The sequence below is a fragment of the Bos grunniens genome, chromosome 24 (genome assembly GCF_055505025.1).
Source record: "Bos grunniens cultivar Pamir isolate PY7600 chromosome 24, Bosgru_T2T1.0, whole genome shotgun sequence".
Lineage (NCBI taxonomy): Eukaryota > Metazoa > Chordata > Mammalia > Artiodactyla > Bovidae > Bos > Bos grunniens.
The window spans coordinates 56,708,510-56,780,598 of NC_141188.1; the positions used below are offsets into that span (position 1 = coordinate 56,708,510).

Here is a 72,089-nt window from a genome sequence, read left to right on the forward strand (position 1 = left end):
TTTTATCGTCTCCATAGTTTTGCCTTTTCCAGAATGCCGTGGAGTTAGAAGCAAACTGTGTGTGGCGTTTTCAGATAGGCTTCTTTCACACTTCAAGTTCCTCTGTGGCTTTTCATGGCTTGTTAGCTTGTTTCTTTTTAGTGCTGGATAATGTTCCCCTGTCTGGATGTTCCAGAGATTATTTACCCATACACCTACTCTGGGAGATCTTGGTGGCTTCCTAGTTTTGGCAATGATGACTAAAGCTGCTGTCAACATCCATGGGCAGGTTTTTATGTGGACAGAAGTTGTCAGCTTCTGTGGATCAATACCAAGGAGCACAATTACTAGATCATAAAGGAAGAGTATGTGGAGTTTTGTGAGAAACTGCCAGACTGTCTTCCAGGTTGGCTGTGCCATTTTGCACTCCCACTCAACTGAGTGAGAGTTCCCATCAGTCTGTACCTTTGCCAGGATTTGCTATTTTTAGTGTTCCATATTTTGGCCATTCTAACAGGTGTGAAGTTAGTATCTCATCCTTGGATTTACATGTTCTTAGTGAACCCAGCTTGCTGCTGCTGCATCGCTTCAGTCGTGTCCGACTCTGTGCGACCCCATAGACGGCAGCCCACCAGGCTCCCCGGTCCCTGGGATTCTCCAGGCAAGAACACTGGAGTGGGTTGCCGTTTCCTTCTCCAGTGCCTGAAAGTGAAAAGTGAAAGCGAAGTCGCTCAGTCGTGTCTGACTCTTGGCGACCCCATGGACTGCAGCCTACCAGGCTCCTCCGCCCATGGGATTTTCCAGGCAAGAGTACTGGAGTGGGGTGCCATTGCCTTCAAGTGAAACCAGCCTAGCCGCAAGTAATTACTGCCCTTTAAAATTATTCTCTTCAAATAAATTTTTAATAAATTTATGGTTGTTGTTTAGTTGCTAAGTGCTGTCTGACTCTTTTTCGGCCCCATGGTCTGTAGCCTTCCAGCCTCCTCTGTCCATGGGATTTCGCAGGCAAGAATACTGGAGTGTTGGGTTGCCATTTCCTTCTCCAGCGGATCTTCCCAACCCAGGGATTGAACACACATCCCTTGCGTTGCCAGGCGGATTCTTTACCCCTGAGCCACCAGGCAAGCCCATTAGAAAGTATTAATGACCGTAAACATTAAACTCAGCAGTCTAACAGTTCCTGAAATTTGCCTTTTTCTTCTCCCTCTCCTGTGCCCCCTTTTTTATTCTTGAAAGACAGGACCATATTTTCTTGTATTGATTTGGTATCTGTCCTCCTCCTCTTGGCTATTTTTCAAAGCCTTTTGACATTGGCTTTGCAATAACACTTGCAAGTACTGTGGGCATCTGGGAGAGAGTTCACCTGGGCCTGGAGATCTGAGTACAGTCAGCATGGCTGCTTGCAATCATTGCTCCAAGCTTGGGTGCTCTTCTCTCTTAATGAGATCAATTCTGTCTTTTTAATGATGATCGTGGTCCTGTAACGAGCACAGAAGTAAAGCAGGAGTTAAATAGTGTTGCTTTTATTAAACTCTTTACCCAGGAGTATTAGTTAATCTATTTGCAAGCATGTGGCAGGAAAATGAACAATAATTAGAATGGATGCTGGTGATGGGAACTTCCCAGGTGGCGCTGGTGGTAAAGAACCCACCTGCCAAGGCAGGAGACGTAAGAGACTCGGAGTCCAACCCCTGGTCGGGAAGACCCCCTGGAGGAGGGCATGGCAACCCGCTCCAGTGTTCTTGCCTGGGAACTCCCATGGACAGAGGAGCCTGGTGGGCTACAGGCTATGGCGTTGCAGAGACATGGACACAACTGAAGCAGCTGAGCACACAGGCGTGCACACTGGTGATACAAGCTCAGGAGACCTATTTAGGTGTGCCCGGTTGGACAGCACGTTACTTTTATCTCAAAGCAGATCTCAGTGGCCACAGCCCTCTCTGGCTCTCATACAGCTGTGGACCTAAGCCTTATGAGTGTTGCCCTGCAGTTAGTTCCATGAACAACACTGATAGGAACCTGTTGGAGCTCTGGCTTATCTTTTTCTGTATTTGTTTTTAATTCTACAGTCACATTGTTAGCTCATTGAAAACAGATTCTTTCTTGTATCACTTTGTGTCACGGGTCATCTTAGTTCACAGCAGCCTGTTTGTTATTGAGAATGGACATGCCTATAACATTTCCATTAGATTATTCTTTATGGCTCACATGGTAAAGAATCTGCCTGCAATGAGAGATACCTGGGTTCGACACCTGGGTTGGGAAGATTCCCTAGAAAAGGGAATGCCAACCCACTCCAGTGTTCTTATCTGGAGAATTCCACAGACAAGAGGAGCCTGGCCGGCTATAGTCCACTGGGTCGCAAAGAGCTGGACACCTCTGAACGACTAACACTTTCAGTTTCTTTCATTCTTTAAAGAAAAAAGAACTAAGGAAAAAAAAAGGCACTAGAGGTTTGGGCTAAACTTCTGTTTATATAACAGAACATACACGAACGGACACGACTGAGAGACTGATCTGATCTGATCTGTTTATATAGAAGCATATCATTAACTGTTGCCATTTTTCTCCATTTCCCCAACAACCTCCACCCTCAAACATCTGTAATTTCTTCCTGGTCAAATAATATTTTAAGAGCTTAAGTGAAAGTCCAATATCCTGTCTCTGTTACTTCTCTGGAAACTTGTGCAAGGGAAAAGTCTGCATTAGATCATATCAGATCAGTCGTGTCCGACTCTTTGCGACCCCATGAATCGCAGCATGCCAGGCCTCCATTAGGAGGTCACAATTAGTCTCTGATGGACACTTAATTCTCAGGAAGATTTACTAAACATTCAATACTTCAGATGCAGTTATAAAATTGGAGCTGAAAGAATCAAAGAATCAAAGTGGAAAGGAAAAAACAACAACCTTTGAGATAAGAAGCTCAGCCTGTTATGTTATCACATTTGTCTTGCAGAAATGAATGGTTTAATGGGTCCTACATCTCAGGTCAGCAAGCTTGGCCGGTTGATGGGGCTCTGGCTGTTTTTAGAGTGGGCCAGCTAGTGAGCAACCTGCTAGTTTAAGTTCTAAAGGTCTCGTGAGTCATAGTCCAAATACATTCCTGGGGAATTTCATTGCGCTGCTTTAAAAGCAGTTTATGTGCGCCGCAGTAATGGGTAAACTAGCTATTTTGACACATTGTGAAAGAATGTTTTTGAAAAGAGAAACACTCAGTAGTAAAAACAGACAAATGATTGAGGGACATTTCATTGTAGCTCAACTCCGTGTTGATGTAGGTGTTTAAACAGCCAGTTCCCAGCTCGCTATTTAAATACCTATATCCTGAATTAGTTATTCACCAGGGGGAGATGCTGAAGAGAAGCAAAAATGATACAATTAACTTACAAATATAGGAGATCCAGGCCCAAATATCCCAACCGTCCTCTTTTTCTTCTTTAACGAGTGTCATTATATTTTGATGTGTTTAATAATACAGCAGAGGTTAAATGAAACATGAAAAAGGGATGTACATTAAAATTGAGATAACTCTTCCTTCAGTGAAGTGGAACCCAGCAGATGTAGCCGCACACTGTAATTGCTGCCTGTTTCCTGTCAGTCTGATTAAGTTGCATTGTCCCAGCTCCAAGTGTAGGAATCAGTGGCTTCCCATAGGGCACAGCATGGGATGACGGGCTGCAGCAGTGGTATAACTACACGCACCTCCTGCTTCTCCCGGTAATGGTGTAGACATACAATATACATTGATGACATATAAAATCAATAGGCTGTGGAGTGTATTAAAGGCACACTGTCATCCATCTTCCCAGTTACATCCCAGGAAAGCCAAAAAAACACTCACATCCTGAATTCTGAGGCTCAGCAGAACCATCTCCTAGCTCCAGGGCCAGACACTGGGGTGCTCATTTGAAAAAAGAAAAAATGTATTTGGCTGTGTTGGGTCTTATCTTCACTGCGGCTCGTGGACTGCCTAGTCATGGCGCACAGGCTCAGTCGCGGTACGCAGGCTTAGTTGCTCCATGGCATGTGGGATCTTTCGTTTCCCAATCAGGGATTGAACTGGAGTCCCTCTCTTAACCACTGGACCACCAAGGAAGAGCCCCTGGGGTGCTCAGTTTTAGAGAAACATAAAGGTTTAGATTGGATTTGCATTTGACTGTCTCTGAGGTCTGCCTGCTGCTTTTGGGGCTTCTCCTGTGTACTGGTGGCTTGTGAACTAACCAGTCAATGGACAGTTATTTGGGGGTCACTAAAGGAAGTCTGGCAACCCACTCCAGTATTCTTGCCTGGAAAATCCCACGGACAGAGAAGCCCGTCTGGCTACAAGTCCATGGGGTCGCAAGAGGGACACGGCTTAGCAACTAAACCACCACCACCACCAAAGGACATCCGGTGTTTTGCTGGGATGTGTAGCAGATCGGTACCAGAACGTTTTATGATCCATCTGGGGAGACAGCATCAGCCATGCTCGTGCTCAATTGCTCAGTTGTGTCCGACTCTCGGCAACGTTATGGACTGTGGCCCATCAGACTGCTCTGTCCGTGGGATTTTCCAGGCAAGAATACTGGAGTGGGTTGCCATTTCCTACTCCAGCATCAGCCATAGCATGGAACAATTAGAGAACTGATCAAGAATTCAGGGAAGGGACAACTTAGCGTAGCCTGGAGTAGAGGAGACGGGTTTCAGGCAGGTTGAACTTGAAATAGGTCTTGGAGGGTGGGAAGACACACCAAGCTGTGAAATCCCGGTGACCACAATGCCCAGGTCAAAAAGAGCTTGGCAGGGACTTCCCTGGCGGTCCAGTGGTGAAGACTTTGCCTTCCAGTGCAGGGGGTGTAGGTTTGATCCCTGGTTGGGGAATTAAGATCCCACATGGCTTGTGGTCCCCCAAAAAACAAAACACAAAACAGAACCAATATAGTAACAAATTCAGTAAAGACTTTAAAAATGGTCCACGTTAAAAAAATATCTTATAAAACAAACAAACAAAAAACAAAAGTAGCTTGGGAGACCTTGAATGGCTAAGTCTAACTGGATGGATGATATAGAAATAAAGTTAAAGTTATTTTGTGAATAGCCCAATAGAGCCACTGTTCTGCAGTGATCTTTCCCCTTCTATGAAAATAGAGTAATGACCACTATCAATAAAAGCATAGAATAGTGATTGCTATCAATGAAAGCTCTCCAACTGATTTACTATCACTGAAAAAGTCTGATGTGCATTTTTTTAAATCCAATTTAATAAAAGCCTAGTCACAATAGAAATAGTGGATAAGTGAAAGAAAGGACATCATTTGAGTTGGATATGTGGCCCATATAAAATGATTTGACTAATTTTTTTGCTGTGTTGAGAGATGTGTTGATCTCATATAAACATAGCCAACACTGATATATGGCCAGTAAACCAAAATATGCTATATTCTGTTGGTTGTAAACAATTTGGACTCCTCACCTGAAAAGGGGTACAAGGACATTCAGTTTAAGAATCTGCCCTTAATGTGCTCCCTTAATAAGGCATGAGTGAGGAGATGAGAAATAGATGGGGAAACAGTGGAAACAGTGTCAGACTTTATTTTTTGGGCTCCAAAATCACTGCGGATGGTGATTGCACCCATGAAATTAAAAGACATTTACTCCTTGGAAGAAAAATTATGACCAACCTAGATAGCATATTGAAAAGCAGAGACATTACTTTGCCAAAAAAGGTCCGTCTAGTCAAGGCTATGGTTTCTCCCGTGGTCATGTATGGATGTGAGAATTGGACTGTGAAGAAAGCTGAGCACGGAAGAATTGATGCTTTTGAACTGTGGTGTTGGAGAAGACTCTTGAGAGTCCCTTGGACTGCAAGGAGATCCAACCAGTCCATTCTGAAGGAGATCGGCCCTGGGATTTCTTTGGAGGGAATGATGCTGAAGGTGAAACTCCAGTACTTTGGCCACCTCATGCGAAGAGTTGACTCACTGCGGGCAGGAGGAGAAGGGGACGACAGAGGATGAGATGGCTGGATGGCATCACTGACTTGATGGACGTGAGTCTTGGTGAACTCTGGGAGTTGGTGATGGACAGGGACGCCTGGTGTGCTGCAATTCATGGGGTCGCAAAGAGTCGGACATGACTGAGCGACTGAACTGAACTGAACTGAACTGAGGAGATGAGAACAAGGGGTGGGATTGAGTTGGAGGTGGGAGAGAGGTTCTAAAGGGAGGAGACACATGTATATCTGTGGCTGATTCGTGTTGATGTAATGCCAGAGACCCGGGTTTGATCCCTGGGTTGGGAAGATTCCCTGGAGAAGGGAACGGCTACCCACTCCACTATTCTGGCCTGGAGAATTCCATGGACTTTATAGTCTATGGGGTCGAAAGAGTCGGACTTGACTGAGCGAGTTTCATTTTCATAGCAGAAACCAACACAATATTGTAAAGCAATTATCCTCTAATTTACAAAAAATGAATTATAATTCTAATACCATCTAGACAGGGCTAGAAGGATATAGTCTAAGGAAATTCTCAGGAGAGAGAGATGACTTAATAACTGCCAGCAATCAATGCTTTGATTTGTAACCATTTCCTGTCTGTAGGTTAAACTGCAGCTTGACTTCAAGTTCACATCGTTAGGTAGTATGTTTCACTTGGGGGCCCTACAATTAATTCCTGGATGTCAACAGAGGTTTGACTTAGTAACTTACAATCTTGTGTGAAAATTTCAGACCTTGCAAAGGAAAAAAAAAGGGGGGGGGGAAATTCATCTAGTTAATCAGTTATTTGGTATGTATATGAATCCTTGAATTAACTTTGGAATAATTGTGATCCTTTATATGTTCAAAAAAAGAGTATTTCCTTTGAGCTACGGTAGGCGCCATTGACTGATTGACATGGAATTGACTGGAATCTTTTGTACAGTAGCTCAGACGGAGAGAAGCCCAGCTGTTTTAGATACTCTTAACAACTGCAGCCTGTTTCTCTGGGTCTCACTGTTTCCCTAGCTCATCGTCCTGTGTGACTGGAGGAATTCCGGAGATCCTTCAAAAATGCCAAACTCCCCGCTCTTAGGAGAGTTCACTGTGCTAACAAATACAGCCCTGAAAGCACAAGTGTGAGTCACTCAGTGGTGTCTGACTCTCTGCAACCCGACGGACTGTAGCCTCCCAGGCTCCTCTGTCTGGGATTCTCCAGGCAAGAAGACTGGAGTGGGCTGCCACGCCCTTCTCCAGGGGATCCTCCTGACCCAGGGATCAAATCCAGGCTTCCTGCATTGCAGGCTTCCTTGGTGGCTCAGAGGTTAAAGTGTCTGCCTGCAGTGTGGGAGACCTGGGTTCAATCCCTGGGTGGGGAAGATCCCCTGGAGAAGGAAATGGCAACCCACTCCAGTATTCTTGCCTGGAGAATCCATCTGGTGGGCTACAGTCCATGGGGTCTCAGAGAGTGATCGACTTCACTCACTCGCTCTTGACCATTTGAGCCACACTGGCTTCCATGTGGACTTGCTTTTTCCTTTTTCGTGACCCCGGGGACTGGCCTGGTGGTTCTCTGTCTTCAGCAGACTGCTCAGCAGTGGACGGGTCTGGTGGCTGTGGTCAGGGGACGTGAGTCAGCTACAAGGTCTTAACCTCTGGGATGCTCTCTGCTCTTCCCATGTCAGTCTCAGTGCTTCCACTGAGAACTAACGGTTACCTCCTCCGCCAACACCAGCTTTCTAGAAAGCTCATTTAGATTTGTGGTTACTGTCTTTCTTCCTTGGCAGTCTGACAGAAGTCCTTGGTGGGACTGGGGGAACAAAAGGACAAGACCATCAGCGAGTTCTGAAATAGCTCTTCCCCTCGCACAGCGGCCAGGAACCCTTGGGCGAAGGTGGGGTGCTCCACCCTTTCCTCCGCAGGCTGTACTTTAAGTGGTATCTTGGTCCTTCCTAAAAATATACGTGTATGACCTAACAACATACTCTGCTGCCCATAAAATCACCCCTATTCTTTTAAACATAATGCTATCTTCTTAAATTAAGTGAGGATAACATGTGTTAGAAGAGTCTCCCTCTTAAACCTGAAAGCACGAAAAAGGCCAGTCGTGTGGTCAGTCTTTCTGGTGACCCGCCCTCATCCTGAAGCTATCTGGAGGTCTGCTGAGTTCACCTCATTAGCATAACAAGGACACTCCTGTTGCTCAGGAAATTCCAAGGGCTTTAGAAGCTCTCTGCCAGGCACCAAGGACAATGACCAAATTCCTTATATACTGTGGGTAGACAGGGAGAATTTAACTAATGGGCTTCCCAGGAGATTCAAGGGTAAAAAAATCCACCTGCCAAGCGGGGAGACTCAGGTTCACTCCCTGAGTCTGGAAGGTCCCCTGGAGAAGGAAATGGCAACCCACTCCAGTATTCTTGCCTGGGGAATCCCATGGAGAGAGGAGACTGGTGGCCTACAGTCCATGGGGTTGTCAAGAGTCGGATTTGACATAGTGACTAAACAACAAGAAGCTACCTTTACTTTTTTAGCAAGACAGTTGGCAGACTATCTCTCCATCTTGGTGGAAACTATATAGAAATGTTGGATGGGTAATGATATTATCAGTGGAATTAATAAATAATTATATCCAAAGGATATTATATAATGGATTAACCTGGAGAAATAAAAACTAAATTGGGCCACAGAAGATATGCCTATCAAATTTCCAGACGACATAAAACTGTGAGAGAGAGTTAACGTTATAGAAAGCCAAGCAAAAGTGCAGAAGCGTTGCACCCGTGAAAGAAGTACTAAGACATATGTCTCCACAGTCATCGAGGACTCGGGCTCCCTGCTATTTCTCTGTGTCCATAGGGTCGGTCACACAGAGTTGGACACGACTGAAGTGACTTTGCACGCACGCACGGACCATTTTGCTTTCCATGCTCCAGTTTTGCTTCATGGTCCAAGATGACAGCTGGAGCGTCAACCGCAACATCCATGTTTTAGGCAAGAGGAAGAAATACGAATAAAGGGAAAACGAGTATACCTCCCAGCTGCTTTAGTTTCCTTGAAAAAGTCATTCTAGAAGCTTCTGCACACTTTGACTTTTAACTCATGGGCTTGAACTTAGTCACTTAGCTGAAAGAGAAGCCGGCTAAGCTCAGTGGTGTCTTACCTCCAAAACCAACCAAGCAACCACCCACCCACCCACTGAACCAATAAACTTTGCCGTCTTAACAGCCAGAAATAGGACAAAAACTAGCAAAGTGAAATCACCAAAATGAAAGTCATCTTGATTTTTTATTAAAATGAGTCTAAAAATGATAACCAATCTCAGTTTTAAGTACAGGTAAGAAAGTTTACTAAATAAAATACCAACACATTTAACCCAGTAGTTTAGTAAAGGAATATTTACCAGAATAGGAATTATTAAAAATGCAAAGATGATTTAATATTGTAGTCCAGTTTGTCTTCTCTCTTGACTCAGGCTTTTTTTTTTCTTGGTTTTCATTCTTCAAAATGAAAAGCGGTGTTGCGGTAAATTTACAGAGAGTAGTGCAGTAGATATCTTTGTATATCTCTGAGAACAATTCCTACTTATAATTCTTGAAAATGGGATTGGTAGATCCACATGCAGTCACACACTGTATTCCATTTGGTTAAATCTGACCATTTGTCCAACCGGAAGGCAGTGTCAATTCACAACTCCTGGCAGTGTGTGGAAATGCCCGTTTTTTCATAAGTTTGCCCGATCCTGGTGATTATGATTTAAAAAACAAAGCCTTTAATAATGAGATGATAGAAGAAAAGTAGTTTTTAATTGTAGTTTTAACAGTATTTCTTTATAAGTAAAATTATCTTTCAAATGCCTTTTGGCTATTTTTTTCCCTTGTTGCATTTTCTTGTCCTGTTTTGTCCTATCTTGCTGATTTGGAGAAATACTTTACACATTAAAGATAATTTTCTGTTTGCTATTTACCTGTTACTATTGTTTTTAGTGTATTTTCTCTTAGTTTAAAAACTTTGTAGGTTTAAAATTTATTCCAGTTTTTCTACTCTGTGATTTGTAATCTCTGTGTCATGTTATAAAAAGTCTTCCCTACAATCAGATTAAAATACCTCTTCAGATATTTTCTTGTAATACCCTTTCCTTCTTCCTTTATTTTTTTTTTTTTCATTTATTGCTAAATCCATCTGAGTTTTGCATTCATGAGTAGTATGAGATGAATGCATGTTTTTCCCTACCTCAGTGTTTAGGCATTTTTCTGATATTTATAAAAATGAGAGTTTTATAATACGTTAAAGTTTCATATATCTAGAAGTAAATTTTATTATAAACTTATAGGACATATATGAAGAAAATTATAAAACACCTGAAAAGCAATTCATGAGCCTGGAGTAAATGGAGAGTTATATTTCTAAACTGGAAGGGTAAATATTATATAGATTCCCCTGATTTCCAAGTTCATACATAGAGTTGCATGCCAGTGTGCTCCGTGTGCTTAGCCCGCCAGGCTCCTCTGTCCACGCAATTTCCCAGGCAAGAATATGGGAGTGGGTTGCTATTTTCCTCTCTAAGGGATCTTCTAAGCCCAAGGATTGAACCTGCATCTCTGTGTCTCCTGCATTTACCACTGCTCGACCTGGGAAGCCCATATATATATAATTAATGCACTTCAAACAAAAGTCAATAGACTCTTTTGGAAATTTACAAAATGATTTGAAATTTCATGTGAAAGATTTGAAATCTGAAATTTAACCAAGGAAAATTGGAGAAAGGAGGACTACGAAGACTTGGATTATAGAGGATTATAGACTTGGCCTATAAGATGTCAAAATACATTATAAATGTAGAATAAATAAAGTAGCAGGGTGAGGTCTTCAAAGAGAGACAGAGAAGCGTATGGAACAAAAAGCCAAGAAATAGTCTCTAGTGGTTCAGATCAGATCAGATCAGATCAGATCAGTTGCTCAGTTGTGTGCAACTCTTTGCGACCCCATGAACTGCAGCACGCCAGGCCTCCCTGTCCATCACCAACTCCCGGAGTTCACCCAGACTCATGTCCATCAAGTCAGTGATGCCATCCAGCCATCTCATCCTCTGTCGTCCCCTTCTCCTCCTGCCCCCAATCCCTCCCAGCATCAGAGTCTTTTCCAATGAGTCAGCTCTTTGCATGAGGTGGCCAAAGTACTGGAGTTTCAGCTTTAGCATCATTCCTTCCAAAGAAATCCCAGGGCTGATCTCCTTCAGAATGGACTGGTTGGATCTCCTTGCAGTCCAAGGGACTCTCAAGAGTCTTCTCCAACACCACAGTTCAAAAGCATCAATTTTTCGGCACTCAGCCTTCTTCACAGTCCAACTCTCACATCCATACATGACCACAGGAAAAACCATAGCCTTGACTAGACGAACCTTTGTTGGGAAAGTAATGTCTCTGCTTTTGAATATGCTATCTAGGTTGGTCATAACTTTCCTTCCAAGGAGTAAGGGTCTTTTAATTTCATGGCTGCAGTCACCAGCTGCAGTGATTTTGGAGCCCAGAAAAATAAAGTCTGACACTGTTTCCCCTGTTTCCCCATCTATTTCCCATGAAGTGATGGGACCGGATGCCATGATCTTCGTTTTCTGAATGTTGAGCTTTAAGCCAACTTTTTCACTCTCCTCTTTCACTTTCATCAAGAGGCTTTTGAGTTCCTCTTCACTTTCTGCCATAAGGGTGGTGTCATCTGCATATCTGAGGTGATTGATATTTCTCCCGGCAATCTTGATTCCAGTTTGTGTTTCTTCCAGTCCAGTGTTTCTCATGATGTACTCTGCATATAAGTTAAATAAACAGGGTGACAATATACAGCCTTGATGAACTCCTTTTCCTATTTGGAACCAGTCTGTTGTTCCATGTCCAGTTCTAACTGTGGTTAGTAACTGATAAAAGGGCATTTCACACCAATGAGGAAAATATACATTATTTTAAAAATGGGATGAGAGATTGGAATATTTTGATCCAGTTATTTTGGTAAAAATTTAGTTAGAGCTTTGCATCACACTCATGGATAGCACAGAGAGTTAAATAAGAATAAAACATAAGAAAACAATAAACTAGAAAAAATTGTAGATAAGTGTATTTGACTTCATAGAAGATAGAGCCAGTCTAAATATTTAGATAAAGGAAAAAAAATCATAAAAGAAAATTTTATATAATTTATATTTTATAAAAAGTAAAAATTCCAAACATCAACATACCATAAGCACAAATAAAAAGCAGATTACCAGCTCAGAAAAATATTCTTACTATATTAAGGTTAATAATCAGGTGCCTAGCCAAAATTAAAATGGGCAAGACAATATAGTAAAAAGAAAGACAAATGACCAGTTAAGGTGAAAATGCTTTTCTCTCTGCCATTCAAAAGAATTCAAGCTAATACAATAGGGAGATATAACCTGTTTTTACCTAATTTTGCAAAGATTTTAAAAATGCTGATGGCATTGTTGGCAAGGGCAAGGTGAAACAATTACTTGTATGCTTCTAGTGGGAAAATCAATTGTTTCAGACTTCCTGGAGGACAGTAAAGCAGTATATATCAAAAAACTTAAATATGTTTTCTCATTTATACCTAGGAGTTCTATTTTTAGCAAATCATTGCAAAGAAAGAATCAAATATATATGAATGTATGAATTGCTTACTGTAGTATTATTTTTTTAATTTATTACGAAGCATTTAAAAGAGATAGAAAGCATAAAGATTAATGCAGTAGACACCCATGTACCCAACATCACTTCTTTATCTGCTGATGAAGAAATAAATCACTATCAGTAGGGTTCTATGGCTGAGTCCCTTTGCTGTTCATCTGAAACTATCATAACATTGTTAACTGGCTATTGTTGTTGTTCAGTGGCCAAGTTGTGTCCGACTCTTTGCAACCCCATGGACTGCAGCACCCCAGGCTTCACTGTCTCCCAGAGTTTGCTCAAAGTCATGTCCACTGAATCGGTGATGCCATCCAGTCATCTCATCCTTTATTGTCCCCTTCTCCTCCTGCCCTCAGTCTTTCCCAGCATCAGGGTCTTTTCCAGTGAGTCGACTCTTTGCATCAGGTGGTCAAAGTATTTCAGCTTTAGCATCAGTCCTTCCTGTGACTATTCAGCGTTGATTTCATTTAGAATTGACAATACTCCAATGCAAAATAAATAGTTAAAAAAAAAAAAAGTGGTGACACTCTCTCTGCATCCTTCTCTTCATGCCTTTGCCCTCCTTCATCTCCAGAGGTGAAGGTGGTATTTGCAATTCAATATGGCATTATGCAATTATAAACTTCCTATGTGAACAAGCTTGAGGGGATTAAATAAATTAAGATAGCTTACTGGTGAAATATTATGTTAAATTTATCTTTAATATTATATGTATGATACATACACATCATTTGTCATTTGAAAAATAGCCTCAAAATTAAACAAAACTAAAATCACCCATAATTTCATCAGCCAGACACAACCATTGTAACTTCTGTTGTAGTATCTGCTGTGTCATCTAATCTTTTTAAATAGAATTTCATATTGTTTAAAAATTAAATCATGCTATACATACAGCCATAGAGTTTGCTTTTCCTCTTAGAAATCCTTAAGAAAACTCTTCTATTTTATAGAATTTTATAGCTGTTTTATACCAACAGCTCTGTGGTATAGATGAATATTTACTCACTATTTTTTAATATTTTTGTGTTATTCCAATTTTTCCTTATTATAAATGACACTGCGGTAAATTTCTTTGTTGCTAAATCTTTGCTATACAATAGTTATTTATTAGGTAATTTCCTAGAAAGGGAATTTTTGGCCTAAAATTCTAAACAAATACAGTAATTCTTTAGGAGAATATGTACTAATGTGATATATTGTTAAGTAAAGAAGTAGACTACTCCGTAGTATATGCAGTATGTTTGCAAATGTTAAAAAGATTTATGCAAGTGAAGATGCTGAAAGGAAATACAGTATATCAAAATGTGAACAAGGTATCTCTGGGCAGATGGATAATGACTTATTTTTATTTGTCTCTTTATGTTTTTCTGTTGCTAGTTTTCCTATAGTAAGCATATATTGCCTTATGATCAGAAACAAAATAATAGTTTTTTAAATAATTGAGTAAATATTGAAAAGTTTACTGAAGTACAGGGTCCAGGAAATAAAACTTTACAATTATCCTTGTGAGAAAGACCTGGGGTTCATAGTGAGCCACAAGCTCAAACTCAACAAGATGCTAAAGCTGCTTAAGGATAAAATGCAATGTTACATCGTGTGGAACAGAGCAAAATAGCAGTCCTCCCCCAGTCTACATCTGTGGGGCTACAGGTGTCACACGGTATTCTGTAGAGATGATGCGGTATGTTTGCACAAGAGGCATGAGGTGGTTAAAAGGGGTCGGAAGCTGGTACAAATTACTGGGCCCAGTCATCCAGAAAGGCACCAGGGGCTGATTATATTGTATATCAACACAAATCCACCGTTGCTGGGGATGCCTGAAAACAATTTTTAACATTAGGGTTCTAACCCCATTCTTGGCAGCTTTCTCTCTTGAGAGTGAAAGTAGCTAGAAGCCTGAACCACGGTGTTGAAGGAAGAATGGTACACTCGAGTTGAATCAAGGCCAGCGTTTAACTCCAAAGGAATCCGGTCTGGGGAAGGGGGCATTCAGATTTTCAAGGGGATGATTAGAGAGAGGCAAGTGACTGCTCCGTGACTGTAGTTGACATGCTATTTTTGGAATAAGCATTGGGAAAGGGCTCAGTCTCTGGCAAGAGCAGGTTCCCTGCTCAGGGCATGGCAGGAGTCCAGTCCTAGAGACACGCTATGGAACGCAGGAAGGTTTACACTCCACAAAAATGCCCATGCCCAGGGCCTGTCCTAGCTTCTCTGTCACAGCCGGGATGGTAAGAAGGGTCAATGTCTATTTCTCTGGTGGTGGTGCTTTAGTCGCCAAGTCGTGTCCGACTCTAGTGACCCCGAGGACAGAGGAGCCTTGCAGGCTACAGTCCATGGGATTCTCCAGACATAAATGCTGGAGTGGGTTACCATCTATTTCTCTACTAAACTAAAATTTTTACCTTGAATCATCATTTTATCTCATGGCAGAAGATGTAGTCTGGTTAATCTTTGTTTACTGGATCACTTTTTTTTTTTAACTCATTTTTGGTTTATTTTCAGACACTCTGGGGACTCTGTTTCTCTCCCGTGCCCCATGGTGAGGATTACTTGATTCTAGTCCTGTCCTTCTTTCTGGGAGAGTCTTGCCCTGTAGGCACTGTGATGCTCCGGATGCCTCTCCTAAGTCAGACCTTTGGTCCTCCCCCAGGGAGCACCTTATCCCAGATGTCAGATCCTAGCTGGATCATGATTCCCTCACCTCCTTGTCTCGAGTAAATCAACAAGTCTTCCTTTGTAACAGCAATTGTCCAATTGCTGTCTCATTCTTACACAGTAATGGAGTTTAATAGACAGTGGTTCAGACGGTAAAGAATCTGCCTGCAATGCAGAAGACCTGGTTTCAGTCCCCGGTTGGGAAGATCCCCTGGAGGAGGGCATGGCAACCCACTCTGGTTTTCTTGCCTGGAGAATCCCCACGGACGGAGGAGCCTGGTGAGCTACAGTCCATGTGGATGCAAAGAGTCAGACACGACTGAGTGACTGAGCACATGGTATGCTGGGGGAAATCACAAAATCTGGTTTCCTTCCTTAATTTCAGAAAGTTCAATAACCCTAACTGCACAGAAAGTTTGATAAAAATCAAATTTCTGCATCAGTTTCTCTGGAAGCTATTTAAATTACTTTAAAGCAAAAGGCAAGGTAGAATGTAAAATTGGGACAGTCTTCCGTTAGAGTTATCATGAAAAAGAAAATCCAGACAAGAAATGTGAATCCACTTCAAAAAGTGGCAAATATCAAATTCTTTAAGGAGTGAACTGTGGGAACAGATGGGCAAAGGAACCACCCAGGTTTGTCAACCTTCTAAATAAGCTAACTGAATGACTGGCCAATGTGATTTGTGTCATATTAGAAGAGGGTGAGCTGACCAAGACCATATCTCAAAAAACAGTGACAATTATTTTGATGGAGGGAGAAAGATCTGTTGTTAAAAAAAAAAAAAACACACAGGAAATTGATACTACTACTGATGAATTTCACTGAGTTCAGGGCATTTTTTGACAATAATAGATGGTAGAGAGAGATATTCTAAAATAGTATCTGCCATAGTAGAGGCTGTGTTGAATGAACGCAGTGGGGTTAGGTTAGTTTAAACTACAAGCATTCCAAATGAAAGTCACACAACAGTCTTAAATCTGTTAAACAAAGAGGGGAGGGATATTTCGGGAGCCTGGGATGGACATGTACATATCGCTTTATTTACAATAAATTACCAACAAGGAATTCCTGTATTAAAAAAAAATGGACAGGGTGTAAGAGAATGATAATACAGGAGACCAGATTGGCCATGTGTTGATAATTCTTGAAACTAACAGATGGATTCATGGGGATTTTATTACACTACTCCTTTTACTTTTGTATGTGTTTGAAATTTTCCATAATAAAAAAGTTAAAAAGAGAAACATTAAAGAAGATCAATTCAACAAGACCTTTCTTTGAAAGGAAACTTTTTGCTGCTGTTGTTCATGTAGGAGTTTCGAAGGTCTTATTTGTAGGGCTAGTCCTCCGCTGGGATACACTCACTGGCCAAACCTGATGCTCACGATAATTGGTGTCTGTTCCCATTGGTTGGTGTCCCTGGAGTCCTGGCAGTTTACTTCTCTATTGTGACTAGCATCTCTGTATCTGTATTAATCAAAAGAGGTCTTTGACGCAGACTCACAGTGAATCAAAGGGAAAGGGATGGATGTTGAACTGATGGTACTGGAAAAGCTGCCTAATATTAGGGGGAAAACATCGTATATTCATCTCCCAGCATAATAAATTACAGAAGCAGTAAAGTACTAAATATTTTAAAATATATATATAAAAATAGAAGTAGAAAGAAAATAGGTGATGACCTGATTTTCTGTACAGCAACAGAAAACAAAGGAAATAATCATCAAGAAATGCACGATACATTTATCTAAATAAAAATTTAAATTTTTATGTCTCAAAAATCATAAAATTAAAAGGCAAAGAGTAAAACGGGGAAGAAACTGTTCCCTACAATTACAATAAAGGACTGATATAAAGGGTTTATATAAATAGGTTATAAAAGCATTAAGGTCTCAATAGAAAAATGGGCAAAGGACATTAATAGGCAATTCACAGAAGAGGAAATGGCTGGGGAAATCTGAAAAAGCTCTTTAATGACAGTAGTCCCAAATGAATGAAAAGAGAAAAACAAAACTTTTTTTTTTTAACTTATCACATTATAAAAGATTTTTGGGGCAATGATACTAGTCATTACTAGGGACATTTGCAGGAAGCAGCATTCCTCAGGTGTTGCTGCTGAGACTGAAAATTTCTGTAACTGCTCCTAAAAATCAATTTGATCATGTATTTTAAGAGCCTTAAAAAAGATTTATATATATGGATCTAGTAGTTCTAAATATAGAAGTCTACCCTACAAAATAGTCTTCAACTCAAAGATTTATGCACACAGATTTTCATTTTAGCATAATTTACAATAGCAGAAACCAGAATCTACAAACATTCAGCAAGAGAGGTAGGTTACACTGGTAGGGTGCAAAATTAACAGTCATTAAAAATGAAGTAAATTAGGAGCTTGGGATGAACATATACACACTATTCTGGATAAAAGAGATAACCAACAAGAACCTACTGTATAACACAGGGAACTATACTTAATATTTTGTGATACCCTAGTAAAGGAAACAATCTGAAAAAGAAATATATATATATATAATATCATGTGTATATGATCCCTTTGCTGTACACCTGAAACTAATACAACATTGTAAATCTATTGCAATAAATAGTAATTAAAAGAAAACTAAAAAATCAAAAAACAAATGCTTTTTAGTGACATAGGGGAAATAAGTAGAAAAAGCAGAATGTAAAATTTTATACACAATAGTTCAAGCTATAATAGTTCAAGATTATAAAAAAAAGGTAACAAGACTGGCGGGAAAACACCCAAGTATCAACAGTGGTTAACTCTTGTTGGTGTGAATAAATACTTATTTTCTTCTTTATAGTGTATTCTCTCATTTTATACTGTCTACAATGAGCATGTGTTACATTCATAATCAGAAAAGAAATCATTATTTTAAAAGAAAAATCTCTAGAATTGTAGATTTTACCTGGCAGAAAATATCAGAGGAAACCATACTGATGAATTGTTTTGTAACATTTTTTAAAGAAGAATTTCACAGTTCTATTCAAACCAAAGTAATAACCTCCCCCCCCCCTTTTTTTTGGCAGAGCAGTAGCAAATAATAACTAGGCAAAAACTGTGTATAATTAGTTTTTACAAAAATGGTTAAAATATCTCTGTTAAAAAATTGAAGAATAAAAAGTCCTTAGCCGCTCAGGGTTTAAGTAAGAACACAGACATTTTTGTCTTATGCCATCATTACTAACTAGTGTAAAAATTTCACAGTGGCATTTTGTTTCAGTCTTCATTTCTTGCAGTTTCCGAAAGTATTGTTTGATCTCAAGATCAAGACGATTTACGATGTGGAGAAAACTTGCTCCAAGTTTTCCATAATCAGTCTCCACCTTCTCAGACCTCCCTGGCTTGCTTTTATAGTTATCCGTCCCCTTCCCAGAGTCTCAGTAGATTCACACAGGAGTGACAACCCAAGTCTTTCCCCCAGAGCCAGCCCCAGGCAAATTTGTCAAGGAACTGAAGTTGGTGGCACTTCCTTTCTCCAGCCCCACGTCTGGTGTGTTCCCACCCTCTCAAAATCTGCTCTCACACGCTTTAATCACACTAAGCTACGCTAACGCTTCTGAGCATCTACTCTACACCAGGCATCCTGTTAAAGGTTTTCACCCATAATATTTTATTTTAGCCTCACGATAACCTTGAAAAGGTTTGTTTGCCTTATTTTACCGAGGAGGAAGCTGAAGCCCAGAGAGGTGAAGAAAACTGCTTGTGGTCACACAGCTAGCCAGAGCTCATATCCACACTCAGCTCAGGTTGATTCAAGAGCCGTGTTTGTTCGCAGTTGGTGGGGCCAGGACTCTGGACTCTCAGGACCCTTTTCCAAGCTTTTTAAATTCAATTTTATAGATAGTTTATCTGTTTCCAACTAAATCCCAATTGTTCTTAAATTGGAGAGTCTAACGCTTTACAGTTTGCTCCTCAAATAGTAGGAATTTCCTAAAGAATAAGGACATGTGCTTAATTATAGCTAATAGATCCATCAGTTGAAAAGAACTTTACAATGGATTTGGGCAGCACTGAGTTGTCTCTAATTGTCACACCTTCCCTGAAGCCACATAAGGGGGAAACAAGAAAATTCATGGGCTTGTCTTGCTTAATTAACATTGTTTCCCCCTGGAATCTAAAGGTCATCCCATAAGGTTATTAATACCCCATTTCTCTCTGTAACTAATAAAGATTTGAAAACACTAATTCTCAAGAAATTCTTCCTTACCCCTTAATCAATTGCAATTCTGCTCCTCACTAGCTATAGGCACTCAGGCAATTTACCTTGGGTCTCTGCTACAGATTTCTCCTCTGGAAAAGGAGGATTGGATTAAAACTTATAGCCTTCTCCTCAAGTTGTGGAAAGAATTAAATGAGATAATGCGAGTGAAGTTTTGGATAGATGGGTGGCTCAGGAAGGTTCACTTCCTCATTCCACTTCCCCCTCTCCTTTGTATCTTGATATTTTCTCTGTGTAACAGTCACTGTGTCCTCCTGAAGGTTTTCTTAACTGTTTTTTTCCCCTCCAGGATACTAAATTCCTATCCCTTAATTCTTTTCCAAGAGACCTTCTTTTCCAATTGTGTACCTTTTGCAACCTCTCCATTCCACATCACGTTAAATACAAGACCTAACAGGGTTTGGATAAAGCCAGACACAAATCTCCTTTCCAGCTCCCTTTCACTTTAGCCCCTCTTTCTCTCCCCCCAAAACCCTCCTCACCAAGCAACAACAATCAAAAAACCCAGAGTGGCAGAGAAAGGAGGCCCTCAAAGTTATCAATTAAATGATCTTCCTTTGGTGGCTAAAGAAATAATGTTTGGCAAGAGGGTAGCTTTAAAGGAAGGAAAAAGAAAAAGATGCTTTTCCTAACCAACTTCCTAGTCATCCTCCGTCAGCAGCAGCTGTAGGAATCCCTTCTCTGGACAAGGGCAAGGTGCCGAGGGGCCGTTTAACACCTGGCCCCAGCTCCGCTGAAAGCCTGGCCAGTATCAAACACCGTGGATCACAGAAATGTTTATGGTGGTTATGATACAGTGAGCCGGGGGAACGAAATATTTCCCACCCAGTAATATTTAATGGAAATGCTTTTGCTGAGTTGATGATAAGGAATCTCTTCCTGGTGGTCAAAACCAAGGAATTAGGAACCTAAGATTTGACAGCTGGAAGAGAGGTAGAACTCCCACTTCCCGAGGTTAAGGAATATGAATTGTGTTCAGAAATCTTCCCACACTCCCTGGTTAGTACATCCACTGATTTAGAAAGTCCCAGGGGCTCTGGAAGTTTCTGATGATGGATCATCTTTTTTTTTTTTTCCTCCTTTCTCCCTTTCCTTCAGGGCTCCAGACAGTTGGTGCTTAAGTGTCTACGATTTAACGTTTTCCTTGGGCTATCGTATGTCTACCTATCCCGCCCAGGACATCTCCCTAAATAATCTCTGAGTAGAGAGGAACGATCCTCTCCTAGGAGATTTATCTGAGAAGGGAGGTGCGCGGGGCCGTTCGAATTCCGAGGCTCGGATTTCGTTCCGGGCAGGTCAGATGGTGCGGTCGGCGGGCCCGAGGGATGCGCGCAGCTGTCCCCGCAAGAGGCGCGGCGCACAGGTGCTCGGCCTCCCGCCCCCGAAGTCGCAGGGAAGCTGCCGCACAGACACGTGAGTCGCAGGCAGTTAAACCTCGGGTGTTTCGACCCTGGTGGACAGAAAACAAACAAAAAGTCAACGACACCCGGGGCGACTGTCGCGATTAAAGCCCCGGCCCCTCTGTCGCCAGCCCTCCGTCCAAACCGACGGAGAGCCTCGGATTGGCACCTCGCGGCCCGAGCCTCCCTTCGCGGGCTGCGTCTGCGCCATCTCCCCGCGCGGTCTGCACCGGCTCGGCTGCGGGGGCCGGGCGGGTTCCGCCGGCCGTGGGGGTCGGGGTGGGCGCGAGGGCGGGGGCCCCTGACACCGCCCGGCCGACGGTGCCCGCAGGCCCGCGGGCCGCGGCGGGTGCGTCCCTCCCGTGCGCCTCGCGCGCTCCCGGGGCGCCGGCCGAGCGCCACGCGGTCTTAGCGCAAGTCGGGCTCGGAGCGCGTTCCTCGCGGCCGCGGGCCTCGCCCCGCGGTGCCTCCGCCCGGGCGCTCCGTGCGGCTGTCTGGCCCGGCCTGGTCTGCCGATCACGCTGCGGCGCAACTCGGGGGGCACCCAGCAGGCGCCGGCTCCTCCGCTGGTCCCGCGCTTTCCGCGCGGTTCCGCCGCCTCCCACCCGCGAGACATCTCCAATTTGATAGGATCTTTGATCAACCGCAGCGTTTCCCCCAGGTGTTAGCTGCCTCGGTTTGTAACTTTTCTGCATTCCCTATGATTGCTTCTTTTCTTTCCTCTTTAAGGTTGTGGATGGTTCAAAGTTTGGACCTGGCATGTTAAAAAAAACAAAAACAAAAACATGTTACAGTTTTACAGGACGATGCTGAGTGGGTTTTTAATTTACCGACAAAAATGATTCCACCGCATGACCCCAGGCTCTTCATTTTCCTCTCTGAATCTCAACTTTACTTCATCTATAAAGTAAAATTTAAATTATTTTTATCTCACCTGCCTTCGTAGAGGGTTGGTGAGATGACCTTGTGAAAGGTCTTGCAGGGATCGCTAATGATTTTGTGATCTGTAGATTTGAAACGTAGGATTAGAAATATATGATTTTCTTTTAAGCGATGAGTAAAGAGCATTTTCTGTGCAGTTAAGTGTCAGAAGCAGGGCGTCTTTCTCTCTCTCTCTCTCTCTCTCTCGCCAGCTGGGGCAACTAGGGCTCTCCACACTCAGTGTCAGTGTCATGAACACAGAATCAGGGAGTCAGACCTGAGGATGACAGGTCTGTCCTGCAAGGACTGCAGGTTAGTCCTGTAAGATCCTTTGTGCCATTGATTTTCTCTGCTCATACTGATAATAGGATAGTAAATTGTGTATTTTGTGTATTTTGAGTTTCCCCTCCTTTCATGTTTTCAGTCCTGGAGGGAGAGAGACGGAGAAAGAGAGAGAAGGGGAGAGAAAGGCAACTAGTTCTCATCTTTAAAATACCAAAAAGAAAAAAAAAAAAAACAATCTCATTGATCAGTGTGGAAAACCAAAGGCCCAAATCCCTTCCATTACCCTCCACTGTGATTAAAATTGAAGTGTTCTTTTTTTTAAAAAAAAAAAAAGTCATTTCAGATTGCAAGGAAGAGAATCTCTCTCTCTCTCTCTCTCTCTCTCTCTCTTTCTCGGCCTCCCCCACCTTCTTTGCCTCTTTCCCTCTCTTTTAAGGGAGACATAGGAGCAGCTTAGGAATGTTTTTCTGATTGGAGAGTTTTTAAGAGGCTACCTCTCAAAGGCAGCTGAGACGATTGAAGGCTGACTTTAGGTGAGCCAATATGAGGAATGTACTGCAAAGCCCTCCGAAAGAATCTAGACTATTTTTTACAGGATAAATCACCTGTGTGTTTGCGTGACTGGATTATTTCGTGTATGTTGTTCTGACCCACCCTTTCCCTAGGACGCCAGGGCGACCTTCTGTGAGAGGGGGAGGAAAAGAAGGAAGATGTGTGAGCTCCCCCTGGTGCTCGTCTGTATTCAGGCGGATTGAAAAGAATTGTCAGGAGCACCCGTCTACACAAAGGGAAGGAAAAGTCAATGATCTGCGTTATTTCAAGTGGCCCGCTTCCGCACTCACCGGCAGAACATTTCAGATCAACGTCTCCAGGCTTGGATTCTCTTGGACCCTTTATGTCACCCTGTCCGTGTAGACCTGCCTTTGTTAGATAATGTCATTTCTGTCAAGAGCTGGAAGAGGAGTCCATGCCTTGTCAGAGAACAGGTTGACAAAGCACAACTTGAAGTGGGAATTTGGCAGCTGCCCTGTGGATGGGATTGCTCTTGGAATCAAACTGGATTACTTTTTTGTCCAGGCTTGTTCTCCTTTTGGATGAATAATTTTCACACACTAATTTTTGTGTGTGTATGTGGAAGTAGATATCACAAAGATATCATGGAGCTCTGGTGCAAACCATCTTGATCAGTAAGTCCTTTAATTCTAGACCATGTCTCCGATCCCAGTAAATTCCTGTACTTTTAAGAACTTTTTAGGCACCTGCAGTCAAGAGACCTCTGAGGGCTCTGGTTGCCAGTAAAGGCGGTGGAGGCAATCTCATGCAGTCTACTGGATAAATTCATCACAGTGGCCTTCAACAATTTGTCAATGTGTATTTAGTTAGTCCTGCATTTGGTCCACACTATGGGGAGTTTAGGGCTTCCCTGGTGGCTCAGATGGTAAAAAATCCTCCTGCAATGCGGGAGACCTGGGTTCGATCCCTGGGTTGGGAAGATCCCCTGGAGAAGGGAATGGCTGCCTACTTTGGTATTCTTGCCTGGAGAATTCCATGGACGGAGGAGCCTGGCGGGCTATGTAGTCCATGGGGTCGCAAAGAATCAAACACGACTGAGCGACTAACACTTCTACTTATGGGGAGTATAAAAGATGTAGGAATATAATCCCTACTGAGAACTGTTAGATTAGCTAAGGGACAAACTTCAGTGTTCATGAAAATAGATTATTAAGATTCATTGACCTCATAAGTCAAGGCCGAGCTTTGGGTGCATTTAGCTTTCTGTGTGTGATTCTAGCTGCGTGAGGGTCTTGTCAAGCCAAAAATGGACCCAAAGACCCCAGCTCTCCTGACGGCTCCTGGGCTTCTCCTTTACTCCGAGCTTAATCACGGAGCCTTGAAGCCCACCCAGAAGACTGTGGCAAGCTTTCACTGATCTATCAATTCTCTATAATCTTAAATGCATTCTCCTCTCTGGCTTTTATTTCTCCTGGCACACCAGGCTCACTCCCCTTTACTTCTTTGCTGGGCTCTTCCTCTGGTCTGGCTGCTTTCCGCCTCCCCGCCTCCAAGCCATCCAGTGCCTACATTTTTAAAAAGTATTTATTTGTTTGGCTGTGCTGGTTTCAGTTGCAGGACGCAGTATCTTTAAATGCTGTATGCGAACACCTAGTTTCGGCTTGTGGGATCTAGTTCCCCAGCCAGGGATTGAACTGGGGCCCCCTGAGTTGGGAGCATGGAGTCTTAGCCACTGGACCTCCAGAGAAATTCCCACTGTCTACTTCAGAGTGAGGTGCACCTCTTTCCTGACAATTCTCACCTATACAAATTGCTCTCCTAACTCTTCCTGCACTTTTTGTTTGTACCCCGAAACGAGCTCTTCTTACGGATAACCCCTTCCCTGATCTCCAAGACCTCCGTGTGTGTTACCCCTGGCCCTGAACCGGAAGCTTCCTGGAGGAGTAATGGCTTTTGTTTCTTCTGTATCATCACACTATCCAAGTGCTCCGATTTGTTTAAGGAGTGCTCTGTTCAATGAGTAAATTGAAATAATAATCCCGAGGGATTTTTTTTATCTCAAAAAATTTTTAAATCCCATGTCTCTTACATGAAAAATTGTCAAATTAAGGAGCCATTTCCAGGATTTTAATTTATGTATTAGTTATGCTTTGCCTCCACCCCAAAAGGATTTAAGGTGGGCTTAAAATATTAGGAAAACTAGACAAGATTATTAATTCTGTCCTTGCAGGCTCTAAAATCACATAGTTCGGGGTCCCAATTTAAACAATGGAGAAATTTTTTTTTAAGGTAAAAGGTGCACTTTCTAATATCTCTCATTTTCATGTTAAGGGAAAAAAAATCACAGATACAACATTTCAGAAATATTTTTGCGTCTTCTTTGCATAGCACACACACACACACACTCACACGAGAACTGTACTGGCAGTGAACATGGGTTGTTTAAAGTATAGCTATTCAACTGTCATATAAAGTGAAATCTATATTTTCTCTCCCTATATGACTATATATTTAACATCTCTATGCATATGTGTGTGCATACATATGTATATGTTATATACACACACTCCACATTATTATTTCAAGGGGGATTTTGCTCCTTCTGGCTACCAGCAATAACTAGTCAATATTTACACTCTTGAATATCGATGATGTCGTGCATACACGGAAAAGCTGTGGAAAACATCTCCATTTTCACACAGAGTTTTAATTATTTGTAAAGACTCTGATTGTTCACTATCTAATGTCATGGATTGGTCCTCACAGGGTCAAGTGCACTGTCCAGAACTCCCACAGTATTATAAATAGGCTTCTAAAGCCGGGTTGATTGATGTTTGGCATAAAACGCTATTCCTCTGAGCACATATATTCCTTCTGTTCACCATTTTCATAGAAAAATACCAGGGCTGATTTTTTATTCAAATCTCCAATTTATGCAGGGTTTAAACTACTAAATACCTAAAGCCTTTTTTCAGATCTTTTTTTCCTGCTTTTCTATTAGGTAGGTAACTAAATCTTTTGCTTCAGCACAAGTAAGAATTGGAGATTTAGCAGATTCCTGTGGGGGAGAGAAAGAGTTTATTAATTATATTGAGAATCAAATAATATGCTTCTTTGACACTAATGTTCTATCTTTCTCCACCCTGAGTACCCAGAGGGACAACTTTAAAGCCTTTATCAGGGTCTAGATTACCGCATTTATGGTTCCTTGGAAGAGGAAATTTAATGAATGGCATTCTGAGTTGAAGAGAGAATTCGAGATGTTTTAAGATTTAAGCTGCAACAGTGGAATGAGTTTTTTCCAAGTATGTTCCAGAGATTGTAACATAAAACATCACCCAAAAAGTACAATAATGTACATTTTCATGAGTTTTAATAAATTGTTAATACTGATGAAATGTAAATTTTTCCTTCACGACCCTTATCTGGATGTGACAGAGTCCTACAGAAATCTTTAAGTACCCGTTTAAAGCAATTTACAAGATATCGTAGAGATTCCTGGCAATAAAGAATGATTAGTGACCTTGTTAAAAATGTTTATATTGATAATATTAAACCAAGTGCCTTATCCAGATTGAGCCGGTTTTGGCTTGTGTCTGCACTGGTACCTTTATCAAGAGTGCCCTTTTACTTTATAGGCTCTGTATTAGAAACAAATTTTACTTAAATACAGTTCTTCCGTTACTGATGGACAGCAGAATATTTACTGTTTATTACCTAACCAGACACTACACTAGGTTTATTCCATTGATTATTACACTAGAATTTTATAGCTACTATATAAGGAAGATACATGATTACCACTCTTCTGGTGGCTCAGAAGGTAAAGAATCTGCCTGCAACGTAGGAGACTTGGGTTCAGTCCCTGGGTTGGGAAGATCCCCTGGAGAAGGAAGGGGCTATCCACTCCAGTATTCTTGCTGGAGAATCCCATGCACAGAGGGAGCCTGGCAGGCTACAGTCCATGGGGTTGCAAAGAGTCAGACATGACTGAGCGACTAACACTAAGCATCACTGAAAAAAAAAAGGATGAGGAAAGTTGAGTCATACAGAGTTAAAAGTGATTTTCCCCAAGTTTCCTGCTGTCTGAATCTCTTTGGACTGCTGTAACAAAATGCCATAGACTGGATGGCTTGTAAACAACAGAAGTTTATTCCTCACAGTTCTTGAGGCCAGGAAGTCCAAGATCAAGGTGCCAACAGATTCCGTGTCTGGTGAGAGCCAACATTCTGGTTTGCAAACAGTATTTGCTAGTTATAACCTCACATGGTAGAATTTACAAGGAAGAGTACTGTCTCAGCTGCTTTTATAAGGGCACTAATCTCATTACTGAGGGCTCCACCCTCATGACCTGTCCCCTTCCAAAGATCCTCACCTCCTGATACCATCACATTGGGGTTAGGTTTCAACATATGAATTCTGGAACATTAGACCACAGCACCTGCCTAGTAAATAGTGAAGGTAGGGACTAAACTGCAGTAGTACAACCCTGCTATCCACTGTCTTCAAAGGGCCAGTTAGCGGATCTTAGGCTTTGTAGGGCATACATTGTCTATCACAGCTACTCAAGTCTGCTGTTGTAGTACAGAAGCAGTTCTAGATAATATGTAAATGAATTGTGTGGCTCTGTTCCGATAAAGCTTTATTTGAAAAAAAGCAGGTGGTAGGCCAGATTTCTCCTATGTCTGTAATTTGCTGACTCCTGTACTGATCTATTCTGCCAGCCTCCTCAGTGCAAAGAAAACCCACTAAGTGCAGCTAACTTTAGGTCTCCATCCTGGGTGAATCCTCTGAGAAGGCAAAACCAGTGTGGACTAAGGGCCTTAGAAACTACCTCCAACCTTGGCACTTGACCCTAAACATCGTTGTTGGAGGTTTTGGAAGGCTCCTCTTAGAATGTAATATACTTGTAGAAGTGGGGTCTTGAGTTAACTCATGAGTCCCTATTATTGTTTGAGTGTGAATTAGAAATACTTAGAGTGAAGCTGGAGTCCATATCTGCTTGGATTTCTAGTGTTCTGAAGGCCCCTTACTCTTATGTACAAGACAGCCTTGCTTCATCTTCCAGGGATTTTTGGAGCCCCAAATTACTCTTCATGCAGTCCTTGTTTTGTTTAATTGGATTTTTTTAGCATGTTCCCATGGGTCAGTCTGGGCTGATCTGGTGACTCACTGATTTTCCAGACCACTTAGGACTGAAGGTGTGCCTTATACTTCCAAGTCTTTAAACCAGTAGCCCAGGGACTAGGTCCTGCCCACCAACTGGCCGGATACCTCTCTGAAATTCTATTTTCATCAGTTCCTAGACCATCTATTACTTCAGTTCATCCATGACTGTGTATTAGAGAGTAGATACTGTCGCTCCCTGCCAGTGTGGGATTCACTGTCTTCCCCATCAGATATGTATTCTGCAGGACCTGTTGAGCGTCTTGGTCACTCAGCTTGTCACTGGCTGCCTCCCTACCCCCGTGGACAGGCACAGGTTCAGTCCTGGGTCTTCTCAGTTGGCTCCATTTACTGGCAGGTTGTTGATTCATGTTTGGCCATGTGGCAGGAAAAACTACCTCCCTACTCTACAGTCTTGCCAAAAGTGAGACACTTCCTTTCTTTCCTACTCAAAAGGTAAGTCATATGACCATAGAATATAGTTATTATAAGAGAGTTGCACAAGGGTTTGGTCTTACATTTCTCAAAAGTAGAAGATAATGGAAACACAGTCTTGGCCTGATTGGCAAAATGACAGATGCAACTGGTGAAAGAAAAATCAAAATGATAGCTGATGATTAAGAAGAGCCGAGATTAAACTTCAGATGCCGTGTGACTAAAGATGTTTTCTCTCTTCTTTCCACTCAAACATCTTTTTTAAAACTAAATTTTTGTCATTAATCTCAGTGATGATTTTTGTATTAAAGAGCTAAGTGGAATTTTTAACTAAGAGGAAAATTCTCTGGTGTTGGATTTAATCCTTGAAATCAATCAACAAGTCATTTAAAGTCCTTTAAATCATCACAAGATGAAAGGCCTCTTTGGATTTAAAGCCAAAGAAGTAATCCCCTGTCTCAGGGGTGACCGAAAAGAATGATTGTGAGCAGTGATCCCTGCTCTTAAGTAGATTATAGTGTCATTGCCAAGATAAAATGAAGACGTAAGAGACCATTAGACCAACTAAACAATATGGCACTTCTGGTCTGTAAGTTTAGAGCAGAGAAAGATGATGGAGCTTCAGAGTAAGTGCTGTGTAGAGAAGGTTGGGTTTGAGGGGGGTGTGTGTGTGTGAATAAGTTACTTCAGTCATGTCAGACTCTTTGCAACCCCATGGACTGTAGCCTGCCAGGCTCCTGTGTCCATGGGATTCTCCGGGTAAGAATACTGGAGTGGGTTGCATGCCTTCCTCCAGGGAATCTTCCCAAGTCAGGCATCGAACCTGCATCTCCTGTGTCTTCTGTATGGTAGGCAGATTCTTTACTGCTGAGTCACCGGATAAGACCTGGGTTTGAGGTAGGTTAACATCAGGAAGCCACTGATGGTTTTATACCAGGGAACAAGTTGAATGTGAGTTCCTTGAGGTTAGAGGTGGCTAACTGTCTTTGCTAGCTCAAGTCTAGGTCACACATCATGGCACACAGTAGGTGCATAAAAAAGTTTATTTAGTATGAAAATCAGATTTTAGTGGTGCAGACTACTTGCTGGAAAGATTGGAATCAGGAAAAAGATGATAACCTCTTTGATGACCAGAGGTATGCTAGAGCTAGGACCTATAATAACTAACAATACTGGGTAAGCTCTTAAAACATTTTCACTAAAATTGCAAATTAGTCTCGGACATCAATCAGCAAGTTTCCAAACCCTTTTGATTATTAAAAAAAATGTGAGCTTTGAATTTTAAGGCAAAGAAATAGATCCCATTTTTTGAGTGAAAACCAAGAAAGGATCTTAAGCTTAATTTTCAAGGGAAGTAGCATGGTGGAAAATTTTATGGGTAAGGGAGTCAGATCACATCACGTCACAGTCGCATCACGGGGAGTGAGATGGCCACACAGGTGGTTGTACATGATTAGCTGGGGGATCTTGGGTGAGGTCATTGTTCTGTGCCTTGTTCTGTCACTTGAAAAATAGGGATGAGGACGTCTTTCCAGATGGATTGTGGTGAGGATTAGCATATATAAACATCAGCACAGACTCTGGTCCAGGGTAGATCATTTCCTGATGCTCCTTTCAGTTTCCTTCCTCCTCCTACAGAGCTGAATTAAATGAGAGCTTCGAGTCAAGTGAAGTCATGGAGTCCTTGATGTCCTGGGCTACAAAGACTGGAGTGTCATTGGGTGATAAGGACGAGCATCATGGATGCCCCCCCCCCGCCCCCCTCATTGTGCAGGTCAGACCACAAGTTCTGAGCACGAGGGGACTGCACTGATGCATACAGACAGGAAAACTCTGAGCACTGAGTTAGCCTTGTGGGATATTCGTTGTTACAGCTCAGGAGGCAAAATGAAAAGAGGTGGTACGCAAGAAACAAACAATCAATTTATATGCAATGGAAAGCGAAAGTTGACCTTTGTTGGTTATTAGTAATATCTAAGTGCTTTTGGTGGGCTTCCCTGGTGGCTCAGTTGGTAAAGAATCTGTCTGCAATGCAGGAGACTCTGGTTCGATTCCTGGGTCAGGAAGATCCCCTGGAGAAGGGATAGGCTACCATTCCAGTATTCTGGCCTGGAGAATTCCATGGACTGTATAGTCCACAGGGTCGCAAAGAGTCAGACGCAACTGAGCAACTTTCACTTTCAAGTGCTTTTGATTTTTGTGAAATTATTTCCTCATATGTTCACTGATGGGTTAATAGAAAAAAATCGATCCCAACGAAAGCTTTAAGTGAGTCAACTGTGTTCAGCTCAAAAGGAGCCCTTTTTATTCTTGGTGTGAGCCAGAGGAGTGGGCCTATTTAATTAAGGAGAACAGTACTGGGAAAAATTGGGGTGTGCTTTGATTTCTACAGTGGAAGGAGTTTACCCAAGAATTGAAAGCAAAGCCTCTGTCCTGCCAGTGGAGGTTTCTCAATCCTTCATATGGGGAACCTGTATAGTCCCGGGGACCACAGGAGCTGCCCTTCCATGCTGCCAGCTTGCTCTCACAGACCACAGTGGACGCAACAGGAGACTGAAGTCTCCGTGGAGGCTGCTGCCCCACCAGGTCTGCCTCTTCATTTCCGGCTTCTCCTTTTATTCGGATCGCCAGCCTTTCCTTGGGTACCTCGTGGTACCAAGTGAAGCGTCATCATCACAGCCCCTAAGGCACTCAGGTATACTGTATGTTGGTTGTCCTTGGCTGGTGTGGCTTATCCTGGAGATGGTTGTTGGGCTCCTCCTAGTCCAGATGCCCTGGTGCGATGCATGGGTGTGTCAGGCACGCTGAGCATCGCCCACATAGGCTCCATCTATTCATCTCTATGAACACCTCTTTCTTAAAAATGAAGCTGCTGAGTAATTTGCCCAGGCTTTGTGGACTAGCAGATAATAGATCCAAGATTAGAATACAGATCTTCAGGCTCCAGGAATTTTTTTTCTGCAGACCATTGATCCTCAGACAGGGAAGCAACTTTCTCATCCCTCTGCCCCCACCAGAATGGCAGATCATAACTAGAGGGACGAGAGCATAGCTTGAAAAGTCATAGTTAGATCATTCTAAGTACCTATTGTTTTCATGATCAAACCAAAAAACTGAGAATATTCTCAGTTAGTGAGTAAACAACTGTGGTGGGTGGTACTGGTGCCCACGTGACATGGTGATTAGAGCTTCAGAGACAGAAAGGAAAGTGAGGACTGTCGAAGGTTCCTTGGATTTGCCGGCTAGAAAGGAATGGTGATCTTCAAGAGCCTTGTTTCAGCTCCATAGTGGATATGGAAGCTGGGTTGCAGGGACTGAGGAAAGAATGGGTAAGGAGGGAGTGCTGACAATGCAGGCAAAGCAGAAGTGGGACTATGGAAAGAAATGGAAGCAGGACTTTTGGCAGGATCAAGGCGCCGTCTCCCGCTAGACTGGATCAAAGGTTCAACCTCTGTGTCTTCCAACCCCAGTTCCTTTCTCTCCTTATTTAATGCAATATGTTACTTGGCAGTTTATGTTAAAAAGCTAGAGGGATTGTATTTTAATATATGAATATATTTAACACATTGAAGATGTTTCTATGTCCCTGAGGTAAGTACATTTCTTCACTTGCTCTCTGAGGATGCCGCCCCCATGCCGCCCCCAGCTCCTGCTCTCTGCAGCCCTTCGTCTCCTTGTCCCCACCCCCACCCTTCCACCGAACTAGACAGCCAGACGGTGAATCACCCAAAACAAAGGCTGAACATACTTGAAAATCCTCCGGTCTTAGTGTAAGTCAGAAAGATTTGGATGCGTACTTGTTGAGCAAGTTTTTCTGTCTTCAGAGACTTAATCTAGTTCAGAACTTCGATTCTAGATTCCCAAAAGGGCAGGGCAGGGCAGGGGGAGAAGGTACCAGAGAAAAGGAGAGCAGGAGGTGAAGAAACCCCAGGTCTCCACCGGGTCAGGAGCTCTCTGTCCCCCCACTCCGCTGGGGGTCCCGGAGGTCCACCCAGTGCCCAGTGGTCCTCACTGCCAGCGAGGGAGGGCTTCTTCGGGAACATGCCACTGCAGAGCTGGTTGGCATGTTCCTCAGCATTCTTTCCAGGCCTGATCTGATTGATTATAAGCCTAGGTGTGGCGGTAACAAGCAAAGGGGCCTCTCCTCCTCTCCCTGTGCCATTAGTTGGAACTGAATGGACATCTTCCACAAAACGAACAGCGTGTAGAGCCCGCTGCCCTGCACTGTAGGTGTTTATGAACTCGTCTTCCCCGCTCTACTGGTAAATCCTTGAGAGCAAAGATCCTCTCTTTTTTTTTTTAAGCTCTGCATACTTGATACGTAAAATCATTCTTGGCACAGAGCTTGATTCATGTTTGTTGAATGAATAAATGAGTGAATGGCTGTTTGATGAATAAAATAAGAGTTAAAATGTTTAGAAGTAGACGTCAGAAGAAACCAGAGAGAGAAAAAGAGAGGGGAGACTGGTGTGTGTGTTAGTTGCTCAGTCCTGTCTGACTCTTTGAAGATGCTTAAAGAGGCAAGGATGATTATTTAAGGAGAACTGAGAGTGACTGGGAGAGGAAGGATGATAGGTAAATCCAAGTTCTTTTGGAGCCTGGTAAAAGGGATGAGATGATAAATGGTGAGTCTCTGATATGTTGGGTTTAACATTTTTTTTTCTTTAATAGCCATAGGTAACCCTAAACTTATCTTCTTCATAGTTCTATTTCTGGTCATAATGCATGTCTGGTAGTGTTGACAATTAAGAATCATCAAGATGGTCTAAGAGTCTATAAAAGATAAAGTCATGGGGTCATATTTTAAGTCTTTCTGTCTTCATATTTAGAAAAGCATGTTACTGTCATCCTCGTATTATTCTGTTGATCATCTGAGAACAGAATTTGCTGTAAGAGCATGTTCCAAATGCCAGGTATAATTGTGTGTTCTTAGCCTTGCAGGGTCAGAGAAGGCAATGGCACCCTACTCCAGTACTCTTGCCTGGAAGATCCCATGGATGGAAGAGGCTGGTGGGCTGCAGTCCATGGGGTAGCTAACAGTCGGACATGACTGAGCGACTTCACTTTCATGCATTGGAGAAGGAAATGGCAACCCACTCCAGTGTTCTTGCCTGGAGAATCCCAGGGATGGGGGAGCCTGGTGGGCTGCTGTCTATGGGGTCGCACAGAGTCGGACACGACTGAAGCGACTTAGCAGCAGCAGCAGCAGCAGCCTGGCAGGGTACAGTCCATAGGGTCGCAAGGAGTTGGACATGACTGAAGCGACATAGCACACAGATACTGGTAAAGGAATCTGCCTGCAGTACAGGAGACCCAGGTATGATCCCTGGAGAAGGGAGTGGCAGTCCACTGCAGTATTCTTTCCTGGTAAATCCCATGGACAGAGGAGCCTAGTGGGCTACAGTCCATGGGGTCGCTAAGAGTCGAATATGACTGAGTGACTAACACACACACACACACACACGCGCCTTCAAGCAAGTTCACATTTATTCATTCACTAATTTTTCACTCTGGTTCATTCATTCACTCATTCAGAGGCATAAATTAAGCCCTCAAAGAGATGATTTGTGGGTACTGAAGATTGATAAAAAAGGAGTTCCCAGCCTAGCAAGGGAAACAAACGCCTGAATGTATATTTAGGGGTCATGTGGCTGTGTCAATGCTGACACATGAGACATACCATTTCTGATCCCTTCCTACCCTCTCCTGAGCCATCTCAATCCAAGCCATTGGATTGACTGTCTCCTTTTCCACTGAGGCTGCCCTTGCCTGGGCCCTTGAGTGGAACCCCAAACTCTAGGAAGAAGGGGAGCTCTGAAGCTCTTCTTGTTTTTTTCCAGTCTCCCATGAGCTTCGATCTTGCCTCCACCCCAGCAGCCATAGCTAGACCCCATTTTCTCCTCTGGCGTAGCCCATTACCACATAGTTCCAATGGCTGCCCCATCCACACCTCATCTCGCCATGGCCTTTGCACACACTTTGGACTGGCTGGCCCCCTTCCTTGGGGGCTGCTCTTGGCATTGGGTCAGATCTTCTTCTCCCTTCCTCCTGGCAGCTACCCCCCTTTCACGTAATATCTTGTTTCAAGGTCTGCCAGCAAGATTCAGGTCAAAGTCGGCTCAAGACAGCCCCACCCGCCATGCTCTACTACAGGCCCTGTACGGCCATGATGCTTGTGAATACCTCTTTCGGCAGAAAAACTTCCTTTGGATGTGCTTCAGAAGGGAGGAAGGAGTTCTTGCTTCTGCTGGGGCTAGCCCAGATCCTGGACCTACTACTGTATGGCCATTTTCAGATTTCACCCTGAGAACTAAAGGAAGTCCAGTGGGATAAGACGTGACACGGACCGATTCATTAAAGAAGCTGAAAGCTCTGTGCCTGCTTCAAGGGAAAGTGTAAAACTGTGGATTCAGTGACTTGATAGAATATATATATAGTGTTAGTGGATGAGTTGGAAAAGGAAATCAGTATTTCTCCATCTCTTATGTTAATCCCCAGATCATGTTAATAAATCCTGACATAGTAGACTTTCTGGTGTGAGAAGAAATTTCATTTGAAATATGACAAGGTTTAAAAAAATGTTCTTTATGTAATATCACCCCTTAATTTAACAAAGCTTTTTGGACGACTTTGTTGTTAAACTGATTCGTCAATTTGCCTCATAAGATTGTATTTCTCTCTCTAAAAATAACTAAAATATGTAGAGATATCATTCTTGCCTGGAGAATCCCAGGGATGGGGGAGCCTGGTGGGCTGCCATCTATGGGGTCACACAGAGTCGGACACGACTGAAGCGACTTAGCAGCAGCAAGCCAGGGGGAACCCTTCAAACTTATATTTTGGATAAAAATAGTGAGCTTTTCTGAAATCAGAGTACTGCAGTCTTCATTTCCAGTCTTCAAGTCTGTTAAAAAATTTGAATATATGCATATATATATATTTAAAAGTAGGGAAAAATAACTTATTTATTGTAAACAGAGTATCATTGAAAATGCAAATTTTTGAGCTGATAGAAAAAAAGAGTTGCAAATCATCAGTTTGTCAAACATCAACATCAGCTCAAACCTGGGTTGACTTTTCAATAGGTTTCTGCAAGCCAGAGCAGTGGTTGCTAAAAGGGGAGGAGCCGGCAAAGATGCGTTCCCAGTTCAGGATAGCAGGGATAACAGCATCTCGCTGCTGAAACAAGCTTCACACGTTAGCCGGCAATCATTAGGTTGGTGACTTTCCTGATACCCAGGAGATGCTTGCTCGAGGAATTAATTTCTATGTTGATGCATTTGACAAGCCCCAGTTCCTGATGTCTCACACTCAAGCCTTACTTTATAGGCACATCTGTTAGTTTAAAGCATTTTTAGTTTATTGAAGAAGGCTTCACAAAGAAAAAACAGATGATGAAAATCTCATCTGTCAAAACTGTTATTAAAACCAGTAACAGTGTGAAATTTTGTTTAAATTGAAAGCATCATTTATTTTTATCAAACATTTTATAAACAATCACATTTGAGAAAGATTTTAGGGGACCTGGAGAGCCCTCAACAAGACGCAGCTCATTATGTTGCTTTGTCGCTCAGATAGAGCCTGCTTTCCTTTAACTCGGGGAGAGACCACAGGGGTCGAGACATTACCCGGAGCGGGGCTCAGCCGTCTCAAGGAGGGAGAGTGAGCAGGAAAGAGGATGCGCCCACATGGGACCTGAAGACCTATGTCAGGCGGTGGACATAGGGGCCACCTTCTTTGTCCTTTTCGCATAGATTAATTTGGAGCAACTCGGCCTGTGCCTCAGTCTCTGAGAGGGCTTAGACGAAGAAAGGAAAGGAAAGAAGAAAGGACACTCATGGAAAGAGTGAGCAAACCTTGCTTGCTTTTCTTCTGTGCAGACTGTTGATTCCATGCTCAGATCTGCTCCTAATATCAAAGGGTGCTTTCACAGCCAGGAGGAGTCACAGCCAACCTCAAGACAGGGAACAAGACGATCATCAAGTCCATTTAGTTGAATCTTCATTCAATCCATATGTCTGGCAACGTGGAGACAAAACATCCGACACTTCGCTCTTGTGTAGACTCAATCTTAGAATACACAAAAGATCCAGTTTCATGTTCTGAACTGTATCTCACGCTTCTTTGGCTATTTGGTGTTAGCAGCTTTGACAAAGAAGTCATGTCTGAGGCAAAGTAGAACCATGTCAATCTGAATGATTTGTTCAAGGGGTGACCTTTTTCTCTCCTTTCTCCGACAATACTGTGCTTAATTTTGTCACACTTAGAAATCTCTTCCTGGGAGCCAGCAAAGGTTTGTCAGGGGGCCTGGGGCGTAGGAATGGGGGCTTACAGAGTGGGAAGCGTCCTGCAGATCATCAGCTTTCTGTATCCATTCTTTTCTGAAGCCGACTGTTCTAAGAATGGGTCTGGTTCTCCTTGGATATCACTCCATTCTTAAGCCCTCCTTCCATTTGTAAAAGAAAATCTTACCTCTTACTCATCAGTTACCTCACTGAAGAATGCAGCTCCAGGGCATAAAGAACACCGCCCCCCGCCCCCCTCCCCGCTCCATCCCCCAGCACTTTAAAGAAAAGGATTGTTGGGATCTTGCTGTGCTAAGTCGCTTTAGTCATTTCCGAGTCTTTGGGACCTCATGGACTGCAGTGCACCAGGCTGCTCTGTCCATGGGATTCTACAGACAAGGATGCTGGAGTGGGTTGCCATGCCCACCCAGGGTGGAGCCCACGACTCCTACGTCTCTGGCATCAGCAGGCTGACTCTTTTAGCGCCACCGTGGAAGCCACTAAAACCAGGCCCTCGCTCTGTGGCCCAGCTGCATGTTTCCCACATTTTCCAAGAGGTGAAAATTTCATGTTTACTTCCAAAATAGCAGTATTACATTTTCTGGAAATGAACCCGATATTAAGTTAGTGTTGTATTTTAGCTAAGTTAATGTTTATATTTCTTGACCATTTATTCAGAGTTGCAGGAAAAAAAATATTTTCATTAACTTTTGCCAGATGATTATATATTGTCAACCTCTATGTTAAACATAAACACAAATGTCTTGCTCACTGGTAAACTCTTTTCTGCTCATTTATTTTTGCCACGTGCTTAATACAGGAATGGCTTGCAAGTGCCACTCTTAAGAACATTAACAACAGGAATTAATGCACCTTTTGTAAGCTCTGAACGTCCTGTGGCCCCAATCATTTTTAATTTTTTCCTCTGAACTCTGTATTATGATGTTCTCTGAACCCAGTATCCTTCTAGCCATAAATTATATTCATCCATGGAAATATAAGCTAATTGGGAGAAAAACTCTATTGTCATTAAAAGATGCATTTCCAATAAGAAGTTTATTTGTTACATTCAATCATTTTAACATCAAAATGTAAGATATAGTTACGTTATTTGAGCAATTGTGGCTTACTAACTGTAATGATAATTAATTCAATCCAGAAAAAATTTTGGTAATAATATGAGAGTTGGACCATAAGGAAGGCTGGATGCCAAAGAATTGATGTTTTCAAACTGTGGTGTTGGAGAAGGCTCTTAAGAGTTCCTTGGAAAGCAAGGAGGTCAGACCAGTCCATCCTAAAGGAAATCAGTCCTGAATATTCAATTGGAAGGACTGATGCTGAAGCTGAAGTTCCAATACTTTGGCCCCCTCATGCGGAGAACTGACTCACTGAAAAAGGCCCTGATGCTGGGCAAGACTGAAGGCAGGAGGAGAAGGGGACGACAGAGGACGAGATGGTTGGATGGCATCACCGACTCAATGGACATGAGTTTGTGCAAACTCCAGGAGATAGTGAAGAGCAGGGATGCCTGGACAAGCTGCAGCCCATGGGGTTGCAAATGGACAGCAACAACAATTTTTCTTTCACGAAACAAGAACAACTTAAACTTTTCATATTCATATGAAATGAAAGTGAAAGTGAAGTTGCTCAGTCATGTCCGACTCTATGCGACCCCATGGACTGTAACCCACCAGGCTCCTCAGTCCATGGAATTTTCCAAGCAAGAGTACTGGAGTGCGTTGCCATTTCCTTCTCCGGGGGATCTTCCCAACCCAGGGATCGAACCCCAGGTCTCCCGCACTGCAGGCAGACGCTTTACTATCTGAGCCACCAGGGAAGCCCACTGGGAGCTGGATGGCATACTTCCACCCAGGAAATTGACCTGAGTTTATTAAAAGAGTTTACACAAATATTGGCAGTATTATGTGAAAACTAACTGAGGGCGAAGGGGCATGGAGGAACCCTAGTCCTAAGGGTGTAAAGTGAAGGAACAGTCGCCAGTCAGCGAAAGTGACTTTATCTCAGCAAAGAGCTGCCCTGTAGCAGCTGTGGTCTTGGGTAGAAGATGGAGCAGACCCGTGTTCTAAAGGATGGAAGCCAGGAAGATACAATGCCCTGACCTTACTCTTGTTGTCCAGTCTTTTGCCAGTGTCTCCCATTGGTCAACCCCCACACAAGTTGGGTTCTAACAATAGAAGTGACGGCAGCCCTTCATCTTTCATTGTTAACGATATTATGATGTTAGCTTTAGGTTTTGTGTGGACGTCTCTCATCAGATCAAGGAGCTTCTTTTTTTTCCCTTTTCTTTTTTAAAAAAATTATTTGTATTTATGTATTTATTTGACTGTGCCAGGCTTAGTTGCAACATGAGGGACTTTAGTTGCCACGTGCAGACTCCTTAGCGGCAGCATGTGGGATCTAGTTCCCCAGATCAGACCAGATCAGTTGCTCAGTCGTGTCCGACTCTTTGCGACCCCATGAATCGCAGCACGCCAGGTTCCCCAGCTAGGGATCAAACCTGGGTCCCCTGCTTGGTAGCATGGAGTCTGAGCCATTGGGCTACCAGGAGAGTCCCGAGGAACCTCTTTTGTATTTATAGTTTTTGAAAGTATTTGTCATGAGTTTTGTGAAAAACTTAACTGCATCTACTGAAATAGCTATGTTTTCATTTTTATCCTATTAATAACAATATTGATTGATTATTATATTATAATATATATAATATAGTATATATTATATAACCTTATTTTTTTTTAATTTATGTATTTTTTAATTGGTGGAGAATTGCTTTACAGTTCTGTGTTGGCTTCTGCCTTACAGCAGCATGAGTCAGTCATAGTTATATATGTTTATTCCTTCTCTCCTGAGCCTCTCTCCACTCCCCGCCACCCCGCCCCTGTAGGTCTTCACAGAGCACCAGACTGGGCTCCCTGTGTTACTTAGCAACTTCCCACTAACTGTTTTACACACGAGAGTGTATCTATGTCAGTGCTGCTTTCTGAATTTGTGCCCCCCTCACCTTCCAGCACTGTGTCCGCAAGTTCATTCTCTACTAGGTTCATCATATAATGCAATGATTTTGCAATGATATATTTCTGTCCCCTATCACTTATCCACTGTGCTATTATTATCATACTTAATATTTCTTCATTGTTACAAACCCCATCATGAGTTTTTGTTGTTTCTGCTTTAAAGATTAAAAAAATTTTTTCTAAAAATCAGGAAAAAATAGTTCTTTATGTTTCCCAAGAAGGTTATCATTTTCATTGTGGGTGGTGGGGGTTTAGTTGCTAAGTTGTGTCTGACTCTTGCGACTGCATGGACTGTAGCCTTCAGGCTCTTCTGTCCATGGGATTTTTTCAGGCAACAATACTGGAGTGGGTTGCCATGCCTTCCTTCAGGAAATCTTCCTGACCCGGGGATTGAACCCATGTCTCTTGCATCTCCTGCATCAGCAGGCGGGTTCTTTACCACTAGTGCCACCCGGGACACCCTTCTTGAGTCACAGTGACATGTTTCCACTGTAACCAATGAGGGGAAAAATTAACCCTGGCCCTTTGTAAGCACAGGGAACTTTTTAATCTTACAACTCCCTGGTAATTGTTTATTTCTCCATATGTTGTTCCTCCCCCAAATTGTGGAGTTTTATCGTATATACAAATGGTTAGCATTCAGCTGAAGACTCAGGACACCTCTTCATATTTCTGGAGCTCTTTCTCTGTGTAGCTTTCTTTTCTCTGATATCCTCCCTTGAAAATTTTAGCTGATCTGTGACTCTGAACTCTATCTCTCCAACTCAGCAATGCTATGAAGCTCTTCTTGAGCTTTCACTTTCTGGACTTCAGGTTTACAAATTACTTCCAGGCACCCACTCCAATATCCTTGGGTTTCCCTGGTGGCTCAGCTGGTAAAGAATCCGCCTGCATTGCAGGAGACCTGGGTTCAATCCCTGGGTTGGGAAGATCTCCTGGAGAAGGGAAAGGCTACCCATTCCGGTATTCTGGCCTGGTGAATTCCATGGACTATATAGTCCATGGGATCGCAAAGAGGTGGACAAGATTGAGTGACTGTCACACTTTCCAGGTAGTTGAAAGACCCACTTTATTTTCTCTCTCCCCCTGCACCCCCGCCGCCCCCCCCCACCGCCACGCCCTCCCCCCAGTCACCCCCCCCCGCCACCCCCTCCTCCCCCCACCCCCCACCACCGCCGCAGGGATCACAGTCCTGTGCTGCCACTTTAGCTGATGTCTTCAGACAGCTGTCTCATATTTTCTTAATTTTCTGGTTGTTATGGCAGGACAATAAATCTGGACCCTCTTGCTCTCTCATGGTTGGAAGTTGAAGGTTCTGGGTCGTCTTTGATTTTTTTCTCTTACCTCCACATCTGTGTTGTTTGTATTCCCTCCCAGGTCATGTCGCTGCAGCTCCTCTCACCAGCCACCTCCTTCCTACTGCTTCAATCCACAGTTACTTGCTTCCTCAGTAATTGTAAAAATCTTTACCTAGTCTTCCTACTTCTGGACTCCATCTCCCAATCTCACCATCACTCCCTTTGCCAGATTGATCTTCTTTGAATTCTTCTAATTGTGATTTTTAAACCTCATTTAAAATCTTCAGTGACTCTACTTGGTAGCAGAGTAATTAAACAGTTTTTTTTATGTTGGTGTTAAAGCAACTTTATGCTCTTCTCTTTTGAGTTCATCTGCCATCATTCCCTTCATTTACCTCTTTATATAGCTTTTTCTACTAGATTTTCTCTTCCCTACGTAGTAGGAACATTCTTCCTATCTTTGTGATCAAGACAAAACAATGTCTTTCATGATGCCCTGCTGGATCTCATTTTATAAAGTATCCCCATCCTTCTCTGAATTCGGAGAGTAATTTGTTCATACCTCTCATGAAACTTTTGACTTTGTCCACCTCTATCATAGGTCTTCATGACTTAGTGCCGTGGACATCAAGTGTCGTTTACTCTGACTCCCCCCTCCCCCAACCATTTTCTCTCTTATAACAAATGATGAAAGTGAATTTCCTTGACTTAGTGCCAAATTAAGTGTTGCTGAAGGTATTACTGCCTGACTTAACACTTTGTCACTGAAAAGTCCTCTTTCCTTCCAGGTGGCTTCTTTGCCTCCAGAACCGAAGTCTAGTGTTGGCCTTTCAACTCAGGTAAGACTGAAAACAATCCTTATGTGGCACAGTCTGTGTCATCTCCATGTTACCATTTGGTGTCACGCATCACGGGTCACATCACTAATTTGATATGTAGTTGTTGTTTCCACCCCTTTTGCATCCTAAGTTGTGTCCACCTCTTTTGTGACCCCATGGACTGTAGCCCGCCAGGCTCTGCTGTCCATGGGATTTCCCAGACAAGAATATAGGAGTGAGTTGCCATTTCCTTCTCCAGGGGATCTTCCTGACCTATGGATTGAACATGCATCTCCTACATTGCAAGTGGATTCTTTACCAACTGAGCCACCAGGGAAGCTCTTTCCTTACTTTTATTTATGTCCATATTCATGCTTTGAGATGAGTGTATTTCTCACAAGATTGTCAGCTCTACACAAATAAGGCTTTTATTAGCCCTTTTGTACAGTGCTTTGTATATACAATTAGAAATAATATAATAGAATTATAAGAACTCTATTTTCTGAGACATGCACACTTTCAGACTTTGGTTTACTGAGTGAGCATGGACCATAACATATTAACAATGTGATGTGTATATGATTTTAGCTAGTGCTCAATATGTGTGAAATTATATACAAAATTTGAATGGAAAAATGCTAAGGTCTCACTGTTACCTGCTTCATGTTAGAAAATAATATCAGAATATTAGTTCCAATATGTATAGCCTACATCTGAGAGAGATCCTTTAATTTTTGTTTCTCAAATTAAAAGCATTCAATTTTCTCTAGAAAATGCTTGTTTCTCTCAACCTCATTATGAAAACATTTTCTGCATACTTTGCCTAAAATTACCTTGTTTTTTGTTTTAATTACACAACTCCAAATCACTTTTCCTCATTAGTATTTGATAATTATAAGCAAAGAAGCAAATATAAAAACAAGAAGTACATGAGCAGTGCAGTCATGCATTTTCTCCTTCTCTCTGTTGATAGCACTGATGAAGTGTATTTAATTTCAATCTGCTGAATGACCACATTCATAATTCGTGTTCATTTCCATTCCAGGATGATTTCTTTCCAATTTGATTCAATATACATAATTTTTCCTTAAGCATACATGTCCACATTCCTTTGAACTTGTTTTTGTCTGGGGAAGGAGGAAAGAAATTAACCCTCATTTTGTATCTCCTTTTGACACAGCCTGTTTTTGGCACTTGCCACATATTATCTCATTTGATTCTGTGTGCAATCTTGGGAAGCTGGAATTATTATTCTTATTCTAAAGATGAAAAACTGATGGCTAGAAACCAACGTGCCAAAGATTGTTTAATTAGGAAATGGCAGAGCCAGAATTCAATAAAACCATCCTCTTTTGGTTATTGGTTTTAATGATACTCTATTGTTTATTTTCAAGCAAAGATTTTGCAAGAAATTCACAGGAATCTAGAAAGTTATGAACTTAAAAAAAATTGGTTTATCTAGTAATGTGGGTGAAGTCCATGTGTTAAAATGCTTCTCAGAACGTGATACTTGAACATGTTCCATGCTAGAGTTTCGTGATGTCTCCAGATTTGCTGACATGTAAAGATAGACTTTAAAGGGAAGCATTCTGAAATCTCATTGTGATATTATTTCTATGTGGGCTCTTGATTTTTTAAGACAGTGATCAGTTCAGTCAGTTCAGTCACTCAGTTGTGCCCTACTCTTTGCGACCCCATGGACTGCAGCATGCCAGGCCTCCCTGTCCGTCACCAACTCCTGGAGTTTACTCAAATTCTTGTCCATTGAGTTAGTGATGCTATCCAACCATTTCATCCTCTGTCATCCCCTCTCCTCCCACCTTCAATCTTTCCCAGCATCAGGGTCTTTTCCAATGAGCCAGCTCTTCACATAAGGTGGCCGCGGTATTGGAGTTTCAGCTTCAGCATCAGTCCTTCCAATGAATATTCAGGACTGGTTTCCTTTAGGATGGACTGGTTTGATCTCCTTGCAGTCCAAGAGACTCTCAACACCACAGTTCAAAAGCATTAATTCTTCAGTGCTCAGCTTCCTTTATAGTCTGACTCTCACATCCATATATGACTACTGGAAAAAAAAAATAGCTTTGACTAGACAGACCTTTGTTGGCAAAGTAATGTCTCTGCTTTTTAATATGCTGTTGAGGTTGGTCATAACTTTTCTTCCAAGGAGCAAGAGTCTTTTAATTTCATGGCTAAGTCACCATCTGCAGTGATTTTGCAGCCTAAGAAAATAAAGTCTGTCACTGTTTCCATTGTTTCCCCATCTATTTGCCATGGAGTGATGGGACCAGATTCCATGATCTTAGTTTTGAATGTTGAACTTTAAGCCAACTTTTTCACTCTCCTCTTTCACTTTCATCAAGAGGCTCTTTAGTTCTTCTTCACTTTCTGTCATAAGGGTGGTGTCATCTGCATATCTGAGGTTATTGATATTTCTCCCGGCAATCTTGATTCCAGCTTGTGCTTCATCCAGCCTGGCATTTCTCAAGATGTACTCTGCATAAAAGTTAAATAAGTAGGGTGACAATATACAGCCTTGACATATTCCTTTCCCGATTTCCTAATTGGGAAAGGCAGTGACAAATTGATCTTAAAAGCCAACTGAAAATTCAAGTAGGTGGAAACCATCTGTGCATTTACCATCACCCACAAGCGTGTTAGGTTCTGGGTGACAGTAGTGGAGACTGTGATCACAGTCATTTCCACTCCCAGCAATTTAGTTTCATCGAACAAGGCACAGGTTTTCCCCAAGGAATTTTGCTTAGCTGGGTTATAAGTTGCTCCTTTTGGAATTATTAAGTCTCAAAGCATCCTACTGAGAGGCTATACATTGTGCGCTATGATGATTCTTAGGGTTACTCTTGCCTTAGTGACAACTTTAAGAGTGAAGCACTACCTATGAATTACTGGAATCAGCTCTAGAAAATATAAGTTATAATTTCAAAGTAGTTACGTGAACTCAGTCAAGTCACTTAACCCTTGATTCCTAATCTTGGCTTTTTCTTCCACAAAATAAAGAAATTGAACAACAGCATCACCAAAAGAAGTTTCCTTTTTTAAATTATTTTTTTCCCCAAGGGAAAAAGTAATAATGTAATGAAAAAATATTTAAATCGTACAGAAGAAACATGATAAAAAAATAATTCTCCCATTCTGGTCTCCTAGCCTTTCTCTGATGCAACCACTATTAACAGATTGTGAGTGTGTTGGTGTGTATTTTCTCTGCGTATACAAATATATACACATATGGCGTATACTCATATGTGTATGCTATGCACCGTTTTTTTTTTCCTTTTTAATCTCAAATGGGAATATACTGTACTCACAGTTCACCCCAATTTTATAAAATGGCATACATCTTGAAGATATTTCCATATCATCATATTTAGATCTATTCTGTTACTTTTTGTGATTGCATCCTATGTGGATATGCCATGATTTATTTAATCAGTTTTCTAATGATGGACGTTTAAGTTTGCCACAGTGGGCATACTTGTATATATGATACTGCAAGATTACAAAGGCAAAAAGATACATGAAACGGACTCCTAGAAATAAAATTACTGGTTCAAATTCTTTCAAAAAACGATTTTAGGATATTATACAATGGATTTTTAAAAACATAATAACCTCTTTGAAAAAAGTTCACAGATTTATAAAAATTCAAATAAACAAGAATAAAACAAGAAAACAAGTTATTCTCATTCACAACCATTTAGAAATTACTGTTTTTTACATTAGTTGAATAACAGATATTTATTAATGTTCATGTAGAAAGCTAGATAGATAAAATTTCATTGAAAAGGACTGTGATACATGGGCAAACTTTAAAAATGTGTGGCCTGTAGTTTTTATTTGGATCTAACAGAATAAAATAAAACTGAGGTAAAACTGAAGGAATTTCTAAGTATTAGATAATTGTTTCATTACCACGAGAGATATTAGTTTCTTAAAATTCTCCCTAAAGTTTAAAAAGGAAGATTCCAAAAACACTGAGGATGGAATCTACTCTGAACACGGTTTTCCACTTTGCTTCCTCAGAGGCACCTGGCTCCAGAATTTGTTGTTTAAAAAAGTTTTGTTGAGTTCTGTAACTTCACAGTCTAGTCTATAATAATCATTACCTCACTTTTGGTCATATTTTTATATTTAATGGGTTCAGAACTCATATTTTTAAAAACCATGACTTTTCTATTTTTGAGTTTTCTTTTTTGATTTATTTCTTGATTACCTGGATTTAATTGGCATTATTACTTTTTGAAGAAGGAGTCAAATTACTATTTTTCTAGGTGTTGAACGCTTGAGAGCATGACTGAGTTGTTTTTATAAACACAGGACAAATTGGCCAAGTGTATTATTCTTACATTTTTCATTTTCCCTCGGAATTGTCTAGGCATTACTGTCTTACAGACTAGAGAGTTGCAGTGGAAATTGTCTGACTTCCCCTTTACTTTTTACCATGAAAATGACTTGCTTTTGCTGTGTACATGCCTGAGTTTTTTTTTTTTTCTTCACACTAAAATTTAAAACTTTGAACATGTCTTGATGTAATTTTTCTTCTGTCAGATTTTCTTAGAATGTGATATGCGTGGAAGATCTGCACATCTACTTCTTCCTTCATTACAGGTAAATTTTTCTTACATTGTATTCACAACACGTTTCTCTTTCATTGGTAAAAATTTTCTGATTTGACATAACTATTTTATGTTGACTCATTTTTTGGTCCTTCGTGTCTACTGTCTTCTCTCTAATCTTTGTTTCTTGTGCAGTTTGTCTATAGTTTTTACCGCCAGCAGTTTGATTTTCAGGCATGTAGAATTTTCTCTTGCTGTTTCTAACATTTCTATTAAATCTGTAATGCTGCTTTTTGGTTCTCAGGTTTTTTCCCCCAACTATGTACATTCCCTTTACTCTTCATTTTGTACGTTTTGTTATATTTTTCCCTTTCACTCTTACTGAAATTAATTCATATTGTTATTAAGTTTTCTTCTTCCTTTCATTGTGTTTTTTTTTTCCCCACAAGGAGTTTTAAATGTCTTTTATTAAATTCAAATATGGCAATTCTTTCTACTTCCTAGAAATGGTGCCTATCTTCCCATTACTGAAATTCCATAGAAGGGCAGAGAAGCCTCTGTGTACATGGCGTTTTGTTCTCACTGTTTCCCCAGTCTGCTTACCCACCTCCTCAATATGTTTCTCTCTAAACTAGGAAATAGTCATGAGATTAAAAAAAATTTTTGTCCTCTAGCGTTTTCCCCTTGTTTCATTTCTGGGCCTTGAAAGAATGTTGATAAGTGATGAGGCAGCATCAACATCTTTTATTTACTTTGTTGGCCACAACATTTTGAAGATGATGGTGAAAGTGAAAGTGAAGTTGCTCGGTCGTTTCCAACTCTTTGCGACCCCATGGACTGTAGCCTACCAGGCTCCTCTGTCCATGGGATTTTCCAGGCAATAGTACTGGAGTGGGTTGCCATTTCCTTCTCCAGTGGATCTTCCCCACCCAGGGATGGAATCCAGGTCTCCCGCGTTGTAGACAGACGCTTTACTATCTGAGCCACCAAGGAAGATGATGGTATGAAGTCCTTATTTCTTTTCCTTGGCTGTTTGCTGCTGATACATTTTTTTAAACCTTTTTTTGAGAGTTCTTATTGCTCAGTTTGTTAGATATGTGTGTGGGGATCATTTAGTCTGGTAGTGCCATGCTCTCCATTGCAGATATTGGGAATTATCTTCCAAAATAGTAGCACCAACATGCATTCCACTGAAAGAGACTGCAAATGGGAACTACCAGACTTCTCAGTCTTTGCTAATGAGATATGTATTATTTTACTGTTTTTATGAACAATTCTTGTGAATAAGTTCAGGTGGAAATTCACTTTCTTATTGATTTGTAAGAGCTCTTTATCTGTTGTGTGCAAAGGCTTTTGCAGACATTCTCCCCAGATTGTCATTTTTAATTTTGACTTTGATGCTGATATCTTTGTTCATATTAATTGCTAATTTCTATGGCACCAAATGATACATTTCTCTTATATTTCTGACTTTTGTGACTTGCTGAGAAAGGCATCCTCAAGACCGGATTTTTTTTGGGGGGATGTGCCCCATGTAGAGTTTTAGTTCACGGATCAGGGATGGAACCCGAGTCCCTGTAGTGGAAGCATGGGCATCTTACCCACTGGGCCACCAGGGAAGTTCCAAGACTCGATTTTTAAAAGTATTTTCTTGAGCAGAAAAAATAGATTCCTGATCTTCACCCCTCCCCCCACCCCCACCACTTGTCAGGCACACACACACACACACACACACACACACACTGCTAAGCCTGAGTCTAGGGGCAAGAAACTTAGCACGTGTATTTTAAAAAGATTTCCCTGCCTGAGACTCATTGGGTCTTGATAGTCTCTACTGTATTGATATTCTCAAATAGGAAAGTAACAAACATTTTGTGAGGGAAAACATGCACTACAGGCATTAATTTAAGAAAATTTATGTTTGCAGTTCAGGACTTCATAACTAATGTAAAGAGATTTTATAAAGTACAATTTATTTCCACCGTTGAAAGAAAAACGGTAAAATTTAATGATCTCTTTTGTTGGAAGACTTTGTTGAGATCAGACTATCCAAAAAAGATAATCAGAAGGACAAATACTCCTTAAGAGTATTAAAAAATATTTGGAGAAAAGCATGAAACAAGAATGGGTTCTTGCTAGACTGGAATCCAAGCAGATCAAAGGGACTAGAAAGGGAAGAAGGGGGAAAATGAATATTTACTAGAGCCTCATTGTCACTGTTATCTCAGAAACACATTTTATCAAAGGGGAAAAAAAAGCTTGGTAAAATGATTACAGACATGTGCCATCCTATCCTCTGAAGCGGTTCTATTAGAATATCCTGTAGTTTTCGAGGATGTTTCATAGACAGGATATCATTTCTGTTCAGAATGATAAGGTGGAGAACATGTAGCCAAGTGAAATTAGCCAAGTGGCAGAACATTCGCATATAAAATAATTTATAGTTCACCATAAATGTTGTGAAATCTGGGACATGTACAATGCTGAGTTATGAATTCAGCCCTTGTTAATGTTTCCTTTGCAATATGTGATGGGAAACAGCTATTAAAAATACTAGCGTCACTATTTATTCAAAGATTCCACATCACCAGAATAAATTGCCTAAGAGGAAACATCTTGTTCGTAATGATTTGGAATACAGAGCTTAAAGTTTCATGCATGGAATGTTTAGCTTCATAATAAGGAAGCATTCATAATATGTGTGTGATATTTGTTAGCGCTAAAGATATAGCTAAATGTTTTATGAAAGAACTATTGTGCACTTGATTTTACAATAAACAGTTAAAACTCCTGGAGTAGATTTGATGCAAGTGGAATGTTTGCTTAGATTTAGCAGCAAGGAATACTGTAAATAATTCATGGGGTGTAATTTGACTCGATATTTCTCTGGCCTTTGAGGTCTGTGGATTTGCCTTTTTTCCCCCATGTAACTGTTTTCTTCTTCAGGTAGCAGTTCCTCATGGTTTGCAGTTCAGCTCTGGGGCCGACTGGAAAGTAAACTCAGATCAGCTGATGAGAATGTATGTGATAGATCAGAGGGAATCTTGTCCTTCTTGTGGGCACAGTCTCGGAGGCACAACCTACTCCCTTCTTTGAGAAAGATGATGAAAAGAACAGGAGGAGGGCTGATCTCAGATGGTGCCCATTGGTTCCTGTTCTTCAGTGGCAGAGGTCTCTGCCTCCGACTTCCTTTCCAGCAAACCAGGTGTAATTAGGTGAGAAGTTTAAAGTGAGACCAAAAAAGTTAAAAATCTGATGACTTAGGGCCATTGCCCCGCATCATTGCAACTGATGTGCTCAGTTGCTTAGTCAAGTCTGACTTGTTGAGACCACATGGACTGTAGCCCGCCAGGCTCCTCTGTCCATAGGATTTCCCAGGCAAGAATCCTGGAGTGGGTTGCCATTGCCTACTCCAGGGGATCTTCCTGACCCAGGGATTGAAGCCCCTCATCTCTTGCATCTCCTGCATTAACAAGCAGGCCATGGCAAAGGATTAATTGTTTATTACTAACTTCAACTCTGATGCCCAAGGCCATCTCTAGGGACTGTGAAGGGCTCTACCTCCTTCGCTTGGCAATAATATTAAGGCAAAATCAGGTCCCAGAGAAGACGGGGGGCAGCCTTGAAGGGGAAATGGGGAAAATGTGAAGGGAGGGTGCAACCGTTCTCTTTAGTGTGACTGGGGGCTTCACAGAGCTTTAGAGTTGCCAAGGCCACCTTCTTAGCCACCAGCTTCCTTTGAGAATAGTTCTTGGTTACTTTCCTTACTTTCACTTAAGTTATTAGGCATTTAAATATTTTTTTCCATTTTAGTGATTTAGTCAGTTCAGTCGCTCAGTTGTGTCCATCTCTTTGTGACCCCATGGACTGCAGCACGCCAGGCTTCCCCGTCCTTCACCATCTCCCGGTGCTTGCTCAAACTCATGTCCATCGAGTCAGTGATGCCATCCAACCATCTCATCCTCTGTCGTCCCCTTCTCCTCCTGCCTTCCATCTTTCCCAGCATCAGGGTCTTTCCCAATGAATCCGTTCTTCACATCAGGTGGTCAAAGTATTGGAGTTTCAGCCTCAGCATCAGTCCTTCCAATGAACACCCAGGACTAATCTCCTTTAGGATGGACTGGTTGGATCTCCTTGCAGTCCAAGGGACTCTCAAGAATCTTCTCAAACCAGTTCAAAAGCATCAATTCTTCAGCGCTCAGCTTTCTTTCTTTTAGTGATTGTCAAAGTCTAATGAGGTGCTTGATTATTTCGTTTCTTTGATTTATTTTTGATGTTTCTTTAGACATTGTTTAGAGAGAACCTATCCATTACTGACTTGATGGATGTGAGTCTGAGTGAACTCCGGGAGTTGGTGATGGACAGGGAGGCCTGGCGTGCTGCGATTCATAGGGTCGCAAAGAGTCAGATACGACTGAGCGACTGATCTGATCTGATCTGATCTGATCCATTACATGCAGTTTGAGTCCACAGATGTTTTTCCTTTCCAGTATGAGTTGTCTTGAAGTAGGCGTCGAAGAGGGGCTTCCTAGGTGGTGCCTGTGGTAAAAAACCTGCCTGCTGATGAAGGAGATGTAAGAGACATGGGTTCAGTCCCTGGGTTGGGAAGATCCCCTGGAGTGGGGCATGGCAACTCACTCTCAGTGTTCTTGCCTAGAGAATCCCGTGGACAGAGCCTGGCAGTGTGCAGTGTGTAGGGCTGCAAAGAGTGGGACACCACTGAAGTGACTTAGCATGCATGCAGGCTTCTGAGAGGGTGACTGCCAGCCCATTCCTCCCCACTTCACCCTCCACCACAAACACACAGAGGGAAGACTACTCCCCAAGGCCTGCAGGAAGGGGATGACCTCCACTAAAGGATAAATCAGAGGAGAAACAATCGTTTAGAAAGACGTTTATATCAAGAGCACTAAAACTGTAGTAAGAATAGTGCATAAACTCTTTTACCTGCCTTCACGTGTCTGCGATGGAGAAAGGTGGACTGAAAAGTGTGTTTCCTCCGTGAGCATCCTCCAGATAGGATGCAATTAGCAACCGCTCTGGGAGCCAGGCAATCGGAAATTCTCGCCTTGGCTCCAACACCAATTAGCTTGTGAAGTTGGCCCTTCCCCCCTCCAGCTTCTTTAGGCATCAGCTGATTCTAAAATCCTTTCCAACTTCAGTCTCTTCTTGTTCAAGGCGAGTGTTTCATGAATTGCAGTCAGACATATCCCAAAAGGGCCAGTGTGGAGCTCCCAGTTTTCAGTGGAAGAAAATGTGTTCCTTTTAATAGTTTCTGTACCTGGATGTGGGCCTGTAGAGAACAAAGAATTCTGAGGAGGGAAATCTAGGAAGCGGGATTTTACTGAAGTATAGAGCCTAGAAGAGACTTCCCTGGTGGTCTAGGAGTTAAGACTTCACCTTCTGGGGCTTTCCTGGTGGCTCAGTGGTATAGAATCTCCCTGCCGTTGCAGGAGACATGGGTTAGATCCCTGGTCCAGGAGAAGCTTCGTGCTGTGGAGCAACTAAGCTCTTGTGCCACAACTACTGAGCCCACGTGCCACGACGACTGAGCCCGAGCACCCTAGAGCTGTGCTGCACGGCAAGAGACGCCACCACGGCGAGAGACCCGTGCACCGTGACAGAGAGGACCCACCACTGCCAAACAAATAAATGAAATTACATATTAAAAAAAACCCCACCTTCCAATGCGGGGGGTGTGGGCTCAATCCGTGGTCAGGCAGCTAAGATCCCACATGCCCTGTGGCCCACCCCCCCAAAAAAAAATCAAAAGAAAAAATATATGAAGAGGCACTATTGTATAAAATTCAATAAAGACTTCAAAAAATGGTCCGTGTTAAAAAAAAAAAATCTTAAAAAAAGAATAGAGCCTAGAAGAGGAGTGTGTGGGCACCGTGAGACCATCATGGTACTCCTGCATCATGGAAGGCACGTTACACTGTCACACCAGCAGGGTTCCGGAGGCCGCAGGATGACCCTTGGGCTTTCACACTGTGAATGTCATTGTCCTGCTGCCTTCAAGAAATGACCTTCACGTGTGTTGACCTGCAGACCACCTCAGCTCAGCCAAGCCACCCTCCACAGCACCCCCTTGCTCCTTTTCAAGGCTCATAGAATTCCTCTCCCGGTCTTGACTCCTAATCACCAGAGTGCAATCGCCTAAAGCAATCAATCAGACCAAGACCAAATCCCTTTAAGTAAATGAAAAGAAAACGATGTTTAAAAAGAGAGAGAGGAAAGAAGGATTCAGCAGGTAAATCATCATTTCAGGCTAGGAACCAAAATAGAGGCACTGACGTATTACAAAGCCCAGGATGTCAAGAATCTGCATGTTACCTTGAGAATCCTTAGGAATGTATTAATGCTTGGAGAACTCTCTGCTGAAAGCAAGGTATTTGCCCAGACAGGGCCACCTGCAGCTCTTCTTTGTAACGTTTTCTCCCAGAAGCCAGAAATTTGGGTTCTGAACCAGGGCAGAGGCTCACAGGCCTCTTTCTGAGGCCCTGCTTTTTAAGACAACACTGTAATTTTCTTTGGAGCATGTCCACTGGGGTGCTGACCAGGATGGAACCTATTTAGTTCATAAGTCCTGACAGTTTCATAGCCAAAAGGTGGGTTAAAAGGCAGTTCATCAAAGTTCAAATCATGATAAGAGCCTAGCATGAAATGGGAGGCTGGACTTGCCATAAAGAGAGGTATTATTTTGGGAAAGGTTGGCATGTTTATGATTCTTGAGGCTATGTGAGCTCAATTTTTCCCCTTAAACATCTGCCACAGGTGCTGGGGAAACACTGCTTGTATTTTTGTATGAACATGGTGTAAATAATGTCCACTTTCAATAAACCTTTAAAACCAAAACAGCTGCCATTTGCGGCTTAAAAACAACTTGTGACTTCCCGTAAGTCTGAGTCACCTTATCACCATTCTCTAACATTGAAAAACTTGACCCTCATCCCCTCCGCACCACCCCACCTTTGCTCTGTAGCCCTGTAAAGTTCATAGCCCTTGACTCTGTTTTTCAGAATACATGGCATTGGTTTTAAGAAATAAACAAACTACTTGTCCTAGATCTTTAGAGGGGGTTCTGAAGCTGGAGCACGTACTGCTATCTGGGGAAGAAGACATACTCTGCTTTGTGATTAAAAAAACAAAACAAAAAACCAACTCTTTAAAAACTCCGGTACTCAGAGGGGCTTTAAAAAAATGTGTATGACTCTTTGTTGCTGTGTTTGTTATATGTTGTAAGTCACAACAGCTTGGACTTTATCTTCTAAATTCTTCTGTGATTTCCTAAAGATTTGACCCAGGACAGGAAGCAATCTACAAAGCCGACGCATGTAATAAATAATACCTTATGAGTTTTCAGGCCTTTATATGTGTTTTCTTTCTTAGCCACAGCAGATTTCCTTTTTTCAGCTGCAGTAGATTCAAAAGTTTTCCCTTCAGCAAGTTCTTCTCGTGCCGTGGAAGCAGGTTGGGTACATCCAAAGGGATGATGGATTTCTCCTCTCACTTCTAACACAAATAATGCGGTTTACCTCTTTTAAGATTTTATTTCTGAAGATAAGATGGGAGGGACTTCCCTGGAAGTACACTGGTTAAGACTCCATGCTTGCTGTGCAGGGGGCACATGTTTGATCCCTGTTTGGGGAGAGAAGACCCCGTATGCCACACAGCACAACCAAAAAAATCTGTAACAATAAAAATTAAAAAAAGATAATATGTGAAATGATGGGAAAAGAGAATCCAGAACACTTTTACACATTGCTTCTGCTCCTGCTAAGTCGCTTCAGTCATGTCTGACTCTGTGCAACCCCATAGATGGCAGCCCACCAGGCTCCCCCGTCCCTGGGATTCTCCAGGCAAGAACACTGGAGTGGGTTGCTGTTTCCTTCTCCAATGCATGTAAGTGAAAAGTGAAAGTGAAGTCGCTCAGTCGTGTCTGACTGTTAGCCACCCCATGGACTGCAGCCCACCAGGCTCCTCCGTCCGTGGGATTTTCCAGGCAAGAGTACTGGAGTGGGCTGCCATTGCCTTCTCCATTTTACACATTTTGGGATTTGATATGTGTACAGGGACTCTTTCATAGCTTAATACTCAATAGATTAGACAGTTGGGACTTCACAGGTGACCCAGTGGTAAAGAATCGACCTGCCAGTGCAGGAGATGCAGGAGATGTGGGTTCGATCCCTGGGTCGGGAAGATCCCCTGGAGGAGGAAATGGCACTCCAATATTCTTGCCTGGGAAATCCCATGGACAAAGAAGCCTGGCGGGCTGTAGTCCATGGGGTCACCCAGAGTCCAGACACGGCTGAGTGGCTGGGTGCAGCACACACGTTAGGGAGTGAGTGGGAGCCTGTTAACTGGAATCCCCAGTTTACCTGGTTGAGATCCCTGGTCCTGCTGACTGAGCCTGGGGCCTCCACTGGGGTAGTTTTGCTCCCCTGATCCCAGGGGACACTTGGCAGTGTGGTTCACTTGTGATGCTCCTGCATCTAGGGGGGAGAGGCAAGGGAGACCACCCAGAGTCCCGCAGCAGAGCTCTCACAGCAAAGAACTGGCTCAGTAAACGTCAGCAGTGCTGAGGCTGAGAAGTTCTGGGGGAGATAAGTGACGCTGGGGTAAACACGGGGCTGAGGCCGAGAGTTAAAGAGGGCGTGAGAGATGAATTTGGAGACTACTGTCTTCACATGCCAGGTCCTAGCCCAACAGCATACAAGAAAGAGGATCCTTCTTCAAGGCACCAGAGGAGACGCTTATGCAAGGGGAGCCTCGGGGACCACTCCAGTCTCCAGGGAGGACTCCAGAGCTCCGTGTTGTTTTTTCCTTTCTCCCAGAAATCGCTAAGTGGCAGAACCCAGGAACGATATTTGTGTCATTTGCAGGGCATCTCCATTGCTCACTCCCTTGTTTTTTTCTAACTTGTTATAACACTTGTTTAATGTATAAAATATAAGCTAAATGGTAGCCATTTAAATATTAATAGTATGAAAGTGTCTACAGTAAAACAACTTCTCTCCCCTCTTCAATCAAGCCCCCACTTTGCTGATGTCACATTACATCAGCTGTAAATTCTGTAGAAACTGTAGATTTGTGAGTGGAATTTTACTTTACACTCTGCCCCCAAGTAATGCATTACTCTGAATTTTTTTTTTTTTCCCATTTAACAAAGATGTGGTAGGTGCATTTGGAACTTAACTCATTTGAATCGACCTTGTAATTTTTAAAATTGGCTGTAAATGTTCTGTAGAATCATTGTACCATATTCATCCAAACTTTCCTCCCCTCTTCTGATCAACATTCCTATTGTCTCTAGCTTTTTGCCGTGGCAAACAGTGCAGCAGTGAACACCTGTGTGCGTACAGCTTCAGTACTTATACACTCTCCACTTGGTATCCACCATCTTCTCAGATAAACCTGTGAATGTTGAAGTCCTTATATAAAATGTTACATAGTATTTGCATGTAACCTCCTCACATCCTCCTGTCTCCTTTAAATCATCTCTAGAGTACTTATAGGAGAAGGCAATGGCACCCCACTCCAGGACTCTTGCCTGGAAGATCCCATGGATGGAGGAGCCTGGTAGGCTGCAGTCCATGGGGTTGCTAGGAGTCGGGCACGACTGAGCGACTTCACTTTCACTTTTCACTTTCATGCATTGGAGAAGGAAATGGCAACCCATTCCAGTATTCTTGCCTGGAGAATCCCATGGACGGACAAGCCTGGTGGGCTGCCGTCTAAGAGGTCGCACAGAGTCGGACACGACTGAAGCGACTTAGCAGCAGCAGCAGTATGCTAACATCATATATGTGCAAAGATATCCTAATATCATAAAATAGTCACTATAGTTTCTTGTGTTATATTTGTATACATATATACTCATATATATATATATATCTTTAGACTTTATGTATGATGTGAAATAAAGGCCTAATTCTGTTTTCTTCAAATGGAAAACCATTTGGCACAAACTATTGTATAAGCTATCATGTTCCCATAGATTTAAATATGATCTTTATCACATACATTATTTCCATAATACCAGTGTTTGTTTCTGATCACTTAATTATATTGCACTGGTTATTTTCACCTCTGCCATTACCACACTGAGTGTTACCACACTGTCTAACTCTTATAGCTTTATAATAAATTTTGATATCTAGTAAAACAAGTTGCTCTTTTTTTCTATTGCTTCAAAATACACATAATACAAAATTGACCATTTTACATTTTTAATTGTAAAGTTCAGTAGCCTTAAGACATTCACACTGTTGTGCAACCATCACTACTGTTCACTGCCAGAACTTTCTCATCTTTCCCAACTGAAACTCTATGCTCATTGATCACTAACTCCCCGATTGCTCCCTCCCCCCAGCCATTGGCGGCTACCATTCTGCTTTCTGTCTCTATAAAATAATTTGACTACTTTTGTTGTTGTTTAGTCACTCGGTCATGTCTGGCTCTTTGCGACCCCATGGACTGCAGCCCTCCAAAGTTCCCCTGTCCATGGGGTTCTCCAGGCAAGAATACTGGAGTGGGTTGCCATTTCCTTCTCCAGGGGATCTTCCCAACTCAGGGATTGAACCTAGGTCTGCTCTACTGTAAGCGGGTTCTCTGCCACTGAGCCACCAGGGAAACCTTACTACTCTAAGGAACTCATATAAATGAAATCATACAATATTTGTCCTTTGGTGACTGGCTTATTCACTTAGCATGATGCCCATGGACTTCTGTGGTGGTTCAGATGATAAAGAATGTGCCTGCGATGCGAGAGACCTGGGTTCAGTCCTGGCACCTTGTAAACATCATTGACCGTATCTGTGAGTGTCTGTTTCTGGGCTCTGTACTCCACTCCATCCGTCTGCACATCTATCTTTATGCCAGTGCCACTCAGTTTTGACTACCGTAGCTTTACAGTGAGTTTTTATCTTGTTATTAAAATTTATTTGTTTTCCAAAAGTATCATGCCTGTTCTTGCTCACTTTCCCTTCAGATTGAAGTTCAGAGTACTGTCTCAATTGATATTTTGAGCATTAATGTGTAGACTAATTTGAAAATAACTGAGAGTTTTAGTTTTACAATATTGGTTTTTACCATTCACAATTATGGTAGTTTCTCTTTTTAGTGAGATTATTTTTTGGCTCTGAATAAAATTTTTAATTTGCATCCATGTCTTGCATATTTCTTATTAGGTTTATTTCATGTGTGAGTTCTTCTTAATTTTATCTTTCTTAGTTCTGTTGGTTTTTAATGGAATTTTTTCCATTACATTTTTTTATTGGTTATTGTTAGTGTTGAGAACAGATTATTTTTTAATTTTGTTGTTTTATCTGATAATTGAACTCTCTTACTTGTTTGAATATCATTCCATTGCTTCTCTCTCTCTTTTTTTTTTTTTTTTGGTATGTTAGATAATCATATTGTCCACAAGTAATGAAATTCTACCTTTTCAATTCCATTATTTGTATCATTTGTTGCTCATATCTTATTGTCTTCTGGTGCTCAGTGAATGGTATTCCGTGATAGTAGTCATGGCAAACATTTTTGTTTTATTTTTGAATGCCAGTGTGTCTAATATTTATTATCAAGAATAATAATAGCTATAGGTTTCTGATTGATTGCCTTCATAAGTTAAGGAAGTGTTTTTCTACATTTGGAAAAAGATATTGAACTTTAGTATATAATGTATTAGCATAGATTGAGATAATCATTATTTATCTTTAATTTATTAAGATGCTAAATTATGTTCTTATTTTCTTAATTTTGAATTATCCTCATGCTCCTGGGATAAACATTTCTAGGTATACTTTGTTTTCTATTTTAATACCTTTCTAGGTTCAATTTAGCAATGTGCTGTTTGGACCTTTTTCATTTATATTCATGAGTTAGCGGATGCCTAGTTTTCTTTCTTAGTTTTAATATTGGGAGTGTCTTACCTTGTGATATGTTTTAATGCTTTCAGTTTTAGCTTCCCAGGTGGTGCTAGTGGTAAAGAACCCACCTGCCAATGCAGGAGACAAAAGGTGTGGATTTTTTTCCCCAGGTCAGGAAGATCCCCTAGAGACGGGCATGGCAATCCTCTCCAGTATTCTTGCCTGGAGAATCTCTTGGACATAGGAACCTGGGGGGCTATAGTCCATAGGGTCACAAAGAGTTGAACACAACTAAAGTGACTTAGCACATGTGAGTATTAAATATAGAAATTATCTAGTTTTTAAACTTTCAATAACAAAACTGGAAGAGGATTAATCTTTGACTAAATTTTCAATTTATTTTATGGTTATTGATTTAGTCAAGTTTTTTTTTAACCTTTCTTGACTCAATTTTGAGCATTCACACTGTCTTAGAAAATTATCCATTTCACCTACATTTTCAAGTATATGTGCATAAATTTCATAAAGTGTTTTCCTAAGGTTTTAACATCTACTATATCTATAGCTAAGTACCTCTTATTTCTACTGTTATTTGTATTTTCACTTTTTCCTGATTATATTTGCACTGCTTACTCTTCAAGTAACACTTCTTTGCTTTATTGACCAAGTAAACTAATTGTTTTCTTTTCTATTTTATATCTCTATCTCTATTTATACACTCACATCTGGTTTTTATCCTTTTTTGTGCACATGGGGATGCTCATTTGTTCTTTATTTAGCTTTTAGTTTGAGTGCTTTAGTTCACTTATTTTCAGTCCTTTCTTGTTTTCCATAAGATTCTATGGACCCCTAAATTTTGATGTGTGGGGCTGCCGTCTATGGGGTCGCGCAGAGTCAGACACGACTGAAGCAACTTAGCAGCAGCAGCAGCAGCTCTCAGTATTACTACTTTATAAATTGTCTGCAATATAAATCATGAATTTCTTTTTAATCCAAGACTAATTAGAAAACATTAAAAATTTTCCAGTGGATAGACTTTAATTTGACCATTTTTTTGTTTTTAATGTTTAGCTTTGTTGCATCATAGCTGTGGGGTATGGTTTGCGTGATTTCTACTATTAAAAACTCTTCTGAGAATATTTTTGGGGTCAAATATATCATCAGTATTATAAATGGTGTTTGAAAAGGATGTTTATTCTGCTTCCTTTATTACAAAATTTTCCATATATTTACTAAATCAATCATCTTAATTGTACTATTCAAATTCTCTCTCTTTTTTGGTGTGTTTTTTCCTGTCAATTTCTGAGAAGTATTAAATTTTCCATTATGATATTACATTTGTCAATTGCTTTTTGTATTCAGACAGATTTTTTTTAAAATGTAGTTTGATAGTTGACTGTTGGATGTACTGACTTTTCCTTGTGGAGTGGACTGCATTTGTCTAATTTACTGCTTCTTGACTGACTAAACTGTTACTACTCCTGCTTTACATTGTTAGTATTTGCCTACTATATCTTTGTTCACTTTATATTTGATCTTTCTGAATCGTTTTGTTCTAGGCATATCTCTTGGAAACAGATATACCTGGATTTTGCTTAAAAACCAAATCTGAAATTCTGTCTTTGAATTGGGAAATTTATCTGTTGCCATTTACCAGGAAAATGGAAACATTTGGTCTCACTCCGATATCCCTGGTTGGTTTCCTATTTTTATGTAAATTAGTTTTTTTACCTTTTCCTGGAGTGATTTCATTTTCTTTACTGTTATTTTTTTGTTTACTGGTTTGAAAGTTATACATACTACCACTGTTATCTAGGGCTTACGCTTACGTCTTAATAACATGTTTGAACGTATTCCCTTTTGTCAATTTCTAACATGAGTTAGTGTCTCTCACCTCCTTAAACAAGATAAAAGTGTGAAGCTTGGCCTCTTACCTCTTTTCTACTTTAGTTCCTCCTCTGAGTTCATAAAAATACCATTTCATTTTCATGTTTGTCTTTAAATCTTGCCTTTATTTTCTAAGGATTATTTCTTAATAATTGAATTAAGCTTCAAAACACCATCATGAAAAATTATTTTGCTCTAGTTGGAAATTTTTGTGTGGTCCTTAACTTAATCATCACTTCTTGAAGCTAACATCTTTCTCCTCCTTGGGTTTGTTTTTAATTTTTCTGACACAAAACTCTTGAGTAACTTTTAAAAAAAGCTTTGTGGGTGGTACTGATTTCTGGAATATCTGTAAATGGCTTTATTGAGTTATTGGGCTTAAGAATCAATAGCCCCAGTTTTTTTCCTTCTAACTTTGAAGATATTTTTCCACTATATTTTAGGATTCCAATTTTCGTTATTTTTCGAGTGAAAGAATGAAAAGCAGTCCAGTTAGTTGTTTAGTCATCTACCTACTCTTATGTTTTAGGCACAATACTAGGCTACAGAAATTTAGATAAGGTAATACTGATCTATAAATGATTGTCTGTGGAAATAAGAGGAATCAAGTAACTGAATTTGCTTAAAATAATTTCCTTTGCAGGGGACACATTTAAACTGGATAGTGATATGGAAGCAGACATTTATTAGAGAATTTATAATCTTATCTAGTCCATATTCTGGTTCTTATATAAAAATGTTAGATGGAATTTGATTAAATAAATCTGGACTAGATTAGAACTGCATAGAATTCGAAGAAATAAAAATATCTTCTCCCAATACCTTTTATTTCGTTCTAGTGTCGAAATAATTACCCTTCCCCTTATCAGATTTCCTAGGACAGAGGTTGGTAAACTAAGGTTGGCCATCTGTTTCTGTAAAGACTTATCGCAACAGCTATGTTCATTGATTTCTGTGTTGTCTGTGGCTGCTTTCATAATATGGTGGCAGAGTTGAGTATTGGCAACAAAGATTGCATGGCTCCCGAAGTCTAAAATATTTACTTTCTGGCTCTTTACGGAGAACATTTGCTGACTCTGGTCTAGAACACGTATCAGCATGAATCAGTGCTTCTGTTAGTACACCTCCAAGACCACGAAGGTAGGTTAAAACACCAAATCTTGACTTCCTTAGGGTGGTTGATGAGATTAATAACAAGTTCGGAAACTCAGTTGGCCTGTGTGCTATACAGAAAGAGTGGAAGCTTACCTCTCCGTCTTGTACTCCTGTTAATAATCACTTGCCCTTTAAATTATTTCCTTTTTTCAGTCTTGTTTTTTTCTCATGTTCTGGGAGTTGTGCAATTCAGCATTGCGATTTTCATTTCTTTGACTGCATGATGTGAGGGAAGCTGGCATATTTGCTAATGTGCTGTTGTGTGGGCTCGGGCTGCTGATTGCTTTTGGCCTAGGTGCTGTGCAGAGCTCCAAGGTTTGGCTTTGTGAACACTGCCTGGCAAAGCGGAAACATTTTGTGAAATTTCACAAATGTCACACACACCCGCACACACACACATTTTCAATTGCAAAATTCTCCCCCTTGGCACACAATTTCCCCCAGGTTTTTGTTCTTCATAATAAATCTTTAACCATCTTTTCTTCCTACGGGGGCATTTTAGTGGGTAGACTTGCTTTTGCTTTGATAAAACTTGCACTTAAAAGTCCTTGGTTTCTAGGGTGTTCTGATGATTTTCCCTTTCTCAAAAATTTAATGTGATCTTTTATTCCAAAGAGAAAGCAGCTTTATTTCAAGCCCAACTGTTCCCTCAGACAAAGATTCCCTGATTTAATTTCCAGCAAAAACCATTTTTCAAGATGGAACCCATAGAAACCGATCTCTCAGATTCACTCTGAAATCAGAGTGATACACAGGGAATTGAATTCAGAGAAAAACTGGGCACATTTCATTCTTTTTGTGCATGAATTATAGCATCTAAAAAAGTATGAGTGCTTAATTCCAGTAAAAGTGCTCCTTGGTATATCTTTCAGTGCTTCCTTCACGGGTGGCTAAGAGCTCTTTAAAAACAAAAATGAGGTCTTTAAAAACTTTAGAATGAGGGGAGGGATATTATTGCCAGTGGATCAAAGATGATGTTAAACCAGGGAGAGGTAAACTTTTCTTTTTTAATTAAATTTTATTTCTTTATTGGCCATGCTGCATAGCATGTGGGATCCTGGTTGCCTGACCAGGGATCAAACTCATGCACCCCACACTGGAAGTGCAGAGTCCTAACCATTCGACCACCATGGAAGTCCTCACCTTCTCTTGAACCCACTCAAGATGTCACTGGGGGCTGAGCAGATCATTAATTTTATGCTTTTGGTGTATCTGTTCTGAGCATTTGCCGATTTTAGGATGTGCCTCTGGTTTAAGAAAATTCTTCCAATTCAACTCTCTAAATTAGTGTTTCTCCCTGGACTTATGGCTCTGCTTTACAATTTCCTAGCCCTCTTCCTGTTATTACTGACAATGACCCCTCATCCTCATCTGCTCCTCTTGACCCCAGGGTCCTTGCGCCTGTGAGCTGCTGTCCTGGCAGCCTTGATGCAATGGGCTTGGCTCTCCCCCATGCTTGTCATGCCCTTCTTGGTTTAGACCTTTTCTGGTAACAATAATCGGGCAGTTGTCTGAATGCAAGGGGTTCAGGTGCAACCAAGCCAAATGGGACAGCCTCAGCCACAGTTTGCAACATGCTATATTTACTGGAGCACAGACGGCATACTTGAGACACTCTAAAGAGAAAATTAATGTCTTTATTTTGTCAAGTTATAGATCCGGCCCCAACTGTTTAGGGGGAAAAAAAAATAAAATGTTTCATCCAGTGCTCAGTGTTCTGGGATAATTTTTCAGAATTTGTCGTGGAAATGTTAAGAGTTAAAAGTCTGTGCTCCAGAGTTACACTGCCTGGATTTAAACAATGACTTTGCCACTGAGTAGTTCAGTGACTTTGGACAAATTACATAGCTACTCTGCCTCAGTGTCCTCATGTGTAAACTAGGAAAAATATCTGCTTCTGTGCCATCCAATTCAGTGTATACTAGCCCTGTATGATTGTTTAAATTTAATTAAAATTAAATGAGGTTAATAATTTATTTCTTCAGTTGTACCAGCCACATTTCAAAGGCTCAATAGACAACATATAGTTAGTGGTTAGTGTATTGGAGAAGAGAAAATAGAATGTTTCTAGCATAAAGTTCCATTCTGGACTGGTCTATATCAAAGGGTTATTGTTGTTGTTGAGTCACTAAGTTGTGCCTGACTTTTTGCAACCCCGTGGACTGTAGCCTGCCAAGCTCCTTTGTCCATGGGATTTCCCAGGCAAGAATACTGGAGTGGGTTGCCATTTCCTTTTCCAGGGGATCTTCCCGACCCAGGGATTGAACCTGTGTCTCCTCTGTTGACTGGCAGATTCTTTAGGACAGCGCCACCGGGGAAGCCATATCGAAGGGTTATAATGAGTAAATGATTTAATACATCTAAAGTGCTTAAAACAATGCCCGGCCTGTAGATAAGGGTCAGTATATCTATCAGCACCATTATCTCTATGCTTCTCTCCTTTCCTAACTCTTCTTCAAAATGGCAGCTGGGTCTGCTGTGGAAGAGTAGGTTCACTCCACTTCCTGGTTATTAGTTTTTAAAATGTTTTATTTCATGTACCATCTTGTAAGTTTCCATGGGGCAGAGATTTCTTCTTTCTAATCATTGTCATAGAGGTGATGTGGGGGTTCTGTGTGAGGGCTGTAGAGCCAAGCAGTCTGTTTTCTGCCATTTAGTAACTGTGTCCTTAGGCAAATTATTTACTCTTTCTCAATTTCTACTAATGTGAGATAACAATATACAATATAATAAAATCTTCAAAGGTTGTTGGAAGGATTCAGTGAATTAATGTAAGTACTTAGAGTGGGACCTGGCTTTGTTAAGTTCTCAGAAAGTATTACCTCACATTCATATTATTATTTCTGCTCTATCGTTGACTCTTTTTCAAAATGGCATTGGATACTAGTGGAGAAAGTGTTTGGTTCACTCTTTACTGGTGGGGGGAGGTGTGGGAGTCTTACAGCTCTTGGTCTTTGGAATGATGTCTGTCCCTCTGCTGGGAATGGAATTGAAAGTGAAAGTGAAAGTCAGTGTGGGTAGCCTTTCCCTTCTCCAGGGGATCTTCCCACCCAGGGATTAAACCCAGGTCTCCCATGTTGCAGGTGGATTCTTTACCAGCTGAGCCACAAGGGAAGCCCAAGAATGCTGGAGTGGGTAGCCTATCTCTTCTCAGCAGATCTTCCCAACCCAGGAATCAAACTGGGGTCCCCTGCATTGCGGGAGGATTCTTTACCAACTGAGCTATCAGGGAAGCCCCAAGAATGGACTTGGTGGTTGACTTAATCTGTGGTTCAGCGTGCCTCAGCCTAGCTAGGCATCTACAATCCCAGCTTGCTGGTATGGTCATCCTTTGAGTCTCAATGATACCGAGACCCACTGTGTCTCTGCCATATCTTGCTTTTGGTTTCTGACTGGTAGTCACTCCCAGCCTCCACTGCAAAGTCTATTGCTATCTCATCATGGCTGGTCCCTGGGCATTCCACTCTTTACACCAAGCTTTCAACCCCCTTTGGAAGAGCTTCAGAAACTTCTGGGCATCATACATACTGGATCCATAGGTTGATTTCACTACAGGTAGTCTGGAATAGGGTTCAGGGTAAAATCCCATGCCCTTGGTACTCTCTTCAATTTACCAGAACCTTCCCCCAGTGAATTCAGATGAAAATTATCCCTGTCAGACTCTAGAAGTTGGTCTCAGCCTGTTTAGATTCTCTTAGAGGATGAGGTCATCCAGGGCAGGTCTCGGTGAAAATGTAATTTCTCATTCAGACATTCCTTAAGACTGACAGTCACTCCAGAGTGCCTTGAGGAGTTTCCCGATCATTATCTGACTCTCAGCCTGGAGATGCCTTGATAATGACTCTGCTCCCCATCACTTAGTCATGACTTGAGGTTGGAACCTGGCTTCGGGCTCCTATTTGTATCCAGACATAGCCAATGACCTTATACTCATGGATTCCATTCTTAACTGGTAACTGGAATTCTGGATTAGTGGGGTGAAAAGTTAATGAAGGACGGCAGGAGATATACATGCATCAAATACTGTGAAAGTAGAGTTGGTACTTTTGGCCGCTGGTTGGATGTGGGAAGTAAGGAAGAGAAGATTCGAATCTTTAACTTCAAGGGGTTCAACTCTGTGATTGGGAAGACCAATCACATGGAATTGATTGGAACTCATGTGAGTTCCAAAAACATGGAACTCAAATATTAGCTATATAATGAATCTTTGCTGACTGTTTCAATGGAGTTACTTGTTTTGTTTTGTTTGTTTTTAGGTTCTGAGAAGGTAGGTCCAAGGGCCAGAAGTAATGTTGACATTTATGAGATTGTGTCTGATATATAACTGTGTTGAAAAATATAATAGGTAATAAGTTGGACATCTTATCAAAATATCAATAATTGAGCTTATAAGTGATTGAAATAAAAGATAAAAGAGATTCTCCTCAGGAATAGTCATTTTTCCTTCATGACTTGGTGATCTGAGTAAGATACATTACTAGAGTTTAGTGTGTATCTCAGAAAGAAGAAGTTGCCTTCTTTTTCTTAAATGAAAATGTGCATGGTATGTAAGATTTTGGGTGCTGTCATGGGAGAGTAATATACCCCCAGGTACATATGAGTATTATTTGATGATGATGAGTACTTGATCATTGATTTTCAGAATGGTGTTTATACACACCCTGGTAATAGTAATTATTGATCCAAAGGCCAAAAAAAGAAAAAAAAACCCTAACTATTAGGTTTAAGAATAAGAAGTTATGCCTCCTAGAAAAGTGATCATTTTTAGTGGTTGTGGAGAAAATGTTGAAATGACTAAAAGAACATACGGGGAACTACCAGCAGACCAATTCATGTGCTGCAGCTATTTAGCTGAATTACAAATGCAAAATGCATTCTTTTCCCAGTTTCATTCCATTTAAACCCAAATGGCTATGTGAAATGGTGTCATACACCTGGTGAAAAGCTTTGCTTTTTAAAAATCTTATCGCTTCACCAAAGCGCCTGGTGTTGAACCAACAACAACATTCTTTCTGTATTTTTTTGAACGAGTTTACATTTTTCAGAATATTCTCTCTGTAAAAAGACTAAGCATCAAAATAAACTTAGTTTAATCCCTTTTTAACCCCCCCTTCTTGGTTCTTTGACATCAATCATGTTGCTGGTCATCGTCAGGAAAAGAAATGAAGAGGTGATTTTTTTTTTTTTACCTTAAACCCAGGAAAAACAAGGAGTAAAAAATATTTTTGTTATTGTTAAAAGTGGAAGACTATGTTGTAAAACAGTAAGCACTCTTCCAACTGCTAAGAGGATGTAACCAAGAACGGAGGATCAAAACCCACAAATTAAAAACTTGGAACTGGACTTGGGAGGGCAGCATGAAGAAAAACAGAAATAATGTTTAGTTGAGGCAGAAAAAAAAAATTGAGCTCTCTTGTAAAAACAGATTAAAAATAATATTTGATGTATTGGGGAACATAGGCTATTTTTAGTTATGACGAATAATATAAATTGGACATTGCAGACTGTTGGCCCTTGAGCCACATCTGGTATCCAGTTGTGTTTTATTGGATTTACCCACTCTTCCAAAAAAATTCCTATTGGCTACCAACATGTAAAACTTGAAGCATTCACATTAAAATTAAGATCTTTTTTTTTTTTAGTTCTTTGGAAAAAGAAGACTCTGGCAGCATTGGGCCTGAGTTTCTGCAAGGTGTCAGCTGGCAGGAATAAAAACCGTTTCCTTTAGGTGGGGCACATGTCTTCTGGCTGATCCAGTCCCCACCGCCCCCTGTTGCCTGTCTTATGATGGGCTTGTTTCCTTGTTTTTTGTTACCTGGCCAGTCTCATTGGTCTTCCGAGCTTGCAACTCTTCTAGGTCGTTTATTCTTCTTGTCATGATGGAATTATGCATTCCTGTGAAATGTCAAGCTGTGACTGTGAGATTTATATGAGCTCCAGGACTGGCGTGCAGGCAGATGCGGGGCGTTTGGGGTGGCTCTGGGCGTGCTCCTCTCTGCCCTGCTATTCTTTGCTGCACGTCATGGCTCTAGTCTGCTCTGACTTAAACATCGGTGGGCTTGACGTTGGCTTTCTGTGACTGGTCAGTCCATTCAAAATGGAGCCGGTGATTCCAGAAATATTCTGGTTCTTGGTTGGCTTGACCTGTGGGATTGGGTCTGGAAAATACTCGTCCACTCACTGTTTCCCTTGGAGAGTTCAGTTCAGTTGCTCAGTCGTGTCTGACTCTTTGCGACCCCATGGACTGCAGCACGCCAGGCTTCCCTGTCCATCACCAACTCCCAGAGCTTACTCAAACTCATATCCATTGAGTCAGTGATGCCATCCAATCATCTTATCCTCTGTCGTCCCCTTCTCCTCCTGCCTTCAATCTTTCCCAGGATTGGGGTGTTTTCCAATGAGTCAGTTCTTCACATCAGGTGGCCAAAGTATTGGAGTTTCAGCATCAGCCCTTTCAGTGAATATTCAGGACTGATTTCCTTTAGGATGGACTAGTTGGATCTCCTTGCAGTCCACGGGACTCTCCAGAGTTTTCTCCAACACCACAGTTCAAAAGCATCAATTCTTTGGCGCTCAGCTTTCTTGGAGAAGGTGAGGACTTTAGCTTACTCCTTGTTGAAAATGAGGACTCAGTGAAGGATAGAGTCAGTCAGTGCTCTGTATTCAAATATCCCTTGTTATAGGCGGTGGTATCGCAGGGTGTTAAATATAGAAGGCCATAGTCCATATAAACAATGCCAGAATGGATTAGTAAAGTGGCGCATAGGTTAGAAACATCAGTGAAGACGTTTTGGGGATATAAAGTTTAAGCTCCCCATCATACTTTGAAAGTGTCTTCCAAATAAGAATCTATCTCGTAATGGTTCTGGCCTTCTGGGTAATTATGATTTAGCTGAGGAGCTGGGACACATGTGTTAATGAGCAGTGATAATATATGGCAGCATGTATGTGCCAAACAACTGTCATAGACGATAAGTGGTGTGGGGGTTCAGAGGAAAGAGTTTGTGTTGTGGGCTGCATCATTTGGGGAGAACTTACTGGTTTGGTTTTGTTTTTAAATTTTTTGCTGCACTGTGTGATGTGCAGGAACTTAGTTCCCCAACCAGGGATCTAACCCAGGCTCCTTGCTTTGGAAGTACAGTCTTGGATTGTACAGTACATTGAAGTACAGTACATTGGATTGCAGAGGAGTCCCAGGGAGAACTTATTAAAGAAGTAGCTTAGCCTTAACATGTATTCAAGAGCAGTTCTGATTTCAGGTTGTATCAGAATAATCATTTAGAATAATTATTCAAGGGGGTGGTTCTGAAGCAAAAAGACTCTCTCAGAGTGTAGAAACCATCAAACTTCTTCAATAAAAGTCAAAACTCTTTAAACTCTCTGGCTCCTCAATCAAATGAAATACATGTTTAAAAAGAAAAGAAGAACCAAGCCAGTCCATCATCAGCTAGTCTTTCAGCCTAATTCTCTGCTTGGAGAATCGGAGGTTTTCAACTAGAGACTGTGTTTCTGCTTCAGTCATCTTTCAACCGCCTCATTTTAGAAGGAGGAAACTGGTGTGTTGCCGGAGGTCACAGAGCTGGGTCGGTCTGGGAGGAAGTGCTCTGAGTGGGAGCTACATCTCCCTGATGGAGCTTCGACCTCCCACGCAGCCTCCCAGCTGTCCTCATGCAGCTTTGGAACTAGGAGTGAGCCATTCTGATTCCGAGGCTTTCACCTTGGCCACGTCTGTCTCCCCTGAGTGCCTGGGACAGCTCTTAAAGTCAAACTGAGTGACACAGACATCATGATTTATATAGAGACAGAGCTGGGCAAACCTATTTTTGATTTTCTCTAAGTATATTTTTCTCATGGTGAATTACCTTAGTGATGCATATTTTAAATTCTTTTTTGATAGAATTAAACAATCCAATCATGTCATTTGATGGCTCTATTCACAATTTACTTCTGGACCCCATGCAGCCCCCAGGTGGCCTTTTAAGTGAAAGCACTTAATTAGTTCCTGCAACCTTAGGGAATGTGGAATTACAAATACTGCTAGATTACTAAAGCACATGTCTGGTTCATAATTTGTCTCTTCTGCTCATTTCCATCATGCAGTCGGTGCAATAGTGTAGGGGACAGAAATACAGACAGCAAGGGGGTGCTTTTACAGTATTCCCTGAGTCAGCTTTTAAATAAGGTCCATTAATTTATTCCTAACATAGAATATTTAGAAAATGATGAAATGCATTATGGAGCTCATTTTTGTAACGTGGCTCCGTCATTTCTTTGAAGAATTGTAAATTTCTAGAAGTTAAGATACTCCAAAAATAAACATGACTGAGAAATCGCCCACTCTTTATATTATCTGCATCCCCAGACAATCGTATGCGTAACTAAGAGATGGCCAATTAGTATCAGGAATTCACTGGTGCCTAAGCAGAGAGTTCATTCTTGTACTTTAACATTTTAAATGTCACTCTTTCAAGTACAGCTTATGACTAGTTTGTTATGAGAATCTGAGGGCATAAAAAGTTCAGGTTTATTTGAAAAAAATGATTTCTGAATGGAGGGAATTCCGAAAGCTGAGGAAGTTAAAAAAAAAAAAGTCAGAAATATTGCATTTTCATGACCTTTTCTTTCATGAGTAACTCAGAAAATTTGATTCAAACTTTCCAAAATAAATGTTTTTTTGGCTTGAGACTAAAGCTTAATCATTTTCGGTTCAAAAGGAGCTGTTGTTGGACTTCTTTTTGACAACATGAGAAAGGAAAGAAATTAGGACCCCCAAAAGAGTACTAGTTTTTGCCTTAATTAGTGAACAGAGACAGTGGCACCATAATTACTGGAAATGAGGCATCCACCTCACTCATGTTATTTTGCCAGTAAATTTTTGACTTTCTCTTCCAAGGAAAAATGTGTATTCTGAAACAAAAAATCCCTTTTGATGTCATTAAACCTACCATCCATCTACGCTTTGTCTACAGGGAGGAAAGGGACATGGCTGAGTGAGATAGAATATATGTTTTAAATCATGAGATGGAAACCCAGACAGAAAGGTTGGAAGGAAGCGGAGGGTCTTTGGAAGATTAGGAGAAATCGTGAAGAGACAAGAGAACTTGGGAGGTCACGGCCACTTTGCAGACACCTCTCCACACTCTCCAGTTCCAAAAGTAAGACACAACTCCTGAGATCTCATGGATGGATGAGAGCATAGGAAGAGGACCCAAGAGGAAGGAGTTTTCTGGAAGCTCTGCAAAGAAGGGGGAGGGAAAGGGGCTGGAAAATGTTACCAGTGTTCATTGGTGGTGTGTCATTTAGTGGCGTCCAGTCTCCCCAGCCCACCAGTCTGGAACAAAAGTCAGCCTCCAGCGTAACAGCAGACACTGGTGAGCGCTCCAGCAGATCACCTCCCTGAGAACAGCATGGCGCGAGGCCTGAACGCCACCCCGGGAGTCAGAAACGCTGCAGGGCCTGCCAGGGCCCACGGTGGCTCCTCACTGCCTCTGAATGAACTGCGAAGAGACCAAGGATGAGCTGAGAGACCAGAGGCCGTAGAACTGGGCTGCAGTGGGGCTGGGAAGCCCCAGACACGTCTCTGGCTGCCCTGGGCTGCGTCCTGGCAGGAGGGGCAGTCCACCCTCGGCGCCATCCTGGAGAGAACGGGGCCGCGACTCAGACCCGCAGGCGGCTGGTGGATGGTGGGCCTCTGGTTTCCTCCTGGGCTGGGGGAAGGCTGAAGCAGTCTGTCAACTCTTCAGCTTTGCACCGTTTCCTCAAAACTGCCCCCAACCATGGGCAGCTGGGATGGTGGCTAGGTCTCCACTAACTACACAATATGAGTTATAAAAGGTTCAGTTCAGTTCAGTCGCTCAGTCGTGTCTGACTCTTTGCGACCCCATGAACCGCAGCACGCCAGGCCTGCCGGTCCATCACCAACCCCGGAGTCCACCCAAACCCATGTCTGCTGAGTCAGTGATGCCATCCAACCATCTCATCCTCTGTCGTCCCCTTCTCCTCCTGCCCTCAATCTTTCCCAGCATCAGGGTCTTTAAAAGTTAGTCACTGTTCGTTGAGTGGTTCCCTTACTGCCTGTCCGTTAATTAATGAACTGATTTTTAAATATTTTTTACTTGACTGCATCAGGCCTTGGTTGTGGCATGTGGCGTCTTCGGGGCATCACACGGGACTTTTCGCTGTGGTGCAAGGATGATTCTCTAGTTGTGGTGCGTGGGCTCACTGGCTGTAGCTGCCCCACAGCATGTGGGGTCTTCCTGGACCAGGGATTGAACCCTTGTCCCTGCAGTGGCAGGTGATTTTTTAACCCCTGCACCACCAGGGAAGTCCCCTTTTAATTTACATCAACATTGTCAGCTGAGTGTCTGCCCATTGCCAGATACATTGCCACACACTGAGAGGAGACCAAAAACACGGGGTTCTTGACCTTGAGATGCTCACTGCTTAGTGTGGGAAACAAAAAATTTTGATATAAAGTATTAACCAGAGGGATAGAGCCTTGCCTGAGAAGACCTTGACTCCGAGGAGGGGCCTTTAGCTCAGCCAGGCTGGTGGGAAGACAGTGACTCATGAAATTGGCAAGTGATGAAAAGAGGGTGGTAGGCCTAAAAAAAAAAAAAATGAGGTTACTTGACTCTTCATTTCACCAATGTTTAGCCTCCTTCTGCACATGCCCCTGCTTTGACTCAATCAAAATCTTGGAGTGGGCACCACTAGTGTGATTAATCCCTGTCCTAAATTCACGGGAATGACCCACTCCCATCAGACTGCTTATTACTACCCAAGCCAGAAACCCACAGGGCCATCCGAACCCCTCTTTCTCTCTCACCCCACACCAACTGGTGAGTCTGTTAATCCCCAAGTCCTGACTCCTTTGGAATTGGACCCTCAGTCTGCCCTGTCTCTGCCATCTCCACCTTTTCCCTAG

At 41.8% G+C, this 72,089-nt stretch overlaps 2 long non-coding RNA genes across 2 annotated transcripts; both read left to right on the top strand.

Annotated features, from left to right (window-relative positions):
• The first annotated feature begins 20,753 nt into the window (after window positions 1-20,753).
• On the top strand, window positions 20,754-49,042 carry LOC147346322 (uncharacterized). The gene is made up of 3 exons (XR_015154107.1): window positions 20,754-20,933; window positions 41,644-41,694; window positions 46,240-49,042. It is a non-coding gene; the product is annotated as an uncharacterized LOC147346322 (long non-coding RNA).
• LOC147346323 (uncharacterized) lies at window positions 21,308-23,483 on the top strand. The gene is made up of 2 exons (XR_015154109.1): window positions 21,308-21,596; window positions 22,792-23,483. It is a non-coding gene; the product is annotated as an uncharacterized LOC147346323 (long non-coding RNA).
• Window positions 49,043-72,089: the final 23,047 nt, after the last annotated feature.